At 39.2% G+C, this 72,089-nt stretch overlaps 2 protein-coding genes across 6 annotated transcripts; both read left to right on the forward strand.

The window, feature by feature from the left end:
• The first annotated feature begins 692 nt into the window (after positions 1 to 692).
• Positions 693 to 13,422, forward strand: LOC147372751 (C-type lectin domain family 2 member D11-like). 2 transcript variants are annotated; one of them, XM_086404225.1, is made up of 5 exons: positions 693 to 782; positions 6,747 to 6,908; positions 9,657 to 9,832; positions 10,404 to 10,510; positions 11,983 to 13,422. In XM_086404225.1, exons 1-5 carry the CDS (start codon positions 731 to 733, stop codon positions 12,101 to 12,103), a joined length of 618 nt encoding a protein of 205 aa, XP_086260351.1. In that variant the 5' UTR covers positions 693 to 730; the 3' UTR covers positions 12,104 to 13,422. The 2 variants fall into 2 exon arrangements, with proteins under 2 accessions (XP_086260351.1, XP_086260352.1); XM_086404226.1 differs by lacking the exon at positions 6,747 to 6,908.
• A 12,577-nt stretch (positions 13,423 to 25,999) lies between these two features.
• LOC147372752 (C-type lectin domain family 2 member D11-like) lies at positions 26,000 to 44,859 on the forward strand. Of its 4 annotated transcripts, none has more exons than XM_086404228.1 (6): positions 26,000 to 26,710; positions 37,761 to 37,818; positions 37,917 to 38,045; positions 41,094 to 41,269; positions 41,842 to 41,948; positions 43,946 to 44,859. In XM_086404228.1, exons 2-6 carry the CDS (start codon positions 37,764 to 37,766, stop codon positions 44,064 to 44,066), a joined length of 588 nt encoding a protein of 195 aa, XP_086260354.1. In that variant the 5' UTR covers positions 26,000 to 26,710; positions 37,761 to 37,763; the 3' UTR covers positions 44,067 to 44,859. The 4 variants fall into 4 exon arrangements, 3 of the variants coding, with proteins under 3 accessions (XP_086260354.1, XP_086260355.1, XP_086260353.1); XM_086404229.1 differs by having other exon boundaries at positions 26,004 to 26,710; positions 37,690 to 37,818; XR_015164908.1 differs by lacking the exons at positions 26,000 to 26,710; positions 37,761 to 37,818 and adding an exon at positions 26,954 to 29,392 and having other exon boundaries at positions 41,094 to 41,162; positions 43,946 to 44,607.
• Positions 44,860 to 72,089: the final 27,230 nt, after the last annotated feature.

A 72,089-nucleotide genomic window follows, 5' to 3' on the forward strand; every position in this document is an offset into this window, starting at 1 on the left:
AGAGTCCCTTGGATTGCAAGGAGATCCAACCAGTCCATCCTAAAGGAGATCAGTCCTGGGTGTTCATTGGAAGGACTGATGTTGAAGCTGAAACTCCAATATTTTGGCCACCTGATGTGAAGAGCTGACTCTTCTGAAAAGACCCTGATGTTGGGAAAGATTTAAGGCAGAAGAAGGGGACGACAGAGGATGAGATGGTTAGATGGCATCACCTACTCAATGGACATGAGTTTGGGTAAACTCTGGGAGTTAGTGATGGACAGGGAGGCCTGGTGTGCTGCAGTTCATGGGGTCGCAAAGAGTCAACATGACTGAGCAACTGAACTGACTGACTGACTAACAAATCTATGTCTGTGAAGTAAACCGAAGCAATTCCAGGTCTCACCAAAGGATCACTGCCCTTCATTGATTGGTGCCCAGTGATGGAAAGGAATTTTTTTCTGCACGTTTTATTTAACCTTTTTGATTCAGGCAAGAAAATAAAACTGGTCCGTGTTATTTTGACATTTTGACAGGGAAAGAAGATTGTGGAGTAGATTGTCTAAGTTAAAAGCACTTTGCATTTTATACATCTAAAACTCTTGTGAACTTGACTTAACTTGTTGCAGCTCACTTACTGGATGTGAGTTTACTGCTTTCACTTCTCACTTCCTGTTTTTGCAACTACTTATGAAACACTGCCATATGCTTTTGATTAAATAGAGACATTACTGTGACAGAGACTTTGAAAATGTTTCAGAGAGACTCTATCTCCAGAGAAAACATGGAAGAGGGGCGATCTGGTAAGTGAAAATTGATAAACTTTGACAAAGTAAAATGGGAGCTGGGGAGGGGAATAATTCTTATTCCACTGACTACCGACAGGATAGAAATTGCACTTGAGGAATATCAGTACCTCACAGTTCACCTCTCTAGAAGGAGAGATGGTTTGAAAGTCTAGAGGTGGCTGAGAGGACAGGTAAGTGTTATATCAGTTATTACGCTGCTGTTTATGTTACTTAAATATTTCACACGAATTACATTACAGGAGGTTAATAGAAAAATGCTCTTTGGGTTTATTTTATTAGTCTTTATATTTTCTCCAGGTTGCTGGCAATTTGCACTCTGGCAAGTCACATTATGATATTAAATAACAGACGATTATATCTCAGAGTAATGATAAACAGACACCAACATTTGGTAATACATATACTAGTAAAAGTTGCCCAAACCTACTGTATAGCACAGGGAGCTGTGTTCAATATTATGTAACAACCTAAATGAGAAAAGAATTTTTAAAAGAATAAATACATATATATGCTTTAAAAAACTAACTATGGCACCTTTGCTGTAGTGTGATTGAATCTAGTAATCGCATGTTTGCTGCTGCTGCTGCTGCTGCTAAGTCGCTTCAGTCGTGTCTGACTCTGTGCGACCCCATAGACGGCAGCCCACCAGACTCCCCCGTCCCTTGGATTCTCAAGGCAATCACGCTGGAGTGGGTTGCCGTTTCCTTCTCCACTGCATGAAAGTGAAAAGTGAAAGTGAAGTTGCTCAGTCGTGTCCGACCCTCAACGACCCCATGGACTGAAGCCTTCCAGGCTCCTCCATCCATGGGATTTTCCAGGCAAGAGTACTGGAGGAGGGTGCCATTGCCTTAATCACATGTTTAGAGCCTGCCATTTGTTAGACATAGAGCTACAAAGACAAATTACATTTAGACCCTGATTTCAGGGCTTCATCATCTCAGGGACAGACAAATGAGTTACTATAACTTGATGTGATTAGAGTGAGAAGATATTTAATGAAACTTAGGGAGTTGGTGATGGCATAATTGTGAAGTTACTTTTCACCTGGGCCTTGAATGATACTGTCACTTTTTCTGAAAGAAATAGGAATAAAAGTCAATTTTCTTCAAAAAAATTCTAAGTAAATACAAAAGTATACTTTCCTTCCCTTGGTCACAAAAATGCCCTGCAAAGTTTCCTTTTGGAGTAAAGGGTAAATGTGATTTTTCAGTGAGATCATTAAATGTTTCAGCTAAAATCAATTGAGGCCTATTTTGTGTCCAGATAATTTTCTCTTGTCTCTCCCTCTCTGTCTGTCTTCCTCTTTATGTCTCACGGGGTCTGCTTTACTTTTGTGTTCTCTCTGTCTTTCATTCTCTATTCATTTGATTATAGTGGATCTTATATGGCCAAGCTTTATGTCATCCTATTTAGAGTACAATACCAAAGTAGTTTATATAATGTGTCTTACCAGAGATTTTCAGTAGTGAACATAAAAAATATGAGCATCTTTTAAACCTAACCATTTTAAACAGGTTTTTTTTAATTAATTTATTTTTAACTGAAGGATAATTGCCTTATAATATTGTGTTGATTTCTGCCAAAAATCAACATGAATCAGCCATAAGTATAACAGTTTTGATTTAGTGAGAGCATCAGTATTAATTCAACATAGTGATTTATTATTAAAAGCATTTGTTGAAATATAGTATCTAGTTAATACTAGATTAATATAGTTAATAAATTAGTTAATATAGTTAATGTTGTTATTTCAACATCCCTGCATTACAAAAAATAATTATAACCTCCTTCTAATCTCCCCAGTTGATATTAGCTGAGAATTAATTTCTTGCTGTTGCTAAGTCGCTTCAGTTGTGTCTGACTCTGAGCGACCCCATAGACAGCAACCCACCAGGCTCCCCCATCCCTGGGATTCTCCAGGCAAGAACACTGGAGTGGGTTGCCATTTCCTTCTCCTGTTCCCTAAAGAGACTTTTGTTTATTAAAACCATGAATAATTATTGACTAAAATAAAAGTTGCCCCCAAACTGGGAATATTGATATACAGATCCTACTTTATAATTTAGAAAACAAATGTGTGGGTTTGGGAATAGGATGCTAAAGCCATCCACCAGAAAATGCTTTAACATTTTTAGTTTATAACAAATTTGATGAGAAAGATAAAGAGTATATCTCATGCATGTTTGTACTTCAGCCCAGCAGAAAGAATATCTTTTACTGAACATCTATTTTCTGGTAAAAACATGAATTTCCATCTTTCTTTCCTTCTCCCTTTCTCTGAATTTTACTTTTTTATCAAGGACAAGACGATATTGAATTTCCTGAAACACAGGGTTCACGCTTAATCAAAAAGAAAATTCTTAAAGAGCTTTAATGTTTACTAGCTAAGCCAAGGGCTTATGTAGCTGAAACTATTTGAGCAGTGCAAGTGTGAAAGCTATTATTATTTTTTTTTTTTTAATTTAAACTGTTTCTGTAAGTTAACTAAGTTTTCTAGAACATAAAACTAAAGTTAAAACCAATAGACCACTTGTAAAAGAATGAAACTAGAACACTTTCTAACACCATACACAAAAATAAACTCAAAATGGATTAAAGATCTAAACGTAAGACCAGAAACTATAAAACTCCTAGAGGAGAACATAGGCAAAACACTCTCTGACATACATCACAGCAGGATCCTCTATGACCCACCTCCAGGAATATTGGAAATAAAAGCAAAAATAAACAAATGGGACCTAATTAACCTTAAAAGCTTCTGCACATCAAAGGAAACTATTAGCAAGGTGAAAATACAGCCTTCAGAATGGGAAAAAATAATAGCAAATGAAACAACTGACAAACAACTAATCTCAAAAATATACAAGCAACTCCTACAGCTCAATTCCAGAAAAATAAATGACCCAATCAAAAAATGGGCCAAAGAACTAAATAGACATTTCTCCAAAGAAGACATACAGATGGCTAACAAACACATGAAAAGATGCTCAACATCACTCATTATCAGAGAAATGCAAATCAAAACCACTATGAGGTACCATTTCACACCAGTCAGAATGGCTGCAATCCAAAAGTCTACAAATAATAAATGCTGGAGAGGGTGTGGAGAAAAGGGAACCCTCTTACACTGTTGGTGGGAATGCAAACTAGTACAGCCACTATGGAGAACAGTGTGGAGATTCCTTAAAAAACTGGAAACAGAACTGCCTTATGATCCAGCAATCCCACTGCTGGGCATACACACTGAGGAAACCAGAAGGGAAAGAGACATGTGTACCCCAATGTTCATCGCAGCACTGTTTATAATAGCCAGGACATGGAAGCAACCTAGATGTCCATCAGCAGATGAATGGATAAGAAAGCAGTGGTACATATACACAATGGAGTATTACTCAGCCATTAAAAAGAATACATTTGAATCAGTTCTAATGAGGTGGATGAAACTGGAGCCTATTATACAGAGTGAAGTAAGCCAGAAGGAAAAACACCAATACAGTATACTAACGCATATATATGGAATTTAGAAAGATGGTAACGATAACCCTGTATACGAGACAGCAAAAGAGACACTGACATATAGAACAGTCTTATGGACTCTGTGGGAGAGGGAGAGGGTGGTAAGATTTGGGAGAATGGCATTGAAACATGTAAAATATCATGTATGAAACGAGATGCCAGTCCAGGTTCAATGCACGATACTGGATGCTTGGGGCTGGTGCACTGGGACGACCCAGAGGGATGGTATGGGGAGGGAGGAGGGAGGAGGGTTCAGGATGGGGAACACATGTATACCTGTGGTGGATTCATTTTGATATTTGGCAAAACTAATACAATTATGTAAAGTTTAAAAATAAAATAAAATTAATTTAAAAAAAAAGGCAGGGAGGGTGGGAAGCCAATAAAAAATTCTCTATAAAAAAAAATTAAATTAAATTTTTAAAAAATTAAATTAAATTAAAAAAAAAACCCCAATAGACCAGTATTATGGTTCATTTCTCTGTTCTTCTGTGAGATAATCCCTAACACTATTTTTCAAATTAGAAAATTGGTTATTTTGTTCAGAGTATAATATAAGGCATTCGAATTTAGAGGGAGACAAGAAGAGACAAACCATAGGAGATGAGAAGAAATTTTCCTTTGCTTTTCTGGTTGGTTTAAGAATTCAGTTGATTTGACATAGGTAACAAGAGAAAATCAAAGAAAAGTTGGCTAACAAATATACATGGGACAGATTCAGGAAAACTGAGTAACTGGTCAAAATGGCCAAAAACTTCACATGAAATACCATCTCCAGCTAAAGACAAAAGATGCTGGGGGTGGCGGCTTGGGTTACAAAGGGGCAGAAGGTCATTGACATGGACATGAAAAAAGGGGAAGTTGGGTGAATAAACATTTGCAGGGCCACACAGAAATGATAGACACAAAGCTAAGTCTGAGAGTCTGATCTCCAGGGCCTGCCCACTGTTCCCCACCACATTCAGGCCCATATCTTTGCCAGAAGTCCTTGAGGTGAAAGGAGGTCTGGGTTCCCAGGAGCCTGCCAGGAGGCTGGTGTCTCTTGGGTCACTGGGGCTGGCAAGCACTGGGGTGAGGGGTCCTGGGTTTGTGGGAGCCTGCAGGGAGTCACATAAGCCTGCAGAATCAAGCCTGATGTGATGCTGGGGAAGGCAGATCTGGGATGTGTAGTGAAGTCAGGTGCTGTTTTACTCCCCTTTTCCCAAGAGGAATGGGTCTCTCTCTTTTCTGGACTGCCTAGTCCTGAGGGAAGGGTTTTGGGAGGCTGATCCCAAAGAGTTCATCAGGAGCCAAGTGTCACATGAGCCCCACCTGGAACTGCTGGAGTTGGCAGGTGCAGAGGGGAGACAGGAGCCTGGGCTCCTAGGAGCCCACAGTAAGCTCTGGGTGGAAGCTCTCTGAGGCTGCATTCAGTGAAGTCACTCAGTCATGTCTGATTCTTTGCGACCCCGTGGACTGTAGACTACCAGGCTTCTCTGTTCATGGGATTCTCCAGGCAAGAATACTGGAGTGGGTTACCATTTCCTTCTCCAGGGGATCTTCCTGACCCAGGGATCAAACCCAGGTCTCCCACATTGGAGGCAATCACTTTAAGGCTGCATTATCTGCCTGGAATTGGTGGAGTACAAGGAGCTGGGATGAGGCAGGGAGTAGGTGTGCCTGGAATCCTTGGCTCTGGGGAAAGTATTTTCATGTGCAGATAATTTTCAAATTGATATTTCTACTGGGAGGTGAGTGGATGTGACTTCTAGAAACACTTTCACTTCTTTCTAATCTTTATGCTTTTTATGTACTTTTCTTGCCTCATTGGCATTGATAGACCCTCTAGTAAAATGTTAAATTGGATTGGTGAGAGCAGACATCCTTTCCTTGTTTCTGGCCTTTGGTGGAAGGGGTTCACTTTTTCACCATTAAATATCTTGTTAGCTGTACTATTTCTGCAAATGACAAGTATCGGTTTATGTCCTTCAATTCCTAATTTGTTGGAATTTGTTATCTTGGTGAATATTATGTTTTTCACATATTTTGTCTATACTTATTGAGATGATCATATCCTTTCTCTTCTCTTATTCTGTTAATATGATGAATTGCATTGATTAATTTTCTAATGCTCTTCTCAGTACTTCTAACCAGATTTCTCATTTAAGGAGGTAAATCTGGACTTTTTTTCATCCTGATTTCTACTCTTTTTGTTTCTTACTATTTCCCTATCTGTTCTTCCAATTACTGGAAGATTCTCTAGGGGAAAAAACTCAATTTCTCTTACTCTCGTCCCCTTTGGGTCATGGCCATCATTTGTGGACTTTGATCTCTTGTGAAGAAGGTTGACAATAGGAGAGGTGAGGTACAGCTTACTTTACAGGTTTATTCTGTGTTAAATCAAGTCAAGTTTTTCTCCCTAATATGTCCATGAGATTGAGATTCTGACATTTGCATTTATAGGTAAATTACTCCGAATTCTTTACCTGCTGAGCCAATCGGGACAAATACTCCAAAGGATATGCCTACCAATTATATCTTTTGTAACTTCTGCCAAGTTTTACCGTTTCATCTTCATTGCATCCCTAGCTGCAAATCTAATGCTATTTTATCCTCTTTTCCCAGGTAAGTTGGGTGTTCTCTAAACTTTACAATGTTCTTTGCACTTTTGCTGCTAAGTTGCTTCAGTCGTGTCCGACTCTGTGCGACCCCATAGACGGCAGCCCACCAGGCTCCCCTGTCCCTGGGATTCTCGAGGCAAGAACACTGGAGTGGCTTGCCATTTCCTTCTCTTTGCACTTTTATATAGTCAATAAATGTTTATTGAGCTCCATTATGAACCAGGCACTGTGTGAAGTGCTTGAGGTATGGTATACCATGAACAAAACATGCACGCACACACACACACACACACACAAATCCCCATGCCAGTGAACTCCTATTCTATCAGGAAGACACAAATACTATAATAAAAAGTAACAGGGTAAGGAGTACAAGGGGCTTTCCTGTTAGAGGTGGTGAAGAATTCACCTGCAATGCAGGAGACCCCAGTTCAATTCCTGGGTTGGGAAGATCTGCTAGAAAAGGGATAGGCTACCCACTCCAGTATTCTTGGGCTTCCTTGTCGCTCAGCTTGTAAATAATCTGCCTGCAATGTGGGAGACTGGGTTCAATCCCTGGGTTGGGAAGATCCCCTGGAGAAGGGAACTGCTACCCACTCCAGTATTCTGACCTGGAGAATTCCATGGACTGTATAGTTATTGGGGTCGCAAAGAGTCGGACACGACTGAGCGACTTTCACTCGTTCACTCAAGGAGTACAAGTGTATAGGCAAGCCTCCTTGAGAGGATGACTTTTCAGCAAACTATTGAGGGAGATGAAGGAGCCATTGGCTATGTGAGGAAAGCATTCCAGATGGTGGGAACAAGCAGAATGAAAGAAGGAATCTCCTGATAGGTTTGAGGAACAGCAAGGAAGCTTCTTCAGCTAAAGCAAGGTGAGAATGAGGAAGAGTAATGGGCTGGGAGTCACAGTATTATAAGTCAGTTAAAGATTTTGGATTTTGTTCTGAGTGCAATGAGGAGGAACTAGATGAGAAAAATTGTAGGAGAGGAATGTCATGATCTGAATTTCATTGTAGAATAATCATTTTGACTATTACATTGGGAACAGATTGTTAGAAGAAAAGTTAGACATAGGAACAGCTACTAGGACAAAGTTGTAGAAATCCACACCAGATAGGACAGTGGCTTGGCCCTGGTGATAACAGTGGAGGTGGGACAGGGTATCGGAATCTGTCTATTCTGAAAGTTGAGTCAACAGTATTTCCTATCAGGTTGGCTAAGGGAGGAAAAGCGAGATTATGAAGCAAAAACATCTATGCTTCCCATAGCCTATACTCTGAAATATTGCTGGTTACAGAGTATCTAATCAGGGCCCGTATATTTTTACACATATTTGACAGAAATTCACATAAAACAAAAAACTTCTGGAAACCCTACATCGTATTTTTGGTACTAAAATCAGTATTTGAACTATGCTATATTTTGTCTACTAGAAGATTTTTTTTTTTTTTTACTAGAAGATTTTTTACCCTTAAAAAATGTAGCATAGTAAAATCTAGGAAAGGTAAGGAATTTGCCTTTCTTTTGTCAAGAGAAGAAGGACAGATATAAAGAGGCTGTGGGGAAAGGGAAAATCTGTACGATGCTTGGAAAGAGTACTACAGAAATTAAATGCTACAGAAATTGATTTCTTTATAACAGTTAGTGTCCATGGACCCCTGGGAAGTGAGGTACACAGATTCTCTGCTTGAAGATCAGTGGACTGATGGCTTTTGTACCTGAGATAAGACTGTTAGTGATGACTCCAGGAGGCAACAATTGAATGTACAATACATACTTCAAGACTGACCTTGGGTAAAAGTTCACCATATAAAATATATATGCATTTATTCATATATTAGTTTCTGTAGTACATTTTGTTCCAAGGCAATTCTCGATCTAATAAAATCATTTAGGGAAAGCAACTACCACTAGCTCGCACTCAGCAAGTGATCACATATCTCAATACTGCATTTTCCAAGAAACCAAAAGAAGAAAATGATCTTAGAAAAGACTGTTGTTTGGGGAAGCAGTGAAATGCAAACAAATTTCCAAATATTGACTAGCAGTTGGCGCTTTATAAATCGTTATGGCTAGCAGCATCCTAAGAGGCATTAGTAATACTAGTTGGCAATGCATTATAGCTCAGCAGTTCTGCACATAACTGAGAATTGGGCAGCATCCATAGAGGGTATTTATTACATAGCCAGGCATTTGAGATGTCTTTCTGGAAGCAAAATATGATGATGAGGAAAATTATGTAATGAATGGTACTAAAATACATATAATGGAAAGCTATTTATTGGGAAAAGCAAACACATTTGGGCATTGAAGTCATTTCTAAAAATCTGTCTACCAATTGAAAGTAGCTCCTGCTCGGATGTGAAGAAAAACAAAATGCTATTTCCAAAAGTCCTAAAAGTACAAGAGTCTAGTTGATATTCTATCATGTTTTTCTTCAAATCCCTCATTTTGGAATTTCCCTGGTGGCTCAGACGGTAAAGACTCTGCCTGCAGTGCGGGAGACCTGGCTTCAGTCCCTGGGTTGGGAAGATCCACTGGCCTGGAGAATTCCATGGACTGCATATTCAGACATGACTGAGTGACTTTCACACATATATACTATGCAAGATTTATGCATATGTGTGTATATATGTGTGTATACATACATATGTAAAGAAAAAAAGGCTGACCTCAGGGTGGTAAGTGGAAAAATAGATGAAAGGGATGAGAAAATTTGTTATATTCACTGTGTTTGTCCAACTACTAGTGAGAAGAAGAGAGCTGGACTCACATGTTCTGTATGTTCCCTGCTCAAAAGGATGGATAGGATTTGGAAGTAAATGTTTTTATTTTTCGGAAGACACAAGGAACTGGACATTCAGTCAGACATTCTGTACTTCATTGGAAGCTGTCCTTGCTCAGTTTGAAACTAAGGATGAGCTGGTAAGAAATATTTTTGGATCATGTTCTTTGTTAAATATTTAGCCCCTGAGAAGGCTATAGGCTGCATAGGGTGACAGCTGAAAGAAGAGGAAGGATCCCATTCCAGGCAGACTTGGGGACTTGGAGTGCATATTGGTGCCTGATATTTCTTGGGTATGTTCTCTGCCTGGAACCCTGTGAGACAATTTGGACACATTCTCTCTTGTATCCTCATAGTTAACCTTTAGTTAAAAGTATTGTTCCCATTGTACAAAGAAATATGGTAATCATGTAATTTATCATCCAAATCAGGACATTTTGGGGAGTGAAAATGACGATATTAATAATATGTTGGTGCCACAGTTATAACCTGGGACTTTCTCAGTAAAACTGAGATGTGTGGTCACTTTAATGTAATTTAGGATCAGAGATGTTTGAGTGACTTAAGCTGAGAACTGGGGACTAGTCTCCCACCAGATTCTAAACTTATCAATTATTTAGGCTGCCATTTAAAGAGAGATGTCTAAGGGGAAGAGGACTCAACGGTAAAACGAAGGAGACATGTGTTTTCGCTTTCTGTGTTTTATAATAGAACTTCCTGATAAGATACAAAGGCCATTCTGACCATTGGATTGGCCTTAGTAGAGAATCATCACATCATGTTTGGAAATGGACCGACAACTCTAAATATAATGCCTCGTAAGTTTATAGACTTTCTTCTACTGTATTCACGTGTGGTTTTGGGTATGAATTGTGTTTATGAGAAAATAAATTTAATATCATGGAAAAGTTATGAATTAAGAAATAGAAATCCTTTGTATGCCCTTCCATTTATTAGTTGCACCTTTGGAAAAACTTGAATATGATTTCAGCTGAAACCTTTTTCATGACGATAACATTGGATGTAGTTCTTCCACTCTCACCCACTGACTTAAACTGTGCTAATTCCCTACTTAAAAGGCAGAGAGAACAGCTGAGGCACACGAGGGTCCTGCAGTCTTAGAAAGCCACTAAGAATTGATATCCACAGACCCTCAGTCCACTCTTTCATTTGCTACATTCATTCTTAAAAGGAAGGTTGTCAGGGAACCAGTGGGAATCCTCCGTAAATTATCTCTGGGAGGAACTTAGTAACATTCCTTGGATTGTGAGTGCTTCAGTGGGGATGTTTTGAATGTAATCATTACATTGGAGCAGATAGAATATAAGGGTGCAGTCACTTCCCTCAATCAAAACTAAGCCCTTTTAATAATTTACTAGTAAGTAAACACGTTATTTTCACACATGTATGAAACAGGTCAGTAGAGCACTGAAAATATTCTTCACTCAAGGCCACTGGCAATGAAAATAATCAATAATAGATCAATAAATTATCAATAATAATAATAGAAAATGTTTTTTAGTCTTCAACCAAGTTGAGGACTAAACTAGACCATTTCCTAGATTACTCGGAGAAACTGCTCCAGAGAAACAGGGTTTCTAGCTCAGTTTTACATCTTGTCAGAATAGAGAACATTAAACAAGTCAGGGTTGCCTTTCTTTGAGGTTTCCCCTAGGAAAAAAAAAAAAAAAGAATAGACCAGCACATACACAGTGGATCAGTATGGCCCTAGCACCTGGGAAGGGAGTCTTATCACCAAAGGAGACCAGCATTGATGTCTCAAGAAGGGGGACATTTAATCTTTATTTCTAACATGGACATTTTTACTTCTGGTCAATGTATCTTTTTCTTTAATAATTAAAGCAGAAGTATAAAATATGCTTGATAGGCCACAAATAGGTTGTTTTAAATAGCATAAAATTTAATTCATGTATAAACCAGAATGACTTCCCTATATCTCCATATGTGAAATTTTCATTTATCACCACCCACGGCAACAGTTTACTTGGCTACCACAGCAAGCACTAGTTAAATACCTAGTCAACAACATAACTAGATTTGGGATGGATAGTGATAATCTTCTGATACTCCAGCAGAGACTTTGAGAATATAAAAGGAACTAAATACAGAAATGATATATATTTACTCAGAAGACTTATGAACAACAGATTTTCACTTTTGTCTTGTTCACATTAGCAGTAACTGCAGTGGGGGTGCTGAAGCATACATAGGAGGAATGAATGTAGATGTCCAGCCTATGCTTTTTTAATATTTTTGTGCTTGGTTTTAGGTTTGCCATCACAGGAGATGCAACATGTGGCTACCTGAATGACCTTGGAGTTAGCAGTGCCAGGAGTTATACAGATAGAAAATGGATTTGCAGCAAACAAATAATGTTTCCATGTCCTTAAATTCTTCAAGTCCTTTTTAGGGAATTTCATACACCATCTCAAAGAGATGCATTATAAATTATGCACAGTTGCTGCTTTATTGCTTGCTCTTCCAAAAATATCACCAATATTCATTTATAGCATTGTTAACAGCAAGGAGACAAGCTATACTTGAACGATACAGGGATTTGGAAGAGCATGATTCTAAATTAAATAAGCGTTATATAATGAGTTGATATTTATGTTTTGAACCCAGTCAATGTGAATAAATGCCTCTTCCTATATACAAACAGTACTTTCTTTGCACACATGGGACCATAAAAATAAGTATGATAACTGAAGCCATGCAAAATGAGTTTAATCACTGATGTTATTAGTTGGTTAACACAGTTGAAATTCTCTTACCATCAGTTACAAATGTATAGGGAAAATTGTTTTGGACTTCCCTGGTGGCACGGTGGATAAGCATCTGCCTGCAAATTCAAGGAACGTGGGTTCGATCGCTGGTCCAGGAAGATTTCACATGCCACTTAACAGCTAAGCCCATGTGCCACAATCCTGAGCCTGGATTACAGAGTCCATGAGCAGCAATTATTGTAGCCCAAGTACCCAAGAATCTGTCCTCCGCAGCATGAGAAGCCACTACAATGAGAAGCCCGTGCACTGCAGTGAAGAGTAGCCGCCACTCTCTGCAACTAGATAAACTGCAAGACAAAGAAGACCCAGTGCAACCAAAGATTAACTCATTCATTAAATTTTTTGTTTTAAAAAGACACATATATAGGGAAATTTTTAAAACTCCCAAGACTAGGGACTTACCTGATTGTCCAGTGGCTAAGACTCTGCTCCCAATGCAGGAGGCTTGGGTTCAATCCCTGATCAGGGAACTAGATCCTGCATGCTTAAACTATAACATTCCCCAGGCTTGTTTGAGCCAAAAGTTCCCACTTGCAGCAACTAAAAATTCCACATGCTCTATAACAAAGTTAATCGGCTGTACAGCATGTGAAATCTTTGGTTGATGCATGTGAGATTTTACTCCAATTAAAAGACAAAATCTTACCACAAAAAGCAGGGGGAAAAAAAAAAAAGGCATCACAGAAGCTGGCAAGGAAAAAAAAAAAAAAACAGGATTCCACATACCACAACCCATATAGAAGATTCCTCATGCTGCCAGTAAGATCCAAGCAGCCCCCCCCAAAAAAGTTTACTAACCATAATATTTATTGTAGACTCTATATTTTAAAACATTAGAAACACTGAAAAAATGCTTTGTATACTTTAATCCTAGGTGTTTATAAGTTACAGTGTGCTAAATAAATGTTATCCCTATAAACCAATATTTTGGTTTTGGTATTTTATATATCAATCTTTTGTTTACCCTTCATTGGATTTTAAATTCCTGCTTCCACTCTAATTAAATCACAAATAGTTACTTCTACCCATTAGCCATGTGATACCCAATCTCAGAATATATGATTGAGTTTGATAAACAAAATGTTTTAAATTTTTACAGCATTAACTACACTGTACTCATGAGTATACAAAAGTAGAAAATAGTAACTTATATCCTCTCTATGTACCTCCATTTCTCTTTGACTCCTTATCCCCTAGTTTTAACTTGTTTTCAATATCTGTGACACTATTTCTGTTTTATAAGTTCATTTGTAGCCTTTTTTTGTTTTTTAGATGCTACATGCAAGTGATATCATGTAATATTTGTCTTCCTTGTTAGTTTCTTAGTGTAATTTTATGCAATCTTGTATATATTAATTTTCCATATATGTATAAATATTATATGTTTAGGGGCTTCCCTGATGGCTCAGTGGTAAAGAGCTGCCTGCAATGCAGGAGACCTGAGTTGCATCCCTGGGTTGGGACGATCCCCTGAGGAAGGAAATGGCTACCCCTTCCGGTATTCTTGCCTGTGAAATCCCATGGACAGAAGAGACTGGCAGGCTACAGTCCATGGGGTCTCAAAGAGTCAGACACAACATAGTGGCTAAACAACAACATAATCAAATGAACCAATTCTTCAAAGTAAATCTTCCACACATTCTGTTAGTTCTGTTTTCCTGTAGAACCCTGACTGTCATAAGAAATTAATTCCTTAGAAAGCAAACTTTGACTGAAGGGGACAGGGGACAGGAAGAATGCAAGATGCATTCTGTCTATTTCCTTTGCTTCCTTGGCTGGACAATTTGGAAGCACAAGTGCTTGACAGGTTCACAGGAGGCATCAGAAAGAATGAACAGTCTGCTCAGCTTTTTCTAAAGATGTAACATTAAACACCTTAACCTTTTAAAATGTATTTATTTATATACTTATTCATTTATTTGTAAGGTTTATTCATATTCATTAAAGATTTAAGTTTATAGAATTTATAACTACAAAAAACATAATATAAATCAATAGAAGTACTGCTAAGCAAAATTGATATGTCCATAAAGTGAAATAGTATACAATAATAAAGTAAAATTATAATGGTGTGTGGAAGGAGCTATAAGATGTTGAGGAACTTGCTTGGTCATATGATAGTTCTATTTTAAATTTTTTTTTAATTTTATTTTATTTTTAAACCTTACATAATTGTATTAGTTTTGCCAAATATCAAAATGAATCCGCCACAGGTATACATGTGTTCCCCATCCTGAACCCTCCTCCCTCCTCCCTCCCCATACCATCCCTCTGGGTCGTCCCAGTGCACCAGCCCCAAGCATCCAGTATCGTGCATCGAACCTGGACTGGCATCTCGTTTCCTACATGATATTTTACATGTTTCAATGCCATTCTCCCAAATCTTCCCACCCTCTCCCTCTCCCACAGAGTCCATAAGACTGTTCTATACATCAGTGTCTCTTTTGCTGTCTCCTACACTGGGTTATTGTTACCATCTTTCTAAATTCCATATATATGCGTTAGTATACTGTATTGATGTTTTTCCTTCTGGCTTACTTCACTCTGTATAATAGGCTCCAGTTTCATCCACCTCATTAGAACTGATTCAAATGTATTCTTTTTAATGGCTGAGTAATACTCCATTGTGTATATGTACCACTGCTTTCTTATCCATTCATCTGCTGATGGGCATCTAGGTTGCTTCCATGTCTTGGCTATTATAAACAGTGCTGCGATGAACATTGGGGTACACGTGTCTCTTTCCCTTCTGGTTTCCTCAATGTGTATGCCCAGCAGTGGGATTGCTGGATCATAAGGCAGTTCTGTTTCCAGTTTTTTAAGGAATCTCCACACTGTTCTCCATAGTGGCTGTACTAGTTTGCATTCCCACCAACAGTGTAAGAGGGTTCCCTTTTCTCCACACCCTCTCCAGCATTTATTATTTGTAGACTTTTGGATTGCAGCCATTCTGACTGGTGTGAAATGGTACCTCATAGTGGTTTTGATTTGCATTTTTTCAGGAAATTCCATAATGTTTTCCATAGTGGCTTACCAATTTAAATTTTTACCAGCAGTGCACAAGGGTTCCCTTTTATACACATTCTTGCCAAAACTTGTCTTTTTTATAATGTCCAATCTAACATTGTAGCTTTGATTTTTGTCTCTGATGATTAGTGATGTAAAACATCTTTTCATGTTCCTGCTAACTGTCTCGATGCATGATACTGGATGCTTGGGGCTGGTGCACTGGGACGACCCAGAAGGAGGGTATGGGGAGGGAGGAGGGAGGAGGGTTCAGGATGGGGAACACAGGTATACCTGTGGCAGATTCATTTCGATATTTGGCAAAACTAATACAATATTGTAAAGTTTAAAAATAAAATAAAATTTAAAAAAAATGTATATTCATTTCCTCTCACGTTTTAATTAAATTATATGGTTTTTGTTGTTCTTGCTGCCGGATTTTGGGACTGTGGGCTGGGACTCCAGTTCTGTTGTTCGTCAAGGCTTCTCTGGACCAGTACTTAACCCACACATACACTCAATCAACATGTGTAGGGATGACACAGCTGGGCTTATGGAAAGCAAGTGGGACTGAGAATTTGTGAGCTCTTCCCAGGAGGATAGAAGTTAAGACTCTGAGTTTTGTCACCACTGCCAATGTGGCTTTAGCAGGGTAGAGGGCCTGCTAAGCTGAGACCCATCGTCCTGCCCAGAGTTCTACCAGGGCTTGGTATCATCATCCACATTTGGTGGGAGAGCAGGTCTCTGTGTTCAGAGGGAGCTATGGTAAAGAATCAGCCTGCAATGCAGGAGACTGGGGTTCAATCCTTGTGTTGAAAGATCCCCCGGAGAAGAGAATGGAACCCACTCCAGAATTCTCACCTGGAGAATTCCATGGACAGAGGAGATTGGCAGGCTGCAGTCCATGGGGTCACAAAGAGTTGCACATGACTGAGAGACTAACACTTTTTTTTGCTGCTGAAATGTGGAAAGTTTTCTTAACAAAAAAAGGCTAACAGAGTTTTGCCAAGAGAATGCGTTGGTCACAGCAAACACCCTCTTTCAACACAAGAGATGACTCTACACATGGACATCACAGTATGGTCAACACTGAAATCAGATTGATTATATTCTTTGCAGCCAAAGATGGAGAAGCTCTATACAGTCAGCAGAAACAAGACCGGGAGCTGATTGTGGCTCAGATCATGAACTCCTTATTGCCAAATTCAGACTTAAATTGAAAAAAGTAGGGAAAACCACTAGACCATTCAGATATGATCTAAATCAAATCCCTTATGATTATAGAATGGAAGTGACAAATAGATTCAAGGGATTAAATCTGATAGACAGAGTGCCTGAAAAACTATGGGCAGAGGTTCATGACATTGTACAGGAGGGAGTGATCAAGACCATCCCCAAGAAAAAGAAATACAAAAGGGCAAAGTGTTTGTCTGAGGAGGCCTTACAAATAGCTGAGAAAAGAAGAGAAAGAAAGTGCAAAGGAAAAAAGGAAAGCTATATGCATTTGAATGCAGCGTTCCAAACAATAGCAAGGAGAAATAAGAAGCCTTCCTCAGTGATCAATGCAAAGAAATAAAGGAAAACAATAGAATAGGAAAGTCTAGAGATCTCTTCAAGAAAATTAGAGATACCAAGGAACATTTCATGCAAGGATGGGCACAATAAAGGACAGAAATGGTATGGACTTAACAGAAGCAGATGATACTAAGAAGAGGTGGCAACAATACACAGAAGAACTATACAAAAGAGATCTTCAGGCTTCCCTATCTATCCATCACCAAATCCTGGAGCTTGCTCAAACTCATGTTCATAGAGTTGATTGTGCCATCCAACCATCTCATCCTCTGTCATCCCCTTCTCCTCCTGCCTTCAGTCTTTCTCAGTATCAGGGTCTTTTCCAGTGAGTCAGTTCTTTGCATCAGGTTGCCAAAGTATTGGAGCTTCAGCTTCAGCATCAGTCTGGGGATTAAGGGGTTGGAAAAGCTGGGAGAGGGTGACAGGTGTTCCTAGTGAGCTGGTTCAGGATCTTGCCCCACTTTTTTCTCAGTCTGCCCTGCCCCCTAGGAATGGCATCTTAATTGGAAACTAGAGATTCCTCTGGGACTGGCCTGAATCCCCCTCCTTTCCAAGAACACAAACACCCAATGTTCTTGGGGAGACTTGTCTTTAAGCTTAATTAGAATGTCCTCAAGCTTTCTCTGGCAGAATAAGTATGTTTTAAAAAGAAGTTCCCTTCTTGAGGTCATACAGGTTAAGTGTGTCACCATTTTCATGACTTAGTGCTCTTATTAACTGACATTTCAGAAAGAAAGACCTGTCTGAGATAAAGAGGCATTTATTGTGGGAACTGTTAGAGCTTCACCCTGCAGATACAGACTCAGGAACTTCTCAAATTGTGATCTGCCAGGCTAAAAATGGGGAAGTTTATTAAAGACAAAAGCGCAAGAAATCATGGTTAGTACTCATTTCGTTTGTCCAAAATTGTAATTGGAGCTGTTGAGAAGTGAGGGTGCTTGTTAAGGCAGAATTCGTTGTATAACCACAAGGTGGAGGAGGCAGGACCCTGAGACCAAAAGATTGCAGTGGGGGAAGGAGTACTTTTAGGCTGTCAACTGCAATTGCCAAGAGCATTTGCCAGCGCCTGAGCAACAACAACAAGGGCATTTTCCATCTGCCTGTGCTAGGGAGAAGGCAATGACACCCCACTCCAGTACTCTTGCCTGGAAAATCTCATGGATGGAGGAGCCTGGTAAGCTGCAGTCCATGGGGTCGCTAAGTCGGGCACAACTGAGCGACTTCACTTTCACTTTTCACTTTCATGCATTGGAGAAGGAAATGGCAACCCGCTCCAGTGTTCTTGCCTGGAGAATCCCAGGGACAGAGGAGGTGGGCTGCTGTCTGTGGGGTGGCACAGAGCTGGACACGAGTGAAGTGACTTAGCAGCAGCAGTGCTAGTGCAGCTGCTGACTTCGACACCCCCTGAAGGAAATTGAGGGTGGAGAGTGAGGTACTCTGTGTTCCACGGAAACTGGTGGAACAAGTCTTTAGAGAGTTAGATATTTTCAGGAACTGATTTCATGATCCCAGCCTTTGCATCTCCAAATATCCTCAAAAGCACTAAATCCTTTCATGGTGACAGCTCCTCTGGACTAGTGGAAAATCTTTTATAAAGTAAGCACTTGATTGCATTGGACTCAGCAAAATCTTATATATTCACCTCCCCTCCCTGCTGCTTTGGAGCAGCTTTTCAGAGCTATCTGAGGTGCTGTCTCCCAGGCTGCAGTCCTCATTTTGCCCCTAATAAAACTTAACTCACAACTCTTCCATTGTGCATCTTTTTAGTCGACAAGGCCAAAGGAGCTGACAAAAGAAGATGTGTGTCTGTTCTTGGGTGTGGTACAATGCAAAGAAAGTTCTGGTTCTTGAGTTCTGAAATCAGAGGCCCCAGTGGCCTCCCAACTCCATTTTTATTTGCTGAACTGTGATTACTCCATTATAATTTCAATTTGTCATTACTCTTAACTCTGTCAGGGTTTCCATGGTACTATAATCGATGATCTTTTAAAACATCCATCTCTTGACTAGACACCAGAGAAGACACCTGCCTTTCTGGGCCATCCCAGGTGCCTGCTTCACCCTCTTCATCAAAATTTGCAGAGCTTTTGTTTCTCAGCACCTACAGCAGAAGTGAACATTCTGCCGCTGTTTGGTGATTGGATAAGAAATTATTAGGCATGCAAAAAAACCATGAAAACATGTGGTTGCCACTATAACTAGGTATGTAACACAGCTGCTGCAATAAATAATCTCCTAAATTTCATTGATAGAACAGAATATATTTACTTATCTCTTACATAGCTGTGGAATATAGGAGTTCCTGGTTAGAATGCAGCTTTTTTCCACATGGAAATTCAAGGACATAAGTTTCTCCCTATGTCTAGGGCTTCCCAGGTGATGCCAATGGTAAAGAATCTGCCTGCCAATTCAGGAGACATAAGAGATGTGAGCTGGATTTTTGGTTTGGAAAGATGCCTTGGAGAAGGGCATGGCAACCCGCTCCATTCTTGTTCCTTGGAGAATCCCCATGGATAGCAGAGACAGGCAGGCTATAGTCCATGGGGTCGCAAAGAGTAGGACACAACTGAGCACCCATGCATGCACGCACATAAAGAAATGGAGTATTGATTGCTAGAGTGAAACTTGAGTAGCTGCCCCCAAAACCCAAGTATTTTTTGCTTTGTGGGGTTTTGTTGTTGTCTGGTTGTCTGGTTGGTTTTTGTTTTGGGGTTGCTTTCTGTTGTTTAATTTTTTTAAAAAATATCTGAGTTCATTTACTAATGGGGCGCTGCTGACCTTTCTGTTTTATATCCTTAAAACTTCTGTATACTGAAATCAGAAAGCTCAAGTTATTGGCAAATGCTTCAATCCACATTATTTCATTTGATACATTAATATCTGCCTTATCCAGGCATTGGATTTTTTTGAATTTATGGATGAGTAAGGAGCAAGAAAAGTAATGCTCAAAATTGTCCAAGCCAGGCTTCAGCAATATGTGAACTGTGAACTTCCTGATGTTCAAGCTGGTTTTAGAAAAGGCAGAGGAACCAGAGATCAAATTGCCAACATCCACTGGATCATGGAAAAAGCAAGAGAGTTCTAGAAAAACATCTATTTCTGCTTTATTGACTATGCCAAAGCCTTTGACTGTGTGGATCACAATAAACTGTGGAAAATTCTGAAAGAGATGGGAATACTAGAACACCTAATTTGCCCCTTGAGAAATTTGTATGCAGGTCAGGAAGCAACAGTTAGAACTGGACATGGAACAATAGACTGGTTCCAAATAGGAAAAGGAGTACGTCAAGGCTGTATATTGTCACCCTGTTTATTTAACTTATATGCAGAGTACATCATGAGAAATGCTGGACTGGAAGAAACACAAGCTGGAATCAAGATTGCCGGGAGAAATATCAGTAACCTCAGATATGCAGATGACACCACCCTTAGGGCAGAAAGTGAAGAGGAATTAAAAAGCCTCTTGATGAAAGTGAAAGTGGAGAGTGAAAAAGTTGGCTTAAAGCTCAACATTCAGAAAATGAAGATCATGGCATCTGGCCCCATCAATTCATGGGAAATAGATGGGGAAACAGTTTAAACAGTGTCAGGCTTTATTTTTGGGGGCTCCAAAATCACTGCAGATGGTGAATGCAGTAAAGACATTTACTCCTTGGAAGGAAAGTTATGACCAACCTAGATGGCATATTCAAAAGCAGAGACATTACTTTGCCAACCAAGGTCCAGCTAATCAAGGCTATGGTTTTTCCTGTGGTCATGTATGGATGTGAGAGTTGGACTGTGAAAAAGGCTGAGCGCCGAAGAATTGATGCTTTTGAACTGTGATGTTGGAGAAGACTCTTGAGAGTCCCTTGGACTGCAAGGAGATCTAACCAGTCCATTCTGAAGGAGATCAGCCCTGGGATTTCTTTGGAAGGTATGATGCTGAAGCTGAAACTCCAGTACTTTGGCCACCTCATGTGAAGAGTTGACTCACTGGAAAAGACTTTGATGCTGGGAGGGACTGGTGGCAGGAGGAGAAGGGGACGACAGAGGATGAGATGGCTGGATGGCATCACTGACTTGATGGACGTGAGTCTGGGTGAACTCCGGGAGTTGGTGATGGACAGGGAGGCCTGCGATTCATGGGGTCACACAGAGTCGGACATGACTGAGAGACTGAACTGAACTGAACTGAAGGAGCAAGACTGACCATTTGTTTCCCACCTCAAAACCCAGGCTCCTTTTGCAACCTACCACACCACATTTTGCTCCTGTAATACCTACAAAACCAAGTTCTGCAGAGAGAAAAAAAGCTAAAATAAAAAATTTTGCTCAAGGCTGGCCATTGTATCACAAACAGCAGCTCTGCTCCTGGGTGGGTAGTTTGTCTAAGTTAGAGTGGATGAAAACAGTATTTACTGTGTTGCTTATTGTGCCAGGGTACCTCTGAACAAGATTGATGTATATACATATATGGTGACCTAGATCGCCTTGATATTTCCCTAACTTTGTGTACACTTTGTGCTTAGTCATTCAGTCATGTCTGACTCTTTTGTGATGTTATGGACTGCAGCCCGCCAGGCTCTTCTGTCCGTGAGGATTCTCCAGGCAAGAACACTGGAGTGGGTTGCCATGGCCTCCTTCAGGGATCTTCCCAACCCAGGGATATAACCCAGGTATCCTGCATTGAAAGAGGATTCTTTACTGTCTGAGCCACCAAGGAAGCCCATGGATAATGGAGTGGGTAGCCTATCCCTTCTCCAGGAGATCTTTCTGACCCAGAAATCGAACTAGGGTGTCATGCATTGCATGCAAAGTCTTCACCAGTTCAGCTACCAAGGAAGCCCCTTGTTTAAGCTCTAAACAGGTGTTAGCCTAAGTCAAGAGATACCTTCTCCAGGAGATCTTCCCCACTCACAGATTGAACCCACAATTCCTGCAGTGGCAGGTGGCACTTTATAAAGTGCCACCTGGGCAGCCCAACTCTATAGATGGATATCACCATCAGATTATTTGCAGCTGAAGATGGAGAAGCTCTATGGTGGTGGTAGTTTAGTTGCTAAGTGGGTCTTAGTTGCAGCATGCAGGGTCTTTTTTTGTGGCATGGCTATTCTCTAGTTGCAGCCTGAGGGTTTAGTTGCCCCCACAGCATGTGGGATTTTAGTTCCCTGAGCAGGGACTGAACCTGCTTTCCTTCCACTGGTAGCTGAATTCTTAACCACTAAACCACCAGGGAAGTCCCAATTATATTTACCCTTCAGCAAGGGTAGTTGGATGGATAAAAATTCTGTTTCAAAGGTTACTGTGGTCATAGCAAAGCAAAAGTAGAGATTTCAGCCTCTTTTTCTTTTTCTCTTGATGGTTTAGTGCTTTAATTTGTTCAGCATTGTCTCCAGTGGTTTCTAAGGTGCCCTTTTCAGACTTACACTTTAAGTTTAAAGGATTCTGACAGCAAATAATCTTTGACCCTTAACTCATGTCACACAGAACACACTAGAGCTCCATATATGTCACATCTTTAACTTCTAGTTCTAGTTTAAGGATGAGAGCAGTTCCTAGGTCACTGAGCTAAAAACAATGATAATGCTGACCAAGAGTCAACTGCTCTTTTAAGTTAATAGACTCCATTTTAGGTTTATGGGGGAAAAAAAAGGCAGTTTTAGGTTTGGGAAAATTTTAGCAGAAATGCAGAGTTCCCACAGGTAATTCTTTCTCACAGCTTTCCTTATTTTAAACACATTGTATTAGCTTGTTTTATTGGTTACAGCTGATGAACAAATTTTGCTACAATATTATGAACTGAAGTCCATAGACTACTGCTGCTGCTGCTAAGTCACTTCAGTCGAGTCCGACTCTGTGCGACCCCATAGATGGCAGCCCACCAGACTCCCCCGTCCCTGGGATTCTCCAGGCAAGAACACTGGAGTGGGTTGCCATTTCCTTCTCCAATGCATGAAAGTGAAAAGTGAAAGTGAAGTTGCTCAGTCGTGCCCAACTCTTAGCGACCCCATGGACTGCAGCCTACCAGGCTCCCTGTCCATGGAATTTTCCAGGCAAGAGTACTGGAGTGGGGTGCCATTAGGGTTTAATCTTTATGTTCTATATTCTATGGCAAGATTGGGCTTTCTTGTTGGCCCAGACAGTAAAGAATCCACCTGCGAAGCAGGAGGCTGGGGTTCAATCCTGGGTCAGGAAGATCCTCTGGAGAAGGGAATGGCTATCCACTCCAATATTCTTGCCAGGAGAATTCCTTGACAGAGAAGCCTGGTGGGCTACTGTCCATGGGGTCACAAAAAGTCAGACACGACTGAGCAACTAACACTTTCACTTTCATAATGACATGAATTTGATAGGGATAGGGTAAGGGGACAAAGTAGGTAATTAAATGGTTAATCCCACTGCACACTGTAAGTAAAAAAGTATGAGAACAGGAAACCCCTGTAAATTAATGACTGCTTAAGAAAGCAGTTTTGCTTTACTACAAAACCAAGTAGGGTTGCTTAGCAACAAAACCTTGCAAAACAGAAGCATGAGACATCTCCTAAAACAATAGAACAACGATGGCATGAGACCCACATCCCACCTAGTGAGCTCAGTAAGTTAATGACCCCCTAGGACAACCTCTCTGCACATATAAAAAAACAATAAAATGGAAAGGTGAGATTCAAAGTGAAAGACCCTCATGGTCCTGAGACTTGAAATAATTTTTCCATAGTGCCATGACTGTCCTGGCTTAACCACATAGGGAGAAGAAAACTCCCCAGCCTGACGTGAAGGCAGAGCTGACTATGGAAGCTTGACATCTACTCAAGAATGAGGAAAAAAGTGGTATTTTTCCTTTGATTATTAATATAAAACTATAGCCCACTAAGTTCTCAGGCACAGCACCGTCTCATCCATCCACTTGTTAGCCTCACAAACTTCCTATTCTAATAAATCACTTCTTATCTATCACGTTGCCTCTCACTGGATTCTTTCTGTGCTGAGACATAAAGAACTAGAGCTCTTGAGAATCCCCCAAAACACCACCTAATAGTTTTAAATCCATCATTATAGAATCACAGAGTATAGTTTCATTGTCTTAAAAATCCCCTGGCCTCCCCCATTCATCCCTCCCAATCTCTCCACCTTGGCCCTTCAGACATGTCTTTTCAACATCTCCATAGTTTTGCCTTTATCTAAATGTCAAATTGTTGCAATTTTACAGTATGCAGCTTTATTAGATTGCCTTCTTTCACTTAATAACCTGCATAAAAGGTTCTTTTTATGTCTTTTCTTCACTTGAGAACTTTTCTTAAAGTCCCCTGAACATTATGCCATTGTTTGACGAGTCTACAGTGTGTTTAGCCATTTATATATTAACAGGCATCTTGGTTGCCTCCAAGTTTTGGCAATCAAAAATACAGCTGCTATAGACACACCCGTGTAAGTTTGCATAAACATCAGTTTTCAACTCGTTTATGTAACTGCCAAGAAGTGAGACTGTTGGATCATCTGGCAAGTATATTAATTTCATAAGAAACTGACAAACTGTTTTCTAAAGAGTCATCTGCTTTTTATTGTCACCACTTGGTGAAACTTCTAAATCATTTCAAGGATCAAAATAATTCACCAGGAAAGAAATTTTTGTTCATCAAAGACTGATTTCTGCTGTTACTGTCTTGTTTTAAGACTCTGTTTGTAAACTCTGTTCCAACTGGACCAATCTCACTATAGCTGATCCTCAGGGTTGAAATCTTATCACCTCACAAAAGTCCAAAAAACGGGTGATGTAGACAGGTGATGATATATTTGCTGCTGCTGTTGTTTAGTCACTAAGTCCTGTCCAACTCTTTTGTGACCCCATGGACTGTGGCCCACCAGGCTCCTCTGTCCATGGGATTTCCCCAGCAAGAATACTGGACTGGACTACCATTTTCTTCACCAAAGGATCTTCCTGGACTGGGGATTGAACTTGTCTCTCTTGCATTGTCAGGCAGGTTCTTCATCACAGAGCCACCAGGGAAGCCTGATGATATATTTAAGATCTTTCAAAAATAAAAATGGAGTAACTATGGTTCACACATACAAAATGGAGCCAGATGGCCTTAGGTGGAGGTAGTTTCAGATGCATTCTTGCATCTGAGAACTTGCAGATGCATCACTGAGAACTTAAACTTTCTGAATTATATCAAACTCAAGACCATCACCAGACATTTTCAAAACAGTATCTGCAAGCACTGCCAGGTACAAACACAGTTTCAAAGCGCCTCCCTCCTACACCTGCAAATGTGTAACCATCCTGAACCCCAAAACAACTCCTGTTTAAACAAGCACTCTTATTTCTTCCCAACTCTAGTCCTAATTCCTGACAATTTATATAACCTTGTAGTTTTTGGCCTTTATAACCTTTCCTCATTTTGTAGCCTCAGAACGTAATAGCCTGGGGTTTTGATCTGTGTATGATCTCCTGAGAACAGTGGTGCTAACAAACCACAAATCAACACCTTTTAGAGTAGGTTTGTGTGTGGGTGGCTACACACAGCAGGGTTTCTGTCCTCAGGGGTCTTGGTTACCACAGGTTGAACCTCAGAGAGACAGAGCCTTGTCCCCATCTCTGCTAGGCCAGGGAGACTCGCAGGCTGTGGAAATTTATGCAGACGTTCTCCTGCTCTGCTAGGAAGGGACCCAGCGTGGCAGACAGCCTGAGCAGAGGGCTGTCCTCTTAGATCCACTGTTAGTCCACCAGGTCCCCATCAGGCGTTTGGCAGGTTGGAAAGGAGCCAAAGACCCTTCAACCGCAGGCATCCTGTTTACAAGTGTTCTGACTTCCTTTTCTGCCTCAACATCCTGAGAAATGAAACACGGGAAGTGGGGCGTAACATCTAGGGCGGAGCGCAGAAGATGGAGGATGGGGAGGGAGGGTTATATAGTACCATCTGGGGTACCATCCGGTCCATGGGCTTATTTTCCAGACCCTGCATCCGGTGTTTTCCTTAGAACTTGGCAGATGGTTGGGACCTGGATGTGGGAGACGGCTGCAAATGGAGAGGGATGTGGTCGCCCCACAGAGAAGCTGAAGCTGCCGGGAGAGGGCAGTGGTAGCAGCCCTGAGACGCCGCATCCCCCTGTTTGGCCACCTCTGCTGCTGCTGCTAAATCGCTTCAGTTGTGTTAGACTCTGTGCGACCCCATAGACGGAAGCCCACCAGGCTCCTCCATCCCTGGGATTCTCCAGGCGAGAATACTGGAGTGGGTTACCATTTCCTTCTCCAATGCATGCACGCCTGCTAAGTCGCTTCAGTCGTGTCTGACTCTGTGTGAGCTATGGACAGCAGCCCACCAGGCTCCTCTGTCCACAGGAGTCTCCAGACAAGAAAATGGAGTGGGTTGCCATTTCCTTCTCCATTGGCCACCTCTGGTCCAGAGCAAATTCATAGTGAAAGAAGAACCGCTACCACCCAGAGGAGAAGAGAATGAAGAAACTGCCTTCTTGATCTCAAACAGGTTGCAAACTCTCCAGGCCTGTTCCAATAAGGGGTGAACATCTGGCCTGGTTGGGTGATTTGAAAAAATTTGACTTGATTTCTCCCCAGATGACGGTGCGCCTAAGCCGCCCTCTTCATAGGAGTTTGCAGAACTTTAGTGGGTGACGAGGAGATTCCTTAGGGTAAGCTCGGTGGTCTAGGGATTAAGGGCTTTGAAAGGCTGAGAGAGGGTGGAGGCGTTCTTAGTGACCTGGTCCAGGGTCTTTCCCCTTTTTATTTCTCTGTCTGCCTCACTCCCAGGATTGTGTCATTATTGAAAAGTTAAGATCCCTTTGGAACTGCCTGAACTCCGCTCATTTCCAGAAACACAAAGGTCCCAGGTTCTTGGGGAGACTTGTCTTTCAGCTTTGTCTGAAGAGCCTAAAACTCCCTCTGGCAGAATAAGAATGTGTTTAAAAAAAAAAAAAAGGTTCCCTTCCTGGTGTCATGCAGGTTGAGTGTGTCACCTTTTTCATAATGTATTGCTTTTATTAACTGAAATTTCAGAAACAAAGACCTGATTGAGAAGAGGCGTTTTTTGGCTGGATTGTTAGAGCCCCAGCTTGGAGATACAGATGATACAGATGTAGCTCTGAGTTGTGACTGACAGACTTAAAAAAAAAGGAGGAAGTTTATTTATTTTTTTAAATGCGAGAAGCCATGGGTTCATTACAGAGCTTGTTTCTCAAGCATTAAAACTTTAGTTGATGAGAAGTGAAGTGTATTAAGGATTGGTTGCACGAACACAGGAAAGGGAGGGAGGGAGATCTTGAGGGTGACTATAAGATTTCTCAGGGTACCTTGAGGTCACAGGAATTGGCAGATGTTGCTCTGTCCTTTTGTGTGGTACAATACCAAGATACAAAGAAGTTCTAGTTCTTAAATTCTGAAATCAGACCCTCGCCTTCCAACTCCATTTTTGTATGCTGAACACTTCATTATAATGATTATTATAATTACTCTATTACTCTAATTATAATGATCACTCTATTATAATTTCAATTTGTCATTGCTCTTAGCTCTGTCAGGTTTTCAGTGGTACTATAAACCGTAATCTTTTAAAATGTCCCTGTCTTGACTAGACACCAGAGAGGACACTAACCTTGCCTCAGCCATTCTGGAAAATCCATCCAGACCTCTCCCACACAAGACCCAGGTACCTGCTTCATCCTCTTCATCAGAATTTGCAGAGCTTTTGTTTCTCAGCACCTACCATAGTAGTAAACAATCTGCAGATATTTGGTGACTGGATAAGAAGTGATTAGTAATGCAAAAAATATGGAAAAAATGAGGCTGCCACTCTTACTAGATACATTACACAGCTGCTACAATAGATAACCTCCTGAATTTCATTGATAGCACAGTGTATGTTTACTTATCACTCATGTAGCTGTGAAATATAGGAGGTTCTAGTTAGAATGCAGCTTTCTTCCACGTGGAAATTCAGGGACATAAGTTTCTTTTATCTTGAGGCTGTGCTACCTCTCAGGTCTCCTTGTTGTTATTGTCTTTTCATGAACAGAGAAAGGTAAAGGTTTTTGTGAAGGTATGTCTGAACTTAGGTGGCCTCAATCTGCAGGGACTTGAAACAGGACTTTGGTTTCTGGCCAGAGATTGAAGTCAGGCCAAGTGCTGAGTCCTGGCCATTAGGATTCATTTCCAGAAAATGAATTTCCACAGAGAAACCAAAACTAGTGAAACAAGTGAGACATTTATTAGGAGGGAAAAGAGTACATGTGCATAGGCACACACTGGCAAGCCCAGAGCGTCGGGTCCTTGTGGTAGTTCGAATCACTTTTATGCGATTTTCTTCTGGGTTTCCTTTGGCCAAACGTCTTGCTTTGGCTGGTTCTGAGTCCATATTTGGTGATTATCAGTGTCCTCCCAGGTGTGTGCCCACATTTCCTAGCCAAGATGGCTTCTAGTGAAGAGGCCTGTGGACAGGTTGACATTATTCCCTTTATGATCTACAAAGAGTCTTGCTGCAGGTGTGTTCTTGGAAAGGTCCTCTGGACCTTGAGAATGAGAAAAGTACTATCTCATTTCTGGGCAGGGCTTAGCTCCTCCTCCTCTTTATCTTGGGATACCTGTCCACAGGGGACAAAATCCAGCTATACAGCCCCAAGTCCATTTAGCTCCTGCCTCATGTACATTTCCAACAGCACAAGAGATGACTCTAAACATGGCCACCTGATGTGAAGAGTCGAGTCATTGGAAAAGACCTTGATGCTAGGAAAGACTGAAGGCAGGAGGAGAAGGGGATGACAGAGGATGAGATGGTTGGATGACATCACTGACTCAGTAGACATGAGTTTGAGCAAGCTCCAGGAGATGGTGAAGGACAGGGAACCCTGGTGTGTTGCAGTCCATGGGGTCATAAAGAGTTGGACATGACTGAGTGACTGAACAACAAAAACATGTACATTTTTGGAAGATCTGCACCCAGTGACATAGTGACATGATGCCATTCAGTTGCTAAGTCACGTCCAACTCTTTGTAACCTCGAGGACTGTAGCATACCAGGATCCTCTGTTCTCCATTATCTTCCAGAGTTGGAAGTTCACTTTCACTTTCATCAAGAGCCTCTTTCGCAATGAGAGGCGGAGTCTGAACTTGGAGGGTGCTAACTCCATCCAGTTCAGGTAGAGTCTGAACTGGAAGGAAATGTTAACAGAATTTCCTTTCAATTCACATTTCCTGCTTTGCAACTACTGAGAAAAGGTACCACCAAATGCTTTTTTGAAACATGACAATGACAGAGGTGTCTTTAAAAATCTTAGAGACAGACTCTACCTATAGAGTGAACATGGAGCAGTGGAGATCTGGTAAGGTAAAATTGATAAACTTTGACATAACAAAATGGTAGTTGTGGAAGGGAGTTCTTATACTACTGACCACTGACAACAGAGGAGAAATTGTGCTTCAGAAGTATCAGTACTTCACAGTTAACTTTCATAGAAGGAGAGATATTTTGAGGGACTAGAGGTGGGTGAGAGGGAAGGTGTGTAATTGTTATATTAGTTATTCTGCTACTAGTATGTTACTTAAATATTACTGCACAGTGAATTATGTTATAGGAGGTTAAGAGAAAAATGGTCTTTGGCTTTTGTTTTTAATTAGTCTTTGTATTTTCTCCAGGTTGCTGGCCACTTGCATCCTGGAAACTCACATTATGATGTTAAGTAATAGATTACTGTATTTCAGAGGTGATGGCAAACAGACACTAATAATTTTGTAATACATATACTAATAAAAGTTGCCTATACCTACTGTATAGCACAGGGTACTCTGCTCAATATTATGTAACAAACTAAATTGGAAAAGAATTTGAATAAGGTAAAATAAAATAAGATAAAATAAAATTTTAAGTAAATACAAAAGTATGTTTTCTTTCCATTGGGCACAAATTTCCCTGCAAAGTTTCCTTTTTGAATTAAGGGTAAATGTGATTTTCAGTAATATCATTAAGTGTTTCAGCTGAAATCTATTGAGGCTCATTTATGTGTCCAAATAATTTTCTTTGTCTTTCCCTCTATTTCCCTCTTTATGTCCCTTTCTCTTTCTCATGGAGTCTAGTGTACTTCTGTTATTTATATATAGTTATTTATGTATATATAGTATATATAGTGTACTTCTGTTATTATATCTCTCTCTTATTTTCATTCTCTGATCCTTTGATCATAGTGGATCTTAAATGGCTAAGCTTTATATCATCCTTTTCAGAGTACATTACCAAAGTAGTTTATATAATATCTTACCAGATATTGTCAGTAGTGATATAAAAATATGAACATCTTTTAAATATAATCATTTTAGTTAAACAGTTTTGATTTAATGAGAGCATCAGAGTATTAATGTAACATAGTGATTGATTATTAAAAGTATTTGTTGAAATATAGTACCTATCTGGTTAATGTTATTATCAATATCACTGCATTAAAAAAAAAAAATTGTAACCTCCTGTCATTCTCCCCTGATGTTAGCCAAGAATTAATTTCTTACTGTTCTCTAAAGAGACTTTTATTTAATAAAGCCATGAATAATTATTGACAAAATAAAAAGGTTAACTGCAAAAACTAGGACTATTGGTGAAACTGTTTGGTGTCATTAGAGGGGCTCCAAAGAGCTCCGGTACCACAGTTCTTTATCTTTGATCCCAGAAAGAATTCAGTGAGAGGCAAAGTGATCCATAAGTAAACGTGAAAGTCACAGTCGTGTCTGACTCTTTGCGAACCCGTGGACAGTAGTCTGCCAGGCTCCTCTGTCCATGGAATTCTCCAGACCAGAATACTGGAGTAGGTAGCCATTTCCTTCTCCAGGGTATCTTCCCAACCCAGGGATCAAACCCATATTTTCCATATTGCAGGCAGATTCTTTACCATCTGAGTCACTAGGGAAGCCCTGGTGATAGATAAGAAGTGATTTATTAGAATAGAACACTTGTGAGGCTTTCAAGTGGGTGGGCAGTGTCCTCCTGCACTGCAGAACTTACTGGGCTACAGCTTTATAATCAAAGGAAAAGTAGGTGGGGGAGAAGACCTCTGTCTTTGCTGAGTACATGTCATGCTTCTATCATCAGCTAATCCAGGTTGATCAAGAGTTTCCTTTGCCTAGATGGTCAAGCTAAGTCCACAAATTTTTTTTTTTTTTTTTTTAATGTGTGCAGAGAGCATATCACAAGAATCGTTAACTTACTGAGCTCACTGCACAGGATTAGGGTCTCACTGTGCCACTGTTTTATTGTTTTGGGATGTGTCTCATGCTTCTATCACATGATTCTGTTCTAGACAAGTCTGCTTGGTTTTGTGGTTAAGCAAATCTGCTTTCTTGAATAATCATTAAATTACAGTGGTTTCCCATATATTGCTTTTTGCTTTTCTTTTGTAACTGAAAAACAGATGTGGAGGTTCAGGGCAGGACTAAAGCCATCTATCAGCAATCCTTTAGCATTTTTATTTTATAGCAAGTTTAATGAGAAAAAGAACGTAGTTCATACATGTTTGTACTTTAGTCCAAGAAAAAGAATTCCTTTTACTGAACATCTAATTTCTGCTAAAATATGCATTTTCTTCTTTTTCTTTCCTTATCACCTCTCACTGCATTTTATTTTTTATCTGGGACAACAGGATATTGAAGTTATTGAGACACAGGGTTCATGTTTAATGAAAAAGAAAGTTCTTAAGGAACATTAATATTTTTCTAGTTAAGCCAAGTGCTTATGTAGCTGAAGCTATTTGACCAATGCAAATGTGAAATCTTTTTTTTTTTTTAATTTAAACTTTCTGAAAACTAACTAAGTTTTCTAGTATCTGAAATTAAAGTTAAAACCAGTAGACCTGTAATATGATTCACTTCTCTGTTTTTCTGTGACATAATTTCTAATACCACTTTTTCAAACTAGAAATTTGAAGGTTATTGTGTTCAGAGTGTAATATAAAAGCCATATGAATTTAGAGAGAGACAGGAAGAGGACACACCACAGGAGAGTGTACAGGAGGAAGACATTTTCCTCTGCTCTTCTGATTTAAGAATTAAGTTGACATGAGACAGATAACAATTAAAAATCAAACAACAGCTTACAGACTGAAACATACATGCAACTTAGTGTTGAGAGTTAACTTTTATTTATGGGAATTTTTAGGGCTTCAAGCCTGAAAGACAATGTCTCATGTAACCCCATAAAAACTGCTATGAGGAGAGGGGGGAGGAGTCAGGTTATGTAGAAGTTTGGAACAAGGGGCAGGTAATCTGAACATCCAAAGATTATTGTGATTTAAAGAAAACCAGATATCCCAAGCTAAGGAATGTAGTGATTTCTTTGTACTAGAAGATGCAAGAGTCTGGGCTCACTGAAATCATTCCCTTGATATGCACCTCAGCTGTCTGGGCTGGTCTCCTGCACTTTTCCTTAGTGCTCACGGCAGGGAGGGCTGCAGCTTAATGACTGCCAGGGAGGAACCATCATTCTCCTTCCTAAGCACACTCCAGGCTCAGAATTTCACATTTGGAGGGTCAAAACTGCTGACGGCTGTGACATCCTTGTTTATTGATACGGCAAGAAATTCCACATCTCAAGTTGAATCATACGTATACATGAGACAGACCCAGGAAAACTGAGTAACTCACCAAAATGGCCAACAGCTTCACCTTAAATAGCATCTTCAGCTAAAGACAAAAGATGTTGGGGGTAGTGGTTTGGGACTTCAGAGAAAAGGAAATAGAAATGGAAAAGCAAAAGTTTGATGAATAAATGTTTGCATGGCTGTGCAGAGACAAAGATCTTTAGGGCCATGATGGACTCTGATCTCTAGGCCCTGCCCAGTCTCCCCCACCACACTCAGGCCCATATTCTTTGCAGGTATTTCTGGTGATAGCTCTCTTTTAAACAGCCCCTCTATCTAATTTTTTTTAGACAGATAGGGAGAAGATCAAAGATTCTTCCTGGATTTTGGGTGCTTTGCTGATTTCCAGGTTGAAATAATCTACATGCTGAAGAGACATTTTTGGGGTGGCAAATTTTATTTCCATACAAAAAAACAGAACAGAAGTAAGTAAGCAAGAAAGAGAAATGAAACATGGAACAATGAAGGGTGTTAGGAGAAAATATAGAGAAATAAAGAAGAAGAAAAAGGGAGGACTTTTAGAATACCGTACTTAGTCACTCAGTCACGTCTGCCTCTTTGTGACCCCATGGACTGTAGCCCACCAGGCAAGAATACCACGACCTCCTCCAGGGGATCTTCCCAACCCAGGGATCAAACCCAGGTCTCCTACATTGCAGGCAAATTCTTTACCAGCTGAGCTACCAGAGAAGCCCCTTTTAAAATATAAGTAAGGGGCAAATAGGAGATTCATTGGAGAGAGGTAAGGGGAGATTCACATCTTACTCTTCTAACAATGAAAAAAATTGTGGAAATGGAGAAAGCAATGGCACCCCACTCCAGTACTCTTGCCTGGAAAATCCCATGGATGGAGGAGCCTGGTGGGCTACAGTCCATGGGGATGCTAAGAGTCGGACACAACTGAACGACTTCACTTTCACTCTTTGCTGTCATGCATTGGAGAAGGAAATGGCAACCCACTCCAGTGTTCTTGCCTTGAGAATCCCAGGGACAGAGAAGCCTGGTTGGGCTGCTGTCTACGGGGTCGCACAGAGTCAGACACGACTGAAGCAACTTAGCGGCAGCACCAGCAAACTTAAAAAAGTATTCACAACCTAAAAGTTGAGAGTATTACCGAGCCCAAGTTCACTCTGCTCACCCCTGACAATAGGCTAATGAATCTGAGAGACAAGGTGTTAAGGCAAGGAATATGACTTTATTCAGAAAACTGGCTGACCAAGAAGATGGCTGACTAACATCTCGAAGTAACCATCATGTTGGGGTCTGGATTCCAGGGTATTTTATGGATCAGGTGGGGAGAGGTGAATCAAAGTAAAAAGAAAATAATTGATTTTTGTCGGTATCTCATAGAATAGCAAGCCTCATGCAGAGGGATGTGTTAGTTTCACTTCTTTACATCAATCATGGGTGGTGTGACATGAAATATTTGCTGTGATATCAATAAACAAAGATGAAACAGCTCTCTGCAGTTCTGGCCGCCAAATATGAATTTCTCAGTCACGCTGGTAATCAACAGGGGAGGGGTGCCATTTCCCACACAAAGAACAGGAATGTCATAGCCCTTCACAGATGAGAGGAGTCAGACTCTCTCCCTGTGAGCCAAACTAAGGCACCCTCGCCCAAGAGGCAGGCAGAAGTGGGGCAGGCAGGGCTCCCTGAGGCAGGCCAGTGTGTATGCCTGTAATAACAAAAGCAGTGAAATGAGAGTTAAAGTCGAAGAAACAGATCCTGTATGGAGTCAAAATTAACCCTTCCTGGTTACGAGAGTTACGTTTTATTCAGTGGGAACTTTTAGAACTTAAGCCAGGGAGAGAGCATCTCAAATAACCCTGAGAGAACTGCTCCAAGGAGGCAAGAGAGGAGCCAGGTGGTATAGAAACGTTGCAACAAACAGCATGTAGCCTTTGAATATCAAAAGATTTTTTTGTAAAAAACCAGATATCCCAGGTTAAGGAATTTAGCACTTTTCTATGTATGGGAAGATGCAAAAGTCTGGTCTCACTGAAATCATTCCTTTGATATGCACCTCAACTATCTGGGGTCAGTATCCTGTGTTTTCATATCCTGAGTTCCTTCAGGGCTCAGCATAGAGAGTGGCTGCAGTCTGAGGGCTACTAGAAGGAGGGATTTCTCCTCTTCCTAAGTTCCCTCAGGGCTCACCAGCTCACCATTCTATGATGACTGCGATTGCTGATTACTGTGGCATCCTTTGCTTACTGTTATGGCCGGAAATCTTCCATTTCTCAGAAGTCATAACATACGGAATTTCAAGACAATTTTGCTTTAATGCAGAACCGGAAAGAATGAAGATGGAAAGTTTCATATGGAGCCAAAATCCAAATGCCATTGTATAGCATTTAAAGAAGTCATTCCTATATTCCCCGCCGCCTAGCATTTAAACTGAGGCTCCTGAACATTCTAGGAGATATAGGTGCAATGAGTGAAATGTGGCAGTTAAAGTTAGCAGGAACTTCTTAAAAGTATAATTAACATTCAGTAAAATTCACCTTTTGGTGTACATTTCTATGAGTTTTGACAAATACATATAATCATGTGGCTACCGCACAATAAGAGTACCCCCCACACCCCTTAACACACACACACATGCTCTCTGTATATATTTCTTTCCTCTCTCCTCATCATTTGGCAACCAATGATTTGTTTTCTGTTTTGAAACTCTTGCATTATAAGAATGCCTACAGAGTCAGGCTTTTCTCACCAGCATAATGCATTTGAAATTCATTTATATTATACCGTATATCAATAGTGTAGACTTAATAAGGAGAGACATTATTCACAAGGACTATCACCATAGGAAACACTCTGTGAAAAAGATTCTCATTTTTAAGTAAGGCAAGGAGGGGAACAGAACACTGTTTGGAAGGGAGAGCGAGGTGGAAGAGCAGGTGGCATTTCCAAAGTCACACTTCTCACTTGTGTTCTAGGAACATGAGGTAGTGATCACACATGAGTTGGGAAGCATCTCACTGCTTTCTTTAGTGCCTTTTTACATTTTCAAGCAATCCAGAGTTTTTGAGGTCTTTGGGGAAGAGAAAGTCTCAGTAAAATTTACTGAGTCAAAGCAAAATAATAAATGAGCAATTGTAAGCATGGGGTGAAGCTTTTCTTTTTCTTAGTACAAAGTGGTCTTTATTTACCTTTTTCCCAGCTGAAGGATATTTGAATTGTTGCCAGTTTTTGGTGACAATAAATAAAGTTATCATAAATGTTCAAATATAGGTTTTTGTGTAAATGGAAATTTCCATTCCTCTTGCATAGATACCTAGGGATGGCATTGCTAGGGCATGTGATGAGGTTATGTTTGCCACACCTCACTGCCAAGCTGTTTTCCAAAGTGGCTGTACTGTTGCATTTTCAACAGTTTATGAGAATTCCATTTGTATCATTTCTTCACCATCATTCAGTTTTGTTATTGTATTTGCCACTCTGATACACATCTTGTGGCAGCTCACTGGATTTTATGTTTCCCTAGTGACTAGTTGGAGCTTTCCAGGTGGCTCAGTGGTATAGAGAATCCCCCTGCCAAGCAGGAGAAATAGGTTTGATCCCTGGGTTGGGAAGATGCCCTGGAGAAGGAAATGGCAAACCATTCCAGAATTCTTGCTTGGGAAATCCCGTGGACATAGGCACCAAATCCTACAGACAGAGGAGCCTGGCAGGCTACAGTCCATGGGGTCGCAAAACAGTCAGACAAGGTTTAGAAACTAAACAACAACAATGACTGGTTGTGTTGGTTTCTTGATCCATGGGAGCCAGCAGGAGTGATAGGAGCTGCCTATGGCCACGCAAGTCCACAGTCCCTAGGGTGAAAGGTGGCCTGGGTTACCAGGAGCCTGCCAGGAGTCTAATTTCACAGTAGTCACTTGGCTCACTGGAGCTGGCAGACACTGGGGAGAGGGGACCTTGGTTAGTGAGTCTGCAGGGTGTCACCCAGGGCTGAAGGAGTCAGACTGATGTGATGCTAGAGCAGGTAGACCTGGAATCTGTAGTGAAGTCAAGCACCGTTTTACTCTCTTTTTGCCACAGGGAGAGGGTCTCTCTCTCTGCTGGACTGCAGAGTCCTGAGGGAAGGGTTTGGGGGGCCTGGTCCCCAGGAGTTCACCAGGAGGCAAGTGTCACAGGAGCCCCACCTGGAGCTGCTGGAATTGGCAGGTGCAGTGGGAGACAGGAGCTTGGCTCCTAGGAGCCCACAGGAAACCCGGGGTGGAAGCTGTCTGTGACTGCATTATGTGCCAGAATTGCTGGAGTGCAAGGAGCTGGGATGAGGCAGGGAGTGGGTGTGCCTGGAATACTTGTCTCTTGGGAAGGTATTTTCATGTGCAGATAATTTTCAAATTATTTCTAGTGGGAGGTGAGTGAATACCATGTCTAGAAACACTTTCACTTCTTCCTAATCTCTATATGTCTTTTATTTACTTTTCTTGCCTTATTGGCACTGATAGAACCTCTAGGAAAATGTTAAATTGGATTGGTGAGAACAGGCATCCTTGCCTTGTTCCTGACCTTTAGAGGAAGGCATTCACTTTTTCACCATTAAGTATCATGTTAGCTATACTATTTCTATGAAAAGTGAAAGTTCAGTTCATAATTTGCTGGGCTTTGTTATTTGGGATGACTCATGTTTCTCCACATTTTATGTCTATGCCTGCATGCATGCGTGCATGCTAAGTTGCTTCAGTCATGTTTGACTCTGGGCGACCTTACGGACAGCAGCCCACCAGGCTCCTCTGTCCGCTGCATTCTCTAGGCAAGAATACTAGAGTGGGTTGCCATTTCCTTCTCCTTTTATGTCTATATCGATGGTCTTATCCTTGCTCTTCTCTTGTTCTGTTAATGTGATGAATTATATTGATTAGTTTTTTAATGTTCCTCTTAGAACTTCTAACCAAATTTGTTATTTGTGGAGGTAAATCTGGATTGTGTGCATGTTTCATTTTCATTCTGATTTCTAGTCTGTCTGTCTCTTACTCTCTTATTAGCTCTTCTTAGAATAACTGGAAGACTCTCCAGGGGAAAAATACTGTTTCTCTTATCTCTGGGTCATTTTTAGGCCATGGCCATCTCTCCTGGACTTGGACCTTTGGTGAGAGATTTTGGCAATAGGGGAGGTGAGGTACAGTGGATTTTACATGTTGATTCTGTGATAAATTTAAGTTTTTCTTTTAATGCTTCCATAAAATTGAGATTGTGACATTTCTATTTATAGATAAAGATCTCCGAAAGAAATGCCTAGCAATTATATCTCCTGTTACACCTGCCAAGTTTTGCTGCTGCATCCTGATTATTTTTATACTTGTAGCTCTATATTTGGTGACACTTTCTGCTCTTCTGGCAGGTGAGTTCCCTGTTCTCCAAACTGTACCATGTTCTTTGCATATTCACATTGTCAATAAGTATTTACTGAGCTCCATTATGTGCCAGGGTGTGTGATATGTTTGAGGTATATCAGTAAAGAAAACATAAAATATTCCCAGGGAACTCCTATTCTATTAATAGCAGGAAGATGCAGATATTCTAATATAAGGTAACAGATTGACATGAATATAAGTGTCCAGGGTAAGCCTCCTTGACAAGATGACTTTTCAGCAAACTTGAAGGAGATGAAGGAGCCATGTGGCTATGTGGAGAAAGCACTCCAGATGGCAGGAACAAGTAGAATGAAAGGAAGAATCTCTTGGTAGGTTTGGGGAACAGCATGGAGACTTCTACAGCTGAAGCAAGGTGGGAATGAGGAAGAGTAACGGGCTGGGGGTCAGGGAGGTCACAGCCTAATGAGGCAGGTAAAGACTTGAGCTTTTAATCTGAGCGCAGTGGGGGGTACCAGGAAAAGGGAAATTGTAGGAGAGGAATGCCATGATCTAAATTTCATTAGAATGAAACCATTTTGACTGTTGGAAGAAAAGTTAGACTTTGGGAACACCTACTAGAGTAACCTTATAGAAATCCACACCAGAGGGGACTGTGGCTTGGCCCTGGTGATAACAGTGGAGGTGGGACCTGGTGGCACAATCTATCTCGAAAGTTGAACCAACAATATTTCCTATCAGATTGCATAGGGAGGAAAAAGTGAGGTTATGAAGGAAAAACACTTATTCTTCCCATAGCCTATACTCTGATATCTTGCTGGTTTCAGAGCATCTAACAAGGGCCCAAATATTTTTATACATATTTAACAGAAATACATATAAAGGAGCATTTCCAGAGACACTGGAAATACTACATCGTATTGTGGTACTAAAATCAATAGTTGAACTATGCCATGTTTTGTCTACTAGATGGTTTTATACCCCTAAGAGATGTAGCATAGTAAAATCTAGGAAAGGTAAGGAGTTTGCCTTTCTTTTGTCAAGAGTAAGAAGGACTGATATTAAGGAAGATGTGGGGAAAAGGAAATCTGTATGATGCTAAGAAAGCGTACTACAGGAATCAAATGCCACAGAAATTGATTTCCTTAAAACCACTACTCTCCATGGACCCCTGAGAAGAGAGATGCACAGATTCTGTGCTTGAAGATCAGTGGATGATGGCTTTTGTGCCTGAGATAAGACTGTTAGTGATGACTCTGGGAGGCAACAATCAAATGTACAATATGTACTTTAAGACTGACCTCAGGGGAAAAAGTCACCATATAAAAAAATATATATAGAGATATATATTATATATATATATATATATATATTCATATGTTAGTTTTTCACAGAACATCTTTCCAAGGCAAATTCTCAATCTAATAAAATCATTTATTAGATTACTACACTAAGCTAGTGGTAACAACTACCACTAGCTTGCACTCAGCAAGCGACCACAGATCTCAATGTTGCATTTTCCAAGAAACCAAAAAAAGAAAAGAGATCTCAGAGAAGTCTGCTCTTTTGGCAAGCAGCAAAGTACAATCACTTTTCCACACACTAACTAGCAGTTGGTATTTTATAAATGGTTAAAGCTGGTAGCATTTAACGAGGCATTAGAGATATTAGTTGGAAGTTCATTCAGTTCAGTTCAATTCAGTCACTCAATCGTGTCCGACTCTTTGTGACCCCATGAATCACAGCACGGCAGGCCTCCCTGTCCATCACCAGCTCCAGGAGTTCACTCAGACTCACGTCCATCGAGTCCGTGATGCCATCCAGCCATCTCATCCTCTGTCGTCCCCTTCGCCTCCTGCCCCCAATCCCTCCCAGCATCAGAGTCTTTTCCCATGAGTCAACTCTTCGCATGAGGTGGCCAAAGTACTGGAGTTTCAGCTTCAGCATCATTCCTTCCAAAGAACACCCAGGACTGATCTCCTTTAGGAAGGACTGGCTGGATCTCCTTGCAGTCCAAGGGACTCTCAAGAGTCTTCTCCAACACTGCAGTTCAAAAGCATCAATTCTTGGGGCTCAGCTTTCTTCACAGTCCAACTCTCACATCCATACATGACCACTGGAAAAACCATAGCCTTGACTAGATGGACCTTTGTTGGCAAAGTAATATTCATTACAGCTCAGCAATTCTGCATATAACCCAGAGTTGGGTGGCCTCCATAAAGAGTGTTTAGTACATAGACAAGGATCTGAGAATATGACTCTGGAAGCAAAATAATATGAAATTGTGTAATGGATGGTGCCAAAATACATATAAAGTAAAACTGTGCATTCTGATAAACAAACACATTGGGCATGGAAGACGTTTCTAACAATCAGTCTGCCTATGGAAAGTAGGTCCTGTTCAGATTTTAAGAAAAACAAAATGCTGTTTGCACAGCCATAAAAGTACAAGAGTCTAGTTTATATTTGGCCATGTTTTTCTTCAAACTTCTCATTTTGGAATTTAGTTTTGCTCTACTTACATATATGAACACATGTGTGTATATATGTACATACATACATATGTTATGTATATAAAAAAAGACCAACCTCAGGATGGTAGGTGGAGTAATAGGTAAAAGGGATGAGAAAATTTATTTGTTATGCTTCACTGTGTCTGTCCAACTTTTACTGAGAAGCAGAGAGCTGGTTGCACAAATCTATATGTAATGAATGGTGCCAACACACAGATAAAGAAAAACTATTCTTTGGGAAAAACAGAGTTTGGGCTTGGAAGACATTTCTAAGAATCTGTCTACCTATAGAAAGTAGCCCCTGTTCAGATTTTAAGAAAAACAAAATGCTATTAGCCAAGGCCATAAAAGTACAAGAGTCTAGCTGTTCTTTGGCATGCTTTTCTTCAAAGCCCTCATTTTGGAATTTAGTTATACAGTACCTACATATACATGTACACACGTGTATCTATGTATATATACATATGGAAAAAAAGACTGACCTCAGGATGGTAAGTGGAAATATAGATTAAATGGATGAGAAAATTTATTTGTTATGCTTCACTGTGTCTTGCCAACTTTTAGTGAGAAGCAGAGAGACAGACTTACTCATTCTGTATGTCAGCTGCCCAAAAGGATGGATTGGATTTGGGAGTAAGTGTTTTTATTTTTCTGAAGACTCAAAGAATTGGACATTCAGTCAGACATCCTGTATTTCAGTGGGAGCTGTTCTTGCTCAGTTTGAAACTGAGGAGGAGCTGGTAAGGAATATTTTTGGATCATGTTCTTTGTTAAATACTTAGCCCCTGAGAAGGATATAGGCCGCACAGGGTGACAGCTGAAAGAAGAGGAAGGCTCCCATTCCAGGCAGACTTGGGGGCCTAGAGTGCATATTAGTGCCTGATATTTCTTGGGTATGTTCTCTGCCTGGAACTCTGTGAGACGATTTGGACACATTCTGTCATGTAATCCTCATAGTTAATCTTCAAATTAGATATATTGTTCCCATTGTAAAAAAGAAGTATGGTAATCCTGTAATTTATCATCCAAGTTGGGACATTTTGGGCAGTGAAAGGGACAATATTATGTTGGAACCACAGGCATAACCTGGGACTTTCCCAGTCACGTTGAGATGTGTGATCACTTTAATGTAATTTAGGATCAGAGACATTTGTGTGACTTAAGCTGAGAACTGGGGACTAGTCTTCTCCCTTCAATGTCTAAGCTTCTCAATCTTACCAGGCTGTCATCCAAGGAGAGAAAGCTGGGGGGAAGAGGACTTAAGGGTAAAATGAAGGAGACATGTGTTTTTGCTTTCTGTGTTTTATAATAGAACTTTCTGAGAAGATACAAAGGCATTTTTGACCATTGGATTGGCCTCAGCAGAGAATCATCACATCATGCTTGGAAGTGGACAGACAACTCTAAATATAACGGCTCGTAAGTTTTTAGACTGCCTTCTATTCTATGTGCATATGGGTGTGAGTTGTATCTATGGGAAAATAAATTTAATATCATGGAAAGTTTGCTGCACTATGAGGTATAAAATAGAAATCCTTTGTATGCTCTTCTGTTTATTATCTGTGCCTTTGGGAAAACTTTACGTATCATGTTTTTAATTGAAATCTTTAGCATGATGACGACACTGGACATAGTTCTCCCGCTTTCACCCACTGACTTTAACTGTGCTGAAATCCGTATTTAGAATGTAGAGAGAGCAGCTGAGGTACTCTGGGATCCTACCATCTTGGAAAGCCACTGAAGAGTTGGTATCCACAGACCCTCAGTCCACTCTGCCCGCTGCCCTGTCCATTCCTAAAAGGAAGGTCATCAGAGAACCAGTGGGAATCCCTCCTGTGATAATTTATCCCTGGAAGGAACTTAGGAACACATCTTGGGTTGTGAACACTTCAGTGGGAATGTTTTAAATGTAACCATTACTTTGGAGCATATAGAAGGGGCAATCACTTCCCGCAATCAAAGCTAAGCCCATTTAAGAATTTACTAGTAAGCACATATGTTTATTTTCACACATGTATGAAACAGGTCAGGAGAACACTGAAAATCATGTTCCCTGAAAGCTAATTAAAATAATCAGTAAATGATCAAAAATAAGAATAGAAAAGAGTTTTATTTGAGCCAAGTTGAGGACTAGCCCAGAAGCCCACTTCCCAGATTTACTCTGAGAAACTGCTTCAGAGAAACACGGTTTCTGGCCCTGTTTTACATCTTGTCAGAAAAGAGAATATTAAACAAGTCAGAGTTACATTTCAGAGTTACATTCCTTCAAGGTTTTGCTTTAAAAAAAAAAAAGAATAGACCAGCAAGTACATGGTGGGTCAATATGGCATTGGCACCTGGGAAGGGAGTCTTATCATCGAAGCAGGACCAGCATTGGTGTCTCAAGAAGAGAGACATTTAAACTTTATTTTTAATTTGGACATTCTTTACTTCTGGTCAGTGTGCCCTTTTGATTAATAATTAATGTAGATGTACAGTGGATGCTTATTATGGTACAGACAGACCTTTGTAAATTAAAGAAAACCAGATATCCCAGGTTAAGGAATTTAGCACTTTTCTATGTATGGGAAGATGCAAAAGTCTGGTCTCACTGAAATCATTCCTTTGATATGCACCTCAACTATCTGGGGCCAGTATCCCGTGTTTTCATATCCTGAGTTCCTTCAGGGCTCAGCATAGGGAGTGGCTGCAGTCTGAGAGCTACTAGAAGGAGGGATTTCTCCCCTTCCTGAGTTTCCTCAGGGCTCACCAGCTCAGCATTCTGTGATGGCTGCTTTGCTGATTACTGTGGGATCCTTTGCTTACTGTTATGGCAGGAAATCTTCCATTTCTCAGAAGTCATAACATATGGGATTTCTAAGACAATTTTGCTTTAATGCAGAACCGGAAAGAATGAAGATGAAAAGTTTTATATGGAGCCAAAATCCAAATGCCATTGTATAGCATGTAAAGAAGTCAATCCTATATGTTTTCCCCCTGCCTAGCATTTAAACTGAGTAGATTTTTAATATGTCACAAACAGACTATTTTATAGCATAGTATTCAAGTTAAGTGATGTATAAGCCAGAATGACTTACTGATATTTCAGTATGTGACAATTTGTTTTATCACCACCCATGGCAGCAGTTCACTTGGCTACAACAGTGAGCCCTAGTTAAATACCTAGTCTATAACATAACTGACTTTGGGATGGATGATGATAATCTTCCAATATTCCAGTAGCGACTTTGAGAATATAAAAGGAACTGAATACAGAAATGGTGTATACTTACTCAGAAGCCTTATGAGCAACAGATTTTCATTTTTCTCTTGTCCACATTAAATATACCTGGAGTGGGGGTGCTAAAGATTGTAGAGGAGAAATAAATGTAGATGTCCAGCCTATGTTTTTTTAACATTTTCATGTTTGGTTTTAGGTTCATCATCACAGGAGATGGGGAACGTGGCTACCTGAATGACCTTGGAGTTAGCAGTGCCAGAAGTTATACAGATAGAAAATGGATTTGCAGCAAACAAATAACGTCTGCATGTCCTTAAATTCTTCAAGGCGTTTTTAGGGAATTTCACACACCATCCCTAAGAGATGCATTAAAAATTGTTTATATATAAATATTTTATTATAAATGTTTATATATATACATTATAAACAGTTGCTCTATTGCTTGCTTGCCAAAAATATCAGCAATATTTATTCATAGTGTTTGTTAACCGCACAGAAGCAAGCTATACTTGAATGACATAAGGATTTGGAAGAGTGAGATTCTAAATTAAGCAGGTGTTAAATGAGTTGATGTTTATGTTTTGAACCCATAAATATTAATGAATTCCCTTTTTTCTATACGAACAGCACTTTTTTTGCATATATGGGACCTTAAAACTACAGATGTGGTGGTTCAGGGTAGGAATAGAGGCTAAATCCATCTACCAACAAATACTTTAGCATTTTTATTTTATAGCAAGTTTAATGAGAAAAGAAGGTAGTTCATGCACATTTGTACTTTAGTCCAAGAAAAGGAATTCCTTTTACTATATGTCTAATTTCTGCTAAAATAAAAATTTTCTTCTTCTTCTTTCCTTATCTCCTCTCCCTGCATTTTATTTTTTATCTGGGACAACAGGATATTGAAGTTCCTGGGTCACAGGGTTCATGTTTACTGACAAGAAAGTTCTTAAGGAACATTAATATTTTACTAGCAAACCAAGTGCTTATGTAGCTGAAGCAATTTGACCAATGCAAATGTGAAATCTATTTTTTTTATTTAAACTGTTTCTGAAAATTAACTAAGTTTTCTAGTACATGAAATTAAAGTTAAAACCAGTAGACCTGTAATATGATTCACTTCTCTGTTTTTCTGTGACATAATTTCTCACACCATTTTTCAAACTAGAAATTTAAAGGCTATTGTGTTCAGAGTGCAACATAAAAGCCATGTGAATTTAGAGAGAGACAGGAAGAGGATACACCACAGGAGAGTGTAAGGGAGGAAGACATTTTCCTCTGCTCTTCTGGTTTAAGAATTAAATTGACATGAGACTAATAACAAATAAAATTCAAACAAAAGTTTGCAGACTGAAAAAATACATACAACTTAATGTTGAGAGTTACCTTTTATTCGATGGGAATTTTTAGGGCTTCAAGCCTGGGAGACAATGTCTCATGTAACCCCATAAAAACTGCTCTGAGGAGAGGGAGGAGGAGTCAGGTTATGTATAAGTTTGGAACAAGGGGCAGGTAATCTGAACATCTGTAGTTCTGGCCTCCAAATATGAATTTCTCAGTCGTGCTGGTAAGCAGCAGAGGAGGGGTGCCATTTCCCACATAAAGAACAGGAATGTCATGGTCCTTCACAGATGAGAGGAGTCAGACTCTCTCCCTGTGAGCCAAACTAAGGCACCCTAGCCCAAGAGGCAGGCAGAGGTGGGGCAGGCAGGGCTCCCTGAGGCAGGCCAGTGTGTATGCCTGTAATAACAAAAGCAGTGAAATGAGAGTTAAAGTCACAGAAACAGATCCTGTGTGGAGTAAAAATTAACCCTTCCTGGTTACAAGGGTTATGTTTTATTTGGTGGGAACTTTTAGAACTTAAGCCAGAGAGAGAGCATCTCAAATAACCCTAAGAAACCTGTCCAAGGAGGCAAGCAGGGGAGCCAGGTGGTATAGAAACATTGCAACAAACAGCATGTAGCCTTTGAATATTAAATTAGGTAGGTGTTAAATAATATGAGTGGATGTTTATGTTTTGAACCCGTAAATATGAAAGAATTCCCTTTTTCCCACACAAATGGCACTTTATTTGCACACATGAGACCATAAAAATGACTATGATAGCTGAAACCATGCACAATTATTTTAATAACCAATGAGAAATGTTACAATTGGTTAACACATTCAAAATTCCCTTACTGTCAGTTCCAAATGTACGTGGTCACTTTTTTGGACTTCCCTGGTGGCACAGTGGATAAAAATCTGCCTGCCAATGCAGTGGACACGGGCTCCAACCCTGGTCCAGGAAGATTCTATGCACCACAGAGCAGCTAGGCTCTTGTGTCACAGCTACTGAGCCCGCTCTCCAGAGCCCGTGAGCCACAACTATGAGCCCGAGTGCAGCAGCTACTGAAGCCTCACGCCTAGAGCCTGTGCTCCACTGCAGGAGACGGCACCACAGTGAGAAAGACACACACTGCAGTGACGGCCCAGTGCCGCCAAAAACTAATAATTAATTAATTAAATTAAGAAAACACATATAGAGAGAAATTTTTAACACTACTAATACTGGGGATTTCCCTCGTGGCCCAGTGGCTGAGACTCTGCTGCCAGTGCAAGGGGACTGCTGGATCCCTGGTCAGGGAACTAGAACTTGCATTCTGCAAGCAAGAGGTCCCACTTGCAGCAACTAAAGATTCCACATGCTGTGCAACAAAGTGAATCAGATGTACCTCATGTGGAATCTTTAGCTGTGGCATGTGGGATTTTGCTCCAGTAATAATAAATTCTCCATTTACCACAATAAGTAGGAAACGAAAGAAATTATGAAATTGGAAGAAAAACAAACTAGATTTTATATGCTGAAATGAATCAAAGATCCCACATGCTGCAACTAAGATCTGGGGCAGCCAAAAAATTTTAAAAATTACTAAGACTAATCTTTATTTTAGATTCTGTATTTTAAGGCATTATAAATACTGTAAAGGTGCCTTTTACACTTTAATTCTCAGTGTTTCTGTTTTAAATTGCAGTGTGATAAGTAAACATTATACCTATAAACAAATACCAATATGTTTTTTACACTTTAATGGATTTTAAAAATCCTGCTTTCACCCCGTTTAAATCACAAATACTGAATTACCACCACTCATTACCCGTGTGATACCCAATCTCACAAATGTTTATGTATGACTGAGTTTTAGAAACAGAATGTTTTAGATTTTTAGAGTATTAGCTGCACTGTACCGATGAGTCCAAAAATGGACTAAATAGCAATTGATAATGCATCTTCTGTATTGGGTTGTCCAGTGAATACGATCTTACAAAATAGAAAATCCAAATGACATTTTTGGCCAACCCAGTGCTTCCATTTCTCCCATCTTAGTGGTGTGCTTCTCGTTTTCTTCTTCTTTTTTTAAAAATTTTGATCTACAACTATAGTCCAATGAAAACTGTGTTAATTTCAGGTGTACAGCAGAGTGAATCAGCTGTACATGTACATGTAGCACTCTTTTTAGATTCTTTCCCCATAGGAATTAACACAGTATAGAGTTTCCCTGGGCAATGCATTATTTCTTACCAATTATCTATTTTATAGAGAGTGGCGCATATATGTCAGTTTCAGTCTCCCAATTTATCCCTCTACTCCTCTTTACACCCCTTTACCACCTGGTAACCATAAGTCTGATTTCTACATCTATGACTCTATTTCAGTTTTGTAGATATGTTCATTTGTACCCTTTTTTTTAGATTCCATGTATAAGCAATATCATATGTTTGTCATCAATTTCTCCTTGTAATTTTATATAATTTTGAAGATATTTAGTTTTGTATCTATTTATATATATTATGTATTTATATTATATATGATTTTATATACTGGAAATTATGTATTTGATGATTTTTGTCTTACAGTCCCTTTTACCTCAGATTTTGTAAGATGCATGGACTATGTCTAGTTCACTTCCGTGTCCTCAGAGACTAGTACAACGTTCCAAGTACAGAATGTTCTAAACATACCTGTGAATATATAATATCTTCCTGACTATGAGGTGCTGCCCTGTTTGCTTGGTTTCTGCTAATTTTCTCATAAAGAAAGCTAAATTTTTACAGAAATCTGGACAGTAAAATAAATCAATCAGTAAAATTTATATTGGTAAACTTGGTGTGATTAACTTACAAATGATGTTTGAGTCAAACTGTGACCCTAACTGACTTAGTATTCTTTTACAAGCTAGTTTCATTAACATAGATTAGGAGAGTGAATGTATGAGTGAAATATACTGGTTTGTCAAGTCTCTTCTGAGTCTCAGGCAGAACCCGCTTGAAGATAGAGTCTAGGGTAAATACATAGTACATAAACAGAGCTTAAGGCAAACATTTCCATAAGAAAAATGCATTGGTTAACTCAAGGTTTGAGAAAAGTTAAATTCAGGTGAATGACAGAACGATCTCTGTTTATTTCCAAGGCAAACCATTCAGTATCACAGTAATTCAAGCCTATGCCCCAACCAGTAACACTGAAGAAGCTGAAGTTGAACGGTTCTGTGAAGACCTACAAGACCTTTTAGAACTAACACCCAAAAAAGATGTCCTTTTCATAGAGGGGACTGGAATGCAAAAGTAGGAAGTCAAGAAACACCTGGGATAATAGGCAAATTTGGCCTTGGAATACAGAATGAAGTAGGGCAAAGGCTAGTAGAGTTTTGCCAAGAGAAAGCACTGGTCATAGCAAACACCCTCTTCCAACAACACAAGAGAAGAATCTACACATGGACATCACCAGATGGACAACACCAAAATCACATTGATTATATTCTTTGCAGCCAAAGATGGAGAAGTTCTATACAGTCAGCAAAAACAAGACCAGGAGCTGACTGTGGCTCAGATCATGAACTCCTTATTGCCAAATTCAGACTGAAATGTAAGAAAGTAGGGAAAACCACTAGACCATTCAGGATGACCTAAATCAAATCCCTTATGATTATGCAGTGGAAGTGAGAGATAGACTTAAGGGACTAGATCTGATAGAGAAATGAAAAGCAAAGGAGAAAAGGAAAGATATAAGCATCTGAAAGCAGAGTTCCAAAGAATAGCAAGAAGAGATAAGAAAGCCTTCCTCAGCGATCAATGCAAAGAAATAGAGAAAAATAACAGAATGGGAAAGACTAGAGATCTCTTTAAGAAAGTTAGAGATACCAAGGGAACATTTCATGCAAAGATGGGCTCGAAAAAGGACAGAAATGGTATGGACCTAACAGAAGCAGAAGCTAAAATAAATAGAGGGAACTGCTTTGGAAGTGACAGGTGTAATAGATTCAAACCCTGTAGTTAGCACCGACTACATAGAAAGGGGCCTGTAAATCTTGAGAAATATAAGCCAGATCAAGGAACTATCTGAAAATGAACTGACCCCACACTGTCTGCAACAGATCCAGAGAATGTCCTAGATATACTTTTACTATTATCATTAAAAAAAAATTTTTTTTTATTTTTAAGTCTTCTATTACTCCTTTAATTTTCATTTTTATAACCTACTGCAGAGAAATACTCAGGAGGTAAAGGAACAGGATAAATGCCCACCAAACCAAACCAAAGAGGAAGAGATAGGGAGTCTACATGATAAAGAACTCTGAATAATGATAGTGAAAATGATCCAAAATATTGGAAAAAAAATGGAGTTACAGATAAATAGTCTGGAGACAAGGATTGAGAAGACGCAATAAATGTTTAACAAGGACCTAGAAGAAATAAAGAATCAATATATAATGAACAATGCAAAAAATGAGATCAAAAACACTCTGGATGGAACCAACAGTAGAATAACAGAGGCAGAAGATAGGATAAATGAGGTAGAAGATAGAGTGGTAGAACTAAATGAAACAGAGAGGATAAAAAGAAAAAAAAAAAAAACAGTTAAAAGAAATGAGGACAACCTCAGAGACCTCTGGGACAATGTTAAACACCCCAACATTCAAATCATAGGAGACCCAGAAGAAGAAGACAAAAAGAAAGACCAGAGAAAATACTTGAGGAGATAATAGTTGAAAACTTTTCTAAAATGGGGAAGGAAATAGTCACCCAAGTGCAAGAAATCCAGAGAGTCCCAAACAGGATAAACCCAAGGCAAAACACCCCAAGACATATGTTAATCAAATAAACAAAGATCAAACACAAAGAACAAATATTAAAAGCAGCAAGGGAAAAACAACAAATAACACACAAGGGGATTCCCATAAGGATAACAGCTGATCTTTCAATAGAAACTCTTCAAAACAAAAGAGAATGGTAGGACATAAAGTGATGAAAGAAAAAAAACCTACTGCCCAGATTACTGTACCCAGCAAGGATCTCATTCAAATACGAAGTAGAAATCAAAAGCTTTACAGCCAAGCAAAAGCTGAGAGAATTCAGCACCACCAAACCAGCTCTCTAACAACTGCTAAACGGTCTTCTCTAGACAGGAAACACAGAAAGGATGTATAAACTCGAACCCAAAATAACAAAGTAAATGGCAACAGAATCATACTTATCAATAATTACCTTAAATGTTAATGGGTTGAATGCCCCAACCAAAAGACAAAGACTGGCTGAATGGATACAAAAACAACACCCCTATATATGTTGTCTACAAGAGACCCACCACAAAACAAGGGACACATACAGACTGAAAGTAAAGGGCTGGAAAAAGATATTCCACACAAATAGAGACCAAAAGAAAGCAGGAGTAGCAATACTCATATCAGATAAAATAGACTTTAAAACAAAGGCTGTGAAAAGAGACAGAGACACTACATAATGATCAAAGGATCAATCCAAGAAGAAGATATAACAATTATAAATATATATGCACCCAACATAGGAGCACCACAATATGTAAGACAAATGCTAACAAGTATGAAAGGGGAAATTAACAATAACACAATAATAGTGGGAGACTTTAATACCCCACTCACACCTATGGATAGATCAACTAAATAGAAAATGAATAAGAAAACACAAACTTTAAATAATACAATAGACCAGTTAGACCTAATTGATATCTATAAGACATTTCATCCCAAAACAATGAATTTCACCTTTTTCTCAAGTGCACATGGAACCTTCTCCAGGATAGATCACATCCTGGGCCATAAATCTAGCCTTGGTAAATTCAAAAACATTGAAATCATTCCAAGTGTCTTTTCTGACCACAATGCGGTAAGTGAAGTCACTCAGTCGTGATGTCAATGACAGAAGAACAACTATTAAAAATTCCCACATATGGAGGCTGAACAACATGCAGCTGAATAACCAACAAATCACAGAAGAAATCAAAAAAGAAATCAAAATGTGCATAGAAATGAATGAAAATGAAAACACAACAACCCAAAACCTATGGGACACTGTAAAAGCAGTGCTAGTGGGGAAGTTTCGTAACAATACAGGCTTACCTCAAGAAACAAGAAAAAGTCAAATAAATAACCTAATTCTACAACTAAAGCAACTTGAAAAGGAAGAAATTATGAACCTCAGGGTTAGTAGAAGGAAAGAAATCTTAAAAATTAGGGCAGAAATAAATGCAAAAGAAACAAAAGAGACCATAGCAAAACTCAACAAAAGCAAAAGCTGGTTCTTTGACAAGATAAATAAAATTGACAAACCATTAGCCAGACTCATCAAGAAATAAAGAGAGAAGAACCAAATCAATAAAATTAGAAATGAAAATGGAAAGATCACAACAGACAACACAGAAATACAAAGGATCATAAGAGACTACTATCAGCAACTATATGCCAATAAAATGGACAACTTGAAAGAAATGGACAAATTCTTAGAAAAGTACAACTTCCCAAAACTGAACGAGGAAGAAATAGAAAATCTTAACAGACCCATCACAAGCACAGAAATTGAAACTGTAATCAGAAATCTTCCAGCAAACAAAAGCCAAGGATCAGAGGACTTCACAGATGAATTCTACCAAAAATTTAGAGAAGAGCTAACACCTATCCTACTCAAACTCTTCCAGAAAATTGCAGAGGAAGGTAAACTTCCAAACTCATTCTATGAGGCCACCATCACCTTAATACCAAAAGCAGACAAAGATGCCACAAAAAAAGAAAACTACAGGCCAATATCACTGATGAACATAGATGCAAAAATCCTTAACAAAATTCTAGCAAACAGAATCCAACAACACATTAAAAAGATCATACACCATGACCAAGTGGGCTTTATCCCAGGGATGCAGGTATTCTTCAATATCTGCAAATTAATCAACATAATACACTACATTAACCAATTGAAAAATAAAAACCATATGATTATCTCAATAGATGAAGAGAAAGCCTTTGACAAAATTCAACATATATTTATGATAAAAACCCTCAAGAAAGCAGAAATAGAAAGAACATACCTCAACATAATAAAAGCTATATATGACAAACCCATAGCAAACATTTTCCTCAATGGTGAAAAATTGAAAGCATTTCCCCTGAAGTCAGGAACAAGACAAGGTTGCCCACTCTCACCACTACTATTCAACATAGTTTTGAAAGTTTGGGCCACAGCAATCAGAGCAGAAAAAGAAATAAAAGGAATCCATATTGGAAAAGAAGAAGTAAAATTCGCACTGTTTGCAGATGACATGATCCTCTACATAAAAAACCCTAAAGACTCCACCAGAAAATTACTAGAGCTAATCAATGAATATAGCAAAGTTTCAGGATATGAAATTAACACACAGAAATCCTTTGCATTCCTATACACTAACAATGAGAAAACAAAGAGAAATTAAGGAAACAATTCCTTTCACCATTACAAAGAAAAGAATAAACTACTTAGGAATATATCGATTACAGTGAGAAATAACAATAACCTCAGATATGCAGATGACACCATCCTTATGGCAGAATGTGAAGAAAAACTAAAGAGTTTCTTGATGAAAATGAAAGAGGAGAGTGAAAAAGTTGGCTTAAAGCTCAACATTCAGAAAACTAAGATCATGGCATCCGGTCCCATCACTTTATGGGAAATAGATGGGGAAACAGTGGAAACAGTGGCTGAGTTTTTCTGGGTTCCAAAATCACTGCAGATGGTTATTGCAGCCATGAAATTAAAAGACGCTTACTCCTTGGAAGGAAAGTTGTGACCAACCTACTTTGTCACAACAAAGTAAGTTGTGACATTACTTTGTCAACAAAGGCCCGTCTAGTCAAGGCTATGGTTTTTTTAATGGTCATGTATGTATGTGAGAGTTGGACTATAAAGAAGGCTGAGTGCCGAAGAATTGATGCTTTTGAACTGTGGTGTTGGAGAAGACTCTTGAGAGTCCCTTGGACTGCAAGGAGATCCAACCAGTCCATCCTAGGAGAGATCAGTCCTGGGTGTTCATTGGAAGGACTGATATTGAAACTGAAACTCCAATACTTTGGTCACCTGATCTGAAGAGCTGACTCTTTGGAAAAGACCCTGCTGCTGGGAAAGATTGGGGCAGGAGGAGAAGAGGACAACGGAGGATGAGATGGCTGGATGGCATTGCCGACTTGGTGGACATGATTTTGGGTGGACTCCAGGAGTTGGTGATGGACAGGAAAGCTTGGCGTGTGGTGGTTCATGGGGTCACAAAGAGTTGGACACGACTGAGTGACTGAACTGAACTGAACTGAACTGAAAAAAACAAAAGTCCTATATATAGAAAACTATAAAACACTGGTGAAAGAAATCAAAGAGGACACAAATAGATGGAGAAATGTACCATGTTCATGGATTGGAAGAATGAATATAGTGAAAATGAGTATACTACCCAAAGCAATCTATAGATTCAATGCAATCCCTATCAAGCTACCAACAGTATTTTTCACAGAGTTAGAACAAATAATTTCACAATTTGTGTGGAAATACAAAAAGGCTTGAATAGCCAAAGCAATCTTAAGAAAGAAGTATGGAACTGGAGGAATCAACCTGCCTGACTTCAGGCTCTACTACAAAGCCACAGTCATCAAGACAGTATGGTACTGGCACAAAGACAGAAATATAGATTAATTGAACAAAATAGAAACCCCAGAGATAAATCCAAGCACCTATGGACACTTTATCTACGACAAAGGAGGCAAGAATATACAATGGAGAAGAGACAATCTCTTTAACAAGTGGTGCTGGGAAAACTTGTCAACCACTTGTAAAAGAATGAAACTAGAAGACTTTCTAACACCATACACAAAAATAAACTCAAAATGGATTAACGATCTGAACATAAGACCAGAAACTATAAAACTCCTAGAGAAAAACATAGGCAAAACACTCTCTGACATAAATCACAGCAGGATCCTCTATGACCCACCTCCCAGAATATTGGAAATAAAAGCAAAAATAAACAAATGGGACCTAATTAAACTTAAAAGCTTTTGCACAACAAAAAAGCTATAAGCAAGGTGAAAAGACAGCCTTCAGAATGGGAAAAAATAATAGCAAATGAAGCAGCTGACAAAGAATTAGTCTCAAAAATATACAAACAACTCCTGCAGCTCAATTCCAGAAAAATAAATGACCCAATCAAAAACTGGGCCAAAGAACTAAACAAACATTTCTCCAAAGAAGACATACAGCTGGCTAACAAACATATGAAAAGATGCTCAACATCACTCATTATCAGAGAAATGCAAATCAAAACCACAATGAGGTACCATTTCAAGCCAGTCAGAATGGCTGCTATCCAAAAGTCTACAAGCAATAAATCCTGGAGAGGGTGTGGAGAAACAGGAACCCTCTTACACTGTTGGTGGGAATGCCAACTAGTACAGCCACTATGGAGAAGAGTGTGGAGACTCCTTAAAAAACTGGAAATAGAACTGCCATATGATCCAGCAATCCCACTACTGGGCATACACACTGAGGAAACCAGAATTGAAAGAGACACACTTACCCTCAATGTTCATCACAGCACTGTTTATAATAGCCAGGACATGGAAGCAACCTAGAGGTCCATCAGCAGACGAATGGATAAGAAAGCAATGGTATATATACACAATGTAATATTACTCAGCCATTAAAAAGAATACATTTGAATCAGTTCTAATGAAGTGGATCAAACTGGAGCCTATTATACAGAGTGAAATAAGCCAGAAAGAAAAACACCAATACAGTATACTAATGCATATATATGGAATTTAGAAAGATGGTAACGATAACCCTGTATGCGAGACAGCAAAAGAGACACAGATGTATAGAACAGTCTTTTGGACTCTGTGGGAGAGGGCGAGTGTGGGATGATTTGGGAGAATGACATTGAAACATGTATATTATCATATGTGAAACCAACTGCCAGTCCAGGTTCGATGCATGAGACAGGGTGCTCGGGGCTGGTGCACTGGGATGACCCAGAGGGATGGGATGGGGAGGGAGGTGGGAGGGGGTTCAGGATGGGGAACACATGTACACCCGTGGCAGATTCATGTCAATGTATGGCAAAACCACTACAATATTGTAAAGTAATTACACTTCAATTAAATAAATTTATATTTTAAAAAAGTAAAGCAAAAAATAACACAACATTTCAAAGCAATTATATTCTAATTTAAAAAGTGAAAAAAAAGATATAAGGGAAAATACTTAGTTGGTTACTTTGAAAGTAAACACCTGAGATTCACATACACAGTAAAAGTAGACTTTTTCATGATTTTACCCTATTTTCTCTAATCTTATATCTCTTTCACAAGCTTCATGCTATCTGTTTGCTGACAAGTTTCACAGTTCAAGGTAAATTTATTTTAACCTGCTTTTATTTGCACTGATGGTTGCAATTTAACCTGGGATTCATACCTTCTATTTTACAACATGGATAATTGGACCTAAAAAATTGAGTTCACTGCATATATGACCCATATAAACACCCCAAATTGTGACTGCCAGCCACTTAGGCATTTAGTTTATGCTAGAATTTCTCAATAGCAGAAAAACTGGACATTTTGGACCACATCGGTCTTTCCTGTGTGGAGGGAGCACTTTCCTGTGCACAATAGGATGTTGGCAACATCTCTGGCCTCTACTCATGAGACAGTAGCAATTCCCCCTGCCCCACTCCACTTGAGGCAACCAAAAATGTCTTCAGATATTTCCAAGTGTCCCTTGCAAGGTCTGGTGGAAGGCAAACTCACCCCACGGTTAAGAACCATTGATTTCTACAATTTGATGACTCTACCAATAACATGTAACTTAGTTTAACAAATACAGATTCTTGGAAGGGAGACAACTTTGGTCCAATTTGATACAGACATCTTAACCTTAGCAAGAAAGGACTGTGTAGCAGCATACTTTTTCAGAATTCTAGACAGATAATTCATTCAGAAAACTAAGACCATGGCATTCGGTCCCATCACTTCATGGCAAATAGATGGGGAAACAGTGGAAACAGTGGCTAAGTTTATTTTTATGGGCTCCAAAATCACTGCAGATGGTGATTGCAGCCATGAAATTAAAAGACGCTTACTCCTTGGAAGGAAGGTTATGACCAACCTAGACAGCATATTCAAAAGCAGAGACATTACTTTGTCAACAAAGGTCCATCTAGTCAAGGCTATGGTTTTTCCAGTGGTCATGTATGGATGTGAGAGTTGAACTGTAAAGAAGGCTGAGCGCCTAAGGACTGACGCTTTTGTACTGTGGTGTTGGAGAAGACTCTTGAGAGTCCCTTGGACTGCAAGGAGATCCACCCAGTCCATCCTAAAGGAGATCAGTCCTCGGTGTTCATTGGAAGGACTGATATTGAAACTGGAACTCCTGTACTTTGGCCACCTGATGCAAAGAGCTGACTCATTGGAAAAGACCCTGATTCTGGGAAAGATTGAGGGCAGGAGGAGACGGGGACGATAGAGGATGAGATGGCTGTATAGCATCACCGACTCGATGGACATGGGCTTGGGTGGACTCCAGGAGTTGGTGATGGACAGGGAGGCCTGGTGTGCTGTGGTTCATGGGGTCACAAAGAGTCAGACATCACTGTGAGACTGAACTGAACTGAACTGAAACAGATAATGTTTTTTTTTAAAGGTGTCATTGACCAAGAGAGAAGTCACAGGACTCCCTAATGCACAGTGTTTCATTCCTTTATTGTAGGATTAATATGACAGTGAATGAAATATGTTTTTACCTTAGTGAAGATGGTGTTGCAACAACTAGATGCTACACAGAGAAAAAATGGATTTGCAGGAAAAAAAAGTGCACTAAATCAGTTTCCGACAGTGGACTTAACATCAAGGAGTAAGATGGTTTTAATATTTATCAACTTTTCCCCTTTCCTTTCGTTGAAATTTCAGCATTTCACTGCTTTAATATTATAGCCTGATGACACAGCTGGAATGATTTTGAAAGCAATTTTCTTATTAGTTTTATACTTTTTAAATTGTCTGGATCTTGGCTCATCTATATCAATTTGAGAAGAATCATGAAATTTAACAGAATGTCTAGGTTAATTTTGGGAGTGTTGCATTTATATATTATTTTCTTACTCATTTACAATGTATCTCTTGTATTGATTTTTGTCTTGTATAACTTACAATTTTTCTAAACAGTTACTGCATAGTATTTATTATATGTGTCTCTATTGTATGTATCTATTGCTTTTGCAATTATATACTTTTATTATCTTTTAAAATAGTTGTTTTTATTATCAAGATAATTCTTTTAGGTATTCTTGTTCTGTTCAACATGCTTTCTGACAATTCATAATTTTCTACTAATTTGTGGATTCATTTAAATACTGGAAAACATAGCATCTAGTAGTAACAGTTTTATTTTTCCTATATTGTAAAAATTAGTTATTTCTTGTATAATTAAAATGGGTGGAATTTCCAGGACAATATTGATGGTAAAAATTGTTCCACATTTTAAAGGAAATGCTTCTGATATGTTAACATTAGTCGTGTTGTACCTAGTTTTTTATATCCTTTTCTTAAAAGTTAGGTTGATTCTTTTCTATTTTTGTTAAGAGATTTTTTTTTCTGTAGGAAGAGACTTCATTTTCTTGTATGCTTTTGTTTGCTGTATCTGTTTTGACGTTGTCATGGTTTCTGTTCCTTAATCTTTTACTGTAGTGAATGACATTTTAAATTTTCTAATGTTAAGAGACTGCTTTATGTTCCTAGATAAAATTCAGTTTGGTCATGACATGATATCCTATTTATTTTAGATATATTCATTTTTATATTTATTTTTTAACATTCTTGAGTGTGATTACCCTAAAATTTTCCTTAGGAAGGCAGGGATTATAGTTTGAATAATTCAGGGATGACATGGTTGAAAAATGTGCTGCTTTACAATTATGCTATAAAAATGTGAATGATAAATTTCATATGTCTTGAAAATTCATTCCTGCTCACATTTTCTGCATATTTTTTTAAAGATAGCTACCAGAAGCCAGCACAGGATTTCCCACCCATGACAAGGTCATGCGGGAGAACCCTGATGGGCAAGGCCAGTCAGGGCTAGAGGAACCCACCCCCCACCCAAACCCCACTGGATCTGCCTGAGCGTCTACCCCAAAACCAGAATCTGTCTGTTTTACTGTTTTATGACTTTCACCAACTCCTCTGACATTAACGGGGGGCTATCCCCGACCACCTTTCTCTGAAGGAAATCAACTTAAAGTTCTAGTTAATAAGCCTCCTGGGCATAATAGGAGTGTTTAAATCCAAACCCCTCAGAGGGCTCTCTTACTTGCTTGACAGGTTTACCCGGACTCCTACAGCTACGCATAGGATTGTTTACAGTCTCCCATCCACGAGAGGCACAGGAAGCTTAAGATATTCAAATAGTATAGAGCCTCTCTCAGAGTTAAAAATTGTTAGAATAGAACTAGTAGAAGATTTCATTGTTGAGCCAATGCTTGCTGCCAAGTTTCCACATCCCTTGTATTGTATCCTTGGAAGTGTATTAATTAATATAGTTGGTATATAGAAAAAATAAGCAGTGGCCTTGGTGTTAACAATTTTAGACCCTTAAGGTAATAAATTCTTTCCTTTGTTGTAAGCCCACTGCATCTTTGCCCTATAGGAATGCAACTTTATCTAACACCTTCGGAGGATGGCGCCAAACTTTAAAATAATTACTCTTAGAGAAAATAAGTCTTATGGCTGATAAACCTTTATCAGAGTCATAAAATGTTAACAGACCTTCTGGCCAAAAGATGATGTGAATCACCTAAACCATTTGTATATGAAAAGTTTGCAGAAAAGAAAACCTGGTCTTGATAAAGATCAAAGACTGCTGACTTTGCATGATTTCACACCCCCTATTATCCTCTATGCACAACTTAAGGTATATAAGCTCCCTTTGAAAATAAAGCTACGGGCCTTGCTCAAATCTTGGTCTCCCGTGTCGTTCTTTCTTGCTTCCTTTTCTCTCCTTTTCTTCTCTGTTCTTCCTTCGGGGTGACTGACTTGGAGCGTGGGGGCTCTCTGAGACCACTTACTTGCCTGGGCATCTAAGACCCACTCGAGAAGGTGCCTAAGGTGGGGCACCTTCTGCTATTTGAGAGGGCACCTGTGGCCTCCGTGGTCAGAGCAAACTTGATGTCACAGGTTTTATTGGCTTTCCACGTAAACCAGATAGTTCACCTCTGTCTTTTCCCTTTTATTTATCTTTTAATCGCCAACGCCATCCTCCTGAGGGAATCCCTGGATCCAACGGGGGCTGGACCCCGGTAGATATGCACTTGTGATCTTCAATGAAGAGCAGTAGCAGCCTTTGAGGGAGCTGCTAGAAAACAGTATTCATGGACATCATGACATAATGATGTCACCAAAGTTGAATGCTGGTACTAGAGAGCTGCAGCCTCTAGAAGATTTATATTGTTTCAATGAAAAAAAAACAAAAAAAACAAAAGCAAAACTCATTTTCTCCTGATAGAGAAATAAAATTAGAAAAGACACTTTTGACAATAACAAATCTGATATTATCCCTGGCTCTCAACAGGAAAGGGGCTTCCCAGGTGGCTCAGTGGAAAAAGAATCCACCTGCCAATTCAAGAGTTGCAGGAGACATGGGTTTGGGCTGGGAAGATCCTCTGGAGAAGTAAATGGCAGCCCACTCCCATATTCTTGACTGGAGAATTCCATGGACAGAGGAACTTGGTGTGCTCCAGTCCACAGGGTTGCAAAGAGTTGGACACAACTGAGCCACTGAGCACACATGCCCTGAACAAGAAGAAATAACATCTGAACACCATAAACAATCTGAATGCACCCTCACTGGATAAGCCAATGTATAACAAATTCCCTTTTGCCACTATTCAGAAGATTTTTTGCTAAATAATAATGCTCTTCATGAGCTTATGAGTTCTGTGATGCACTTTAAGCAAAGTGTTGTTTGAAGAAAGATCCTATCATATATGTTTGCCCTAGATCTCAGACCCAGGTGGAAGCCTTTATAAGACAAAGTATCCAGTAATCAATGATTACACAGGGTCTTTGCAGTTGAGGGTAACTTAATTTATGTAATATCTATGAATTTTAATATGAAAAACTACACAATCTATCCCATGGGATAGAATTATTTTTGTAAACTACCAAAAAGTGAAAGTGAGTCCTTTAGTTGTGTCTGACTCTTTGTGACCTTATGGACTATAGCCTACCAGGCTCCTCGGTCCATGGGATTTTCAAGGCAAGAATACTGGAGTGGGTTGCCATTTCCTTCTCCAGGGGATCTTTCCGACCCAGGGATCGAACCCAGGTATCCCACATTGTAGGCAGACGCTTTACCGTCTGAGTTATGTATATTGTGTGTAGATTCAAAAAATTTCCTCTTCCTGTATCTTATGAGTACCCTTGCCTAGAAAATCCCATGGGCGGAGGAGCCTGGTAGGTGGCAGTCCATGAGGTCGCTAAGAGTCGGGCATGACTGAGCGACTTCACTTTCATGCATTGGAGAAGGAAATGGCAAACCAATCCAGTGTTCTTGCCTGGAGAATCCCAGGGATGGGAAAGCCTGGTGGGCTGCCATCTATGGGGCTGCAGAGTCGGACACGACTGAAGCAACTTTAGCAGCAGCAGCAGCATATCTTATGAGGTTGAACTATGAGCCTAAAATGTTGTGTTGACATTCTAATGCTCAGGACCTCAGACTGTGACCTTATTTGGAAATTAGGGCTGGGCTGAATGTAATAGTGAAGACATCATTACTTTAGGCCTCAAGCTCTTTAGCACCAGTGGTGTTATAAGAAGAGGAAATTTGGAGTCAGACAAAACTCTTAACAAAGTGAAGACAACGTGAAGACAAAGGGAAAAGACAGCCCTGTGATTGAAGTGATATACCTATAAGTCAAAGAGCGCTAGGCATGGCCAGCCATTACCAGAAGCAGGAAGAGGCAAGAAAGGACTGTCTCCTAGAGCAGTCTGAGAGAGCATGACCCAGAGGACATATTGATGTTGGGCCTTCCAGGCTGTAGTACTGAGACAATCAGTTCCTGGTGTTTTAAATCATGCAGTGCATGGCACTTTGTTATGGCAGCAGTAGCATTAACACATTGTATTTCTGAAGTGTAAAAACCCCTGCATCCTTGTTTTTAAAATAAAAGACTGACTCAAGAATCCATGATTAATTCATTTTTTGTCAGTTGTTTCATGAGGGCTGTCTTTCCACCTTGCTTATACTTTCCTTTGTTGTGCCAAAGCTTTTAAGTTTAATTAGATCCCATTTGTTTATTTTTTGTTTTTATTTCCATTACTCTGGGAGGTGGGTCATAGAGGATCTTGCTGTGATTTATGTTGAAGAATGTTCTATCCATGTTTTCCTCTAAGAGTTTTATAGTTTTTTGTCTTACATTTAGGTCTTTCATCCATTTTGAGTTTATTTTTGTGTGTGGTGTTAGGAAGTGTTCTAGTTTCACTCTTTTACATGGAGTTGACCAGTTTTCCCAGCACCCGTCGTTGAAGAGAGAAATGTGAAGATGTAGAAACAAAGACTAGCTATTGGGCTGGGGAACTGGTAACAATTTAGATTATAATTCAACCACATAGCAGAATCACTGAACTCCTATTTCTCTGAAATACATGAAGGCATGACACACGTTGCTATGTTATTTTTACAAGAAGCAGACCCACTCCAAATGAAAACTGCTGACCATGAGAACATACACTCTAGACTGGTTGAAACTGGAAAATTAATGATGCTTGAAACGTCACCTTGATGCCAACCAATCCAAAAATGTCCATGAGTTGGTGACACACCGCTCCTTGAACACTATAAAACTCCTCACTATCCCACTCCTGGGTGGGTCACACAGTCTTGAGTGCATTAGCCCTCTGTGGTCCCCTTTGCCTGGCAGCACAATAAAAGTTACTCTTTTCTACTTCAGGCAAAACCTGTCTCTATGTTTCTATTCGGCAACAGAGAACACAGGCAGGGTTTTGGCAACATTATCAATATCAGCTTCTTTTCATTTCTATGTTTCATCTTTTTCAGATACAAGCATAACCTAGAATGTCCACTGCTTCTTTCAGGAAATGTATTTAAAGGAAAATACATTCTCTCAGCATTTAAATGCATCAAATCTAGTTTTGTCTATCACTCGACAAAAGTGAATAAAAGCAGCCCTCACCACATCACTCCTATCTTTATTGCTGTATCCAGTGACCTTGCTTCAGTAAATAACTCCCATGTCCTCTTGAGCACCATTTCCTTTTCTTCCTTACTAAAGAATAGTAGATTTACAAAATTAACTTCGAATGTACAATATAGCAGTTCAAAATTTTTATACTGTGTATATATAGTTATAGATGGGAAGATCAAATATGTGTTTGCCAGGAAGGAGTCGGGGGAGCAGAGGGAAAGAAATAGGTGAGGAAGAGTGAGAACCAAAACCTCCAGTTACAAGATAAATGAGTTATAAGTATCAAACGTGCAGTGCAGGGAATATAGTCAATAACTGGGTAATACATTTGCAAGCTGACGTGTCGTAACTGGACTTATCATGGTGATTAGTTTGAAATCCATTGTCTTGCAATTAAAGTACTATTCATGAAATAGCTCATTGTCTTTTTAAACATTCATACAAAGCCCAATCTTCTGTGTGTGTTTGTAGCAAGTGGCCTTCTGACTAAAAATGTGTGGTTCACTGTGTGAATTTTTCACTATCCAAATTAGTTTAGCTTGACATTTTCAGTTACTCAGGAAGTTCCGGCCACAAACGGTTGACTGTAGTCTTAGTTCTCTAATAAAAGCTGGAGGTAAAATGCCTGATATAAATATGGTAGAGAAAGATGTTTTCCAACTGTGCGGATTGCGAAACGAGGTAAGAATTTGGGCTGTAAGGAATGAGGGTGAGGATTGAGGTGATAAAATAATGCTACTGATAAGACTCTAGTGTCTCCACAGGGAAAGTGGTTCACAGTTACAGAGTTTTCAAGGATGAGAGACCTTGAAAGAGTGCTATAATTTATAAATTGTAAATGTGTTTATAATTTGTTTAAGAATAAGCAGATATGGAAATTCTTGTTCTCACAGGTAATGAAAGGGAACTATTAAGAGAAAGAGGTAAGAGAATGGAAACAGGTAAAATTTATGACTGACAATGGAATGATTAATTTCACTGGGAAAAATACATACTGTAAAGTGTTACACAGATGCAGCATATTATTATTGTGAAATAAAGTATAAAACTTATCATGGAAGCTCACAGGAGGGAAAACATTAAAAGGAAGTAAAAGATATTTACTAATTTAAAAAAGTGAACAATTCCAGATAAAAATTTAGGAGAACATTCAAATAAAATATCTTACATTAGATGCCGTATAGAAAGAAAAATGTGTGTGTATATATATATATATATGTATATACATATACACACATATGTATGAGATTGAAATTAATAATCATGTATTAAGATTTTGTTTGATGACTTACTAAGTGATAAAAGTGACCTTTACCTGTTGGAAAAAATTGGGGTGTCATAATTTAGGATGGAAAATTTTCCTTATCCTTGATAAAAGTAGCAATCAATTTAGATAGAAGGCAATTCAGAAGAGTAAAAAGATGATTTCTAATTCTTGTTAAATGACTTCATTTATTTCTTCATTCCTTTGGTATTTTGAGTATCTTTATAATAGCTGCTTAAAATATTTGCTAGATAATTCCAACATCTGTGTCACGTCAGCACAGCTTCTGTTGATTGTCTTTCTCCATGCAAGTCCAAATTCTCATGGCTATTCGTATGCTGAATAGTTTTGGATTGTCTTCTGGACATTTTTAATAAATATTTTGTTAGGAGATTCTTTGTTTAAATATCTGACGCATATCCAAATTTTTGGTTTGAGCAGACAATCACTTTGGCTAGGTTCAGGCCTTCTGTGGGCTCTGGTTCCAGTTCAGTTTTCAGAGCCCTTGTAGTGTTATTTGGATATTTGTTGCAAGTGAATCAACCAACGGCCAATCTGGAATGTGGGCAATGTTCTGCTATGAAGAGTTTAGGTCTCAGTGTCTTTGGTACGTTAGAGCCACGTGTAGGCATGCACAGCTCATGTGTCTGAGGACAGGGGAAATACAGGAATTTGCTACCCTCTAATCACATGGTGGTCATTTTTTCTGGTGACCAGACACTCCCTTGAAACTATACAGAACCTTCACAATGAGTGATCAGTAGCATAACAAAGTTGCTTCTTCTTTGACTCAAGAAATGGACAAAATTATAATGATTTTTGAAGCTCCTTGCCAGGAATCAGAGGTAAAGATCAAATATATCTATTGCAACACAGTTTTCAGTCACCCAGGTGGTGCTAGTGGTAAAGAATCCCCCTGCCAATGCAGGAGATGCAAGAGATGCAGGTTCGATCCCTGGGTGGGGAAGATCCCCTGAGGTAGGCAATGGCACCCTGCCCCACTATTCTTGCCTGAAAAATTCCATGTGTAGAGGAGCCTGGTAGGCTATAGCCCACAGCACTGCAGAGAATCATACATGATTAAGCACAGAAAACAAAAGCAAAAAGTTAAGCACAGTTTGAAAAGTATCAGAACTTAGATATGGCAGAAGTATTAGAATTATCACACTGGAAACTTTTTTAAAACTCTGACTCACATGCTAATGACTCCAATGCAAAATATAGACACCATGAAGAATAAATAGGTAGTATAAGGAGAACATAGAAATTATAAGAAAGGAAAAAAAGCAATGTCAGAGAATCAAAAACACTTACAAAAATACAGTGTCTGATGATCTCATTAATAGATTAGACATGGCTGAGGAGAGAATCTCTGAGTTTAGGTCATAGCAACAGAAACATCCAAAACTGAAATGTTAAAACAAAACAACAGAAAAAACAGAAAAGAATACCCAAAACAATATCCAAGAGCTGTGGGATAACTACTAAAAGTGTAACATGTAATGGGCACACCAAAAGGAGAAGAAAGAAGTAGAAGCAATATTTTAAGGAATGGTGACTGAGAATTTACCCCAAATTAATATCAGACTCTAAAGCACAGATCTAGGAAGCTTAGAGAAAACCAAGCAGCACAAAACTGCGCGCACACACAACATCAAATACATCTGGGTATATCATAGTCAAATTGCAGAAAGCCAAACAAAAATTGAGAAAAAATTTGGAAAGAAGCAAGAAGAAAAAAAATTACCTTGCCACCTTTTTGTTTCCAAAGAAGCCAGGTAAACAAGCAGAGTGGAGTGAAATGTTCAAATTGTTGAGAGAAAAAGAAATTATCAACATAAAATTATATATTCTCTGAAATCCCATTCACAGTGAAGGGGAAATAAAGATTTTTTCCTGGAAAAAAACCTTCAGGGAATTTGTAGCCAGGAGACCTTCCTTGTAAGAATGTTAAAATAAGGAAAGAATAGAAAGAGGGAAGGAAAGTAATATAGGTCAAAAACTAGGACCTACTTTGAGGAATAAATGAGAAAATTTAAAATGTATCTTTCCTATTCTTAATTGATCACACTGGTAACAGCTTGTTCAAAATAATGACTGTATTAGATTCTTGTAGTTTATGCATAAGTGGAATGAATGACAGTAACAATGTAAGGGACAAGAGTATAATTAGGATTATTTTGTTATTATAAGATATTGCACTATTCTTTTGAGGTTTACAGTATTAATTGAAAGCATATTTGAGCTAGTTGTAATTTTGTATTACAAGCTTCAGGGCAATCACTAAAAATATTTTTTTTAAAAGAAAGAAGTGCAATGGATACAAGATAGGAGAGAAAATGCAATAATCTAAGCTACCCAACTAAAACTACATAAGGCTGAAAAAATAGAAGACAAAATGGAAACAAAGAACAATAGCAACAAATAGAAAACATTAACATACATGGCAGATATTAATTCATCTGTTTAAATAATCATCTTCATGTCAATGGTTTAAATATACCAGCTAAAAGAAATTGTCAGAGTGAAACAAAAACAAGATCCAATTTTGTATTTTTTATAAAAAATCCACTTTAAAGATGAAGATACATGTAGTCAAAAAAAGAAAAAGGAAACGAATGGAGAAAGATATTCCTTGTGAATACTAATCAAAAGAAAGCTGGAGTAGCTACACTATATTAATTTCATGCAGAGCAACTTCTAAACAAGAAAACTTACTGGGGAAAAAAAAGAACATTACATACTCATAAAACAATTACTTCTCCAAGAAGACATACCAATTCTTTTGTATGTGAACCTAACAACAGTGTCAAGATGTAAGGTAGAACCTGATAGAACTGCTAGGAGAGACAGGTGAATTCACTATTATGGCTGAAGACTTCTGTAACCCTCTGTCAGAAATGGGCAGACCCATCTGGCAGAAAATCACAACACAGTTGTACTAACAGCACCGTCAATCAACTGTATACAAAATAATTGATATTTATAAGCTACTTTATTTAACGACAGCAGAATATACATTTGTCTCAAGGTTATGTTAAATATTTGCCATGTTAGACCACATTCTGAAAAATTATAGCTTAAAAAATTAAAAGAATAGAAATCATATAATGTATGCACTCAGGCCATAGTGGAATTAAACTAGAATCAGATGGCTACATAGAAATATAACTAGAAAATTCTAAATACAGGAGATTTAACAATGTATTTCTAAACAATACATGAGTCAAAGAGGACATTTCAAGAAAAATTTTAAAATATTTTAACTAAATGAAAATACAACTTCAGAATTTGTGACATAGAGTAAAATAAGTGTTTCGTGGAAAGTTTACTACATTGAATGCACATACTCAAAAAGAATAAATATCTAAAAACAAATATCTAAGCTTTAACCATAGTAAACTAGAAAAAGAAGGGAAAATGCAAAGTGAAAAGAAATGACATTAAACAGCAGAAATCAATAGAGATGATCAATGGAATCGAAAGCTGGTTCTTTGAAAAAGATCAATAAAATCGATAAGCCTCTACAAAACAGAGCTGGTTCTTCAGAAGATATAAGTAAATTTGATAAACCTCAAGTGAACTGAGGAAAACAGAGAGAAGATACAAATCAATAATATTAGAAATTAAAAAAGGGAAAATACTACAGAATCCTTGGATATCAAAAAGATAGTGAAAGAAAATTCTGAAAATTCTTAATTCTACAAAGTCATTGTACAGTCTTGCTTCACTTGGATCTTAACAGTCTGTGGGATTGCAGAATTGTCAGGACTGAGCGACTAACACACACAATACTACAGAGTCTTTGGACGTCAAAAAGATGGTGAAAGAAAACTATGAAAAATATTAATCCAACAGACTCATTGTACAGTCTTTCTTCACTTCGATATTAACGTCTATACATTTTACAAGCACACATACTGAAGAAGGCTAATGTTTCTAATTACTATAAAATGTATTGAGCTACATATGGTTCATTATTTTAAAGCAAGTTAGCTGGAGTTCCTTTTGTTCAACATCTGGAAGAAAACTATTGTTTTTATTCTAGATCAGCACTTTTGAATCAACTTTCTACAGTGGTGGAAATATTCCACATCAGTGCAACCACAATTGTAGCCACTAGCCACATGGAGCTGTGAGCACTTGAAATGTGGCTAGATTTAAAATTTTTATTTAATTATGATTGATTTAAATTTTAATACTCAAATGTGATTAATGACCATCCTATTGCACAGCAGTTCTAAAGGCTTCCCTTGTGGCTCAGCTGGTAAAGAATCCGCCTGCAATGCAGGAGACCTGGATTCAATCCCTGGGTTGGGAAGAGCCCTGGAGAAGGGAAAGCCAGCCCACTACAGTATTCTGGCCTAGAGAACTGCATGGACTATATAGTCCAGGGGGACACGAAGAGTCAAACACGATAGAGTGACTTTCACATCACTTCATTTCTAAAGGTGTGGTTTGGATTTAGACCTTAAAGCACTTAGAGAAGAATTTTTTCACCACTGTTTTTTACCACCAATGTCAGGAGTGGAGTAGCAAAAATCAACGCATATTTGAACACAAATTCTTGTTTATGTTTTGTGAAAAAGTGTACAGTTATAGATGGTAGACAATGAACAGATATTTATTTGTTGTGTTTACACAAATGAGTCGGAGAAGGCAATGGCACCCCACTCCATACTCTTGCCTGGAAAATCCCATGGATGCAAGAGCCTGGTAGGCTGCAGTCCATGGGGTCGCTAAGAGCCTGACACGACTGAGCGACTTCACTTTCACTTTTCACTTTCATGCATTGGAAAAGGAAATGGCAACCCACTCCAGTGTTCTTTCCTGGAGAATCCCAGGGACGGGGGAGCCTGGTGGGCTGCCGTCTATGGGGTCGCATGGAGTCGGACACGACTGAGGCGACTTAGCAGCAGCAGCAGCAGTAGCAGTAGAAGTACACAAATGAGTACCTGAACAAGGTATTACTCAAGGATTGATTTCAAAAGATCTGATGCTTGTGGTCATGCAGAAGATATTATGTTGGGAAAGCCGTAAACATGCAGTGCAAGATCAAAGCCTCGACAAAAATTCTAATTGCGGAAGAACTACGGTAGAAGCGTAATTCATGGTTACAAAGATGGGCTTTGAGAATGAACAAGACAGTGTGAGTATCGGTTGGCCACTGGTAGCTGTGTGATACTGCCAAGTTACATAGACTCTGTGAGATTCATTCATTTTACTACTAAAGTAAAATGAATAATAATAATAGTTTAATAACTTTTAGGATACAATGACTTGGACAATATTAAATTTCATATAATTAACTGCTTGTTGTATGTCTTAAGCATAGAATATACAGATTCAAGAGATGTAAATATTTAAAAAAGAGCATCTTTGGTATGCAGGAAAAATTACTTTGCTAGTAAACAAGTAAATAGATCTCCACTATTTCCCAAGGCATAAGAATGGAAATATGTTAACTACTGATTTACAAGTGCCTGTGAATATAAGTTTATACCACTGGGAGGCAGTATAACATTAGATTAAACAGGACTTTAGCACAGAAACAGTCTTCTTGCCTGGAGAATCCCATGGTGGGCTACAGTCCACGGGGTGGCAAAGAGTCGGACGTGACTGAGCGACTTTACCTTCACTTTCTTTCACTTTTTAGGACAGAAACAAATTTGTGTACCAATCTCAGCTATTTTACTCAGTGATTCTGTGAATTCAACCAGATAGGTAATTTGTTTTTTTTTTTTTTTTTTTCTTTCCAGATATGGTAACCTTGTTAAAGCTCAACACTCAGAAAACTAAGATCATGGCATGCGGTCCCATCACTTCATGCCAAATAGACAGGGAAACAGTGGCTGACTTCATTTTGGAGGGCTCCAAAATCACTGCAGATGGTGATTGCAGCCATGAAATTAAAAGACGCTTACTCCTTGGAAGGAAAGTTATGACCAACCTAGACAGCATATTCAAAAGCAGAGACATTACTTTGTCAACAAAGGCCCATCTAGTCAAGGCTATGATTTTTCCAGTAGTCAGGTATGGATGTGAGAGTTGGACTATAAAGAAAGCTGAGTGCAGAAGAATTGATGCTTTTGAACTGTGGTGTTGGAGAAGACTCTTGATAATCCCTTGGACTGCAAGGAGATCCACCCAGTCCATCCTAAAGGAGATCAGTTCTGGGTGTTCATTGGAGGGACTGATGCTGAAGCTGAAACTCCAATATTTTGGCCACCTGATGCAAAGAGCTGACTCATTGGAAAAGACCCTGATTCTGGGAAAGATTGAGGGCAGGAGGAGACGGGGACGATAGAGGATGAGATGGCTGTATAGCATCACCGACTCGATGGACATGGGCTTGGGTGGACTCCAGGAGTTGGTGATGGACAGGGAGGCCTGGCGTGCTGCGATTCATGGGGTCTCAAAGAGTTGGACACGACTGAGCACCTGAACTGAACTGAACCTTTTTAAGTCAAATATAAAGTGGAAATAATGATGTCTGTCTTGACTGCATCACAGTAGAGCTTGTGGTAAGGTATCTTCAATTTTATTAATAACATATTATACATACATATTCATCCTGCCCATCGTTTTGTGTGATGTACTCTGCATGTAAGTTAAATAAGCTGGTGTCAACATACAGCCTTGACATATTCCTTTTCCAGTTTTGAACCAGTCCATTATTCCATGTCCAGTTCTAACTGTTGCTTTTTGACCAGTTTCTCAGGAGGCAGGTAAGGTGGTCTGGTACTTCCACCTCTTTAAGAATTTTCCACAGTTTGTTGTGATTCACACAGTCAAAGGCTTTAGCATAGTCAATGAAGCAGAAGTAGACGTTTTCCTGGAACTCCCTTGCTTTGTCCACGATGTAACAGATACTGGAAATTTGATGTCTTCCTCTGCCTCTTCAAAACCTAGTTTGAACATCTGGCAGTTTTCCGTTCATGTTCTGCTGAAGCCTAGCTTGAAAAATTTTGAGCATTACCTTGCTAGCATGTGAAATGAGCTCTATTGTACAGTAGTTTGAACATTCTAAAAGAAGGGCACTGCCCTTCTTTGGGAGTGGAAAGAAAACTGACCTTTTCCAGTCCTGTCTGTGGCTACTGCGGAGTTTTCTGCTGACATAGTGAGTGAAGCAGTTTAAGAGCATCATCTTTTAGGATTTGAAAGAACTCAACTGGACTTCTGTCACCTTCACTACCTTTGTTTCGGGCTTCCTAAGGCCCACTTCACTTCACACTCAAGAATGCCTGGCTTTAGGTGACTGACCACATCGTTGTGGTTATCCAGGTCATTAAGACTTTTTTGTACAGTTCTTCTGTGTATTCTTGCCACCTCTTCTTAATCTCTTCTGTTTCTGTTAGGTCCTTGCTATTTCTGTCCTTTACCATGCCCATTCTTGCATACAATGTTCCCTTGATAGCTCCAATCTTCTTGAAGAGATCTTTAGTCTTTCCCATTCTACTGCTTTCCTCTATTTCAGTATAAGTATGCATTTTATTAATATAGAAACCTTTTTAATAATATTTCAAAATATTTTATATATCAAGAAATTTTGGACCAAGCAAATCTCCTTCAAAGAATTTATCATAAGGAAATAAATGGATTCCTATATGATACTTATTTCAAAAATATTTAAAATAGTAAAATAATTATAAACAACTTTAATGTCTATATATATGAGCTAGGTTAAATTATGGTACATTTATACTATACACTTAGCAAAGGAAACAGCAACCCAGTCCAGTATTCTTACCTGAAAAATCCCATGGACAGAGGAGCCTGGGGGGTTATTAAACAATACTACAGAAAACAATACAGACATTAAAAACAATAATGTAGTGCTACAAATATTGCTATAAAGATCTACAATGTTATTTTTTTTAATTTTATATTGCAGTATAGCCAACTGACCATGTTTTGATAGTTTCAGATGCACAGCAAAGGGACTCAGCCATACACATACATGTATCCATTTCCTTCCAAACTCCCCTCCCTTCCAGGCTACCATATAACATTGAGCAACGTTTACTGTAGTATACAGCAGGTCCTTGTCAGTTATCCATTTTAAAAATAGCAGTGTGTACATATCTATCCCAAACTCCCTAACTATCCTTCCCCACATCCTTCCCCATGGCAACCATATATTTATTCTCTAGGTCTGTGGGTCTGTTTTGTAAATAAGTACATTCATATCATTTCTATTTAGATTCTGTATATAAGGGATGCCAAACAGTATTTCTCCTTCTCTGTCTGACTTACTTCATTCAGTATCACAATCTCTAGGTCCATCCATTTTGCTGCAAATGGTGTCTTGTTCTTCTTAACAGTAAGTAATATCCCACTGTGTATATGTACTGCATCCTCCTTATCCATTCCTCTGTCAATGTACACTTATGTTGCTTCCTTATCTTGGCTATTGTTAACAGTGCTGCAGTGAACATTGGGATGCATGCATCTTTTAAGACCATGTGTTTCTCGGGATACATGCCCAGGACTGGAATTGCAGAATCATAT

The sequence above is a fragment of the Bos grunniens genome, chromosome 5 (genome assembly GCF_055505025.1).
Source record: "Bos grunniens cultivar Pamir isolate PY7600 chromosome 5, Bosgru_T2T1.0, whole genome shotgun sequence".
NCBI lineage: Eukaryota > Metazoa > Chordata > Mammalia > Artiodactyla > Bovidae > Bos > Bos grunniens.

What these genes read in the sequence shown, in the direction of transcription:
- LOC147372751 (XM_086404225.1), top strand. Translation starts at nt 731, where the DNA reads ATGTTTCAGAGAGACTCTATCTCCAGAGAAAACATGGAAGAGGGGCGA. An exon ending in CATGGAAGAGGGGCGATCTG is followed by an intron (nt 783 to 6,746) that starts GTAAGTGAAAAT and finishes TTGCATTTATAG; the next exon opens with GTAAATTACTCCGAATTCTT. An exon ending in AACTCTAAATATAATGCCTC is followed by an intron (nt 10,511 to 11,982) that starts GTAAGTTTATAG and finishes GCTTGGTTTTAG; the next exon opens with GTTTGCCATCACAGGAGATG.
- LOC147372752 (XM_086404227.1), top strand. Translation starts at nt 29,314, where the DNA reads ATGACAATGACAGAGGTGTCTTTAAAAATCTTAGAGACAGACTCTACC. An exon ending in ACTTTCTGCTCTTCTGGCAG is followed by an intron (nt 38,046 to 41,093) that starts GTGAGTTCCCTG and finishes GCCAACTTTTAG; the next exon opens with TGAGAAGCAGAGAGACAGAC. An exon ending in TTGAAACTGAGGAGGAGCTG is followed by an intron (nt 41,270 to 41,841) that starts GTAAGGAATATT and finishes GTTTTATAATAG; the next exon opens with AACTTTCTGAGAAGATACAA.